This window comes from Pistacia vera, unplaced genomic scaffold (assembly GCF_008641045.1).
Source record: "Pistacia vera cultivar Batoury unplaced genomic scaffold, PisVer_v2 Contig286, whole genome shotgun sequence".
NCBI lineage: Eukaryota > Viridiplantae > Streptophyta > Magnoliopsida > Sapindales > Anacardiaceae > Pistacia > Pistacia vera.
Genome location: NW_022196097.1, coordinates 459,349 through 531,437, shown reverse-complemented (window position 1 = coordinate 531,437; position 72,089 = coordinate 459,349). Strand labels below are relative to the sequence as shown.

The 72,089-nt window shown below is 35.5% G+C and overlaps 2 protein-coding genes and 3 non-coding genes across 5 annotated transcripts; 3 read left to right on the top strand and 2 right to left on the bottom strand.

The window, feature by feature from the left end:
- The first annotated feature begins 18,604 nt into the window (after positions 1-18,604).
- On the top strand, positions 18,605-18,711 carry LOC116134371. The gene has a single exon (XR_004128728.1). It is a non-coding gene; the product is annotated as a small nucleolar RNA R71 (small nucleolar RNA).
- A 3,087-nt stretch (positions 18,712-21,798) lies between these two features.
- LOC116134354 lies at positions 21,799-22,302 on the bottom strand. Its single transcript, XM_031420035.1, has one exon. It carries the CDS (start codon positions 22,300-22,302, stop codon positions 21,799-21,801), a length of 504 nt encoding a protein of 167 aa, XP_031275895.1.
- Positions 22,303-34,729: 12,427 nt separating this feature from the next.
- On the top strand, positions 34,730-34,833 carry LOC116134373. Its single transcript, XR_004128730.1, has one exon. It is a non-coding gene; the product is annotated as a small nucleolar RNA R71 (small nucleolar RNA).
- Positions 34,834-50,790: 15,957 nt separating this feature from the next.
- LOC116134353 lies at positions 50,791-52,197 on the bottom strand. The gene has a single exon (XM_031420034.1). The coding sequence runs from the start codon at positions 52,195-52,197 to the stop codon at positions 50,791-50,793; it is 1,407 nt and encodes a 468-aa protein (XP_031275894.1).
- On the top strand, positions 51,656-51,759 carry LOC116134372. Its single transcript, XR_004128729.1, has one exon. It is a non-coding gene; the product is annotated as a small nucleolar RNA R71 (small nucleolar RNA).
- Positions 52,198-72,089: the final 19,892 nt, after the last annotated feature.

Sequence of the window (72,089 nt, the reverse complement as noted above, 5' to 3'; positions counted from 1 at the left end):
AATAAGTGAGATTATATTTAAATATGTGTACTCATATATTTAAATGAATTATTGTTATTGTTAAATGTTAATATATTTTTATGTATATTAATTGAATTTAATTGAAATAATAATAATTAAAATAAAAATATCTAAATGGGGATGTTTGGACATAGGGGTTGTTTGGGTTAGTGCCTAAGCCTATTCCTAAGTGGAATAGGGTTTCACATGCACTATATAAGTGCATGTGTTCTATGAATTAAATAACACCTTTTCGTTAAGTCATTTTATATTCATTAGTTGAAAAGCTCCAGCCCCTTTCTCTCAACCCCACGCCACTTTATTTTGATTGAATCAAATTTATTTGATTCTTGTTCTTGATTCTTGAGGCTAAAGAAGATCTAGCAAATCCCTCTTTGGCTCTTCGGGTTATCTTCATGTGGACTACCGCTAGTTCGATTCTACTTTGAATCGGTAGCGAACCCAATCAGAGACAAGTTCGAAGGAGCCTCTAAACATGCGTATGAACTCTAATCTTTACTTTGATCGTTCATATTACTGCAGAATATTTTATTTAACATATTACCTGTAATATTTGTATCCTGATCTTGGCTTAAAATGGAATCAATCGCTGTTTTCTTTTTGTTTTTTGCTACCATGGGTTTTGATCATTTCCTTACAATGGAGTCTTATCTATAGACTTTGATGGCAGATGGTTCAGTACATGAGTCGCAATCTCTAGGGCATAACCCCAAAATGATGTAGGTAGATCACTAAAACTCATCATGGACTTAACCATGTCAAGTAAGGTCCTATTCCTCATTTTAGACACACCATTATGTTGGGGTGTATATAGAGGGGTGAGTTGTGAAACTATCCCACACTCTTTCAGGTATTCCAAAAACCTGGATTTCAAGTATTCACCTCCTCAATCTGACCAAAGAGCTTTAATACTTTTGCCCAACATATTCTGTACTTCATTCCTGAATTCTTTGAATTTATCAAAGGCTTCAGATTTATGTCTCATAAGATAGACATAACCATATCTGTGATAGTCATCAGTAAATGTGATAAAGTATGAATATCTACCTCTGGCTTCAACTATAAGTAGATTGCATACATCACTATGGATAATGCCTAACAATTCAATAGCCTTTCACTTCGTTTTATGAAAGGCGATTTGGTCATCTTGCCTAATAGGCATGACTCATATACCTCAAATAATTGAAGTCAAAAGGGTCCAAAACTCCATCCCTTTGAAGTTTTGCAATGCGGGTTTGATTAACATGACCTGATCTACAATGCTAGAGGTATGTTTGGGTTTGATCACTATGTTTAGCTTTCTTAGTTTCAACATTGAGAATATCCTTATTGTTTAAGTTTAGAACATACAATCTGTTATATAACCTTACAATTCCAAATAGAATACCATTCAAACTAAAGAACAACAATCTATTAGAAATTTCAAAATGATATCCTATATTATCCAAAGCGGATACTGAAATAACGTTTTTAGAAATTGAAGGTACGAAATAATAATCGTTAAGTTCCAATAATAAGCCTGTAGGCAAGGATAAACAATAAGTCCCTACAACTAATATAGCCACATGTGCTCCATTTCCAACTTGTAGGTCCACTTCTCCTTTGGCGAGCAATGTACTATGTCTTAATCCCTACACATCAGTATAAATGTGAGTACCACATCCTGTGTTATGACCCAAGGTGTTAAAGGAGTGAAGTTAATCTCAATCATGTACATACCTGAAGTGGAAGTGTTTGACTTCTTCTTGTTTACAAGGACAGCCTTGTAATACTTCCTCTAATGGCGAAGCTTGCCATAATAGAAGCAAACTATCTTCCCACCTTTCCTAATCCCACCCTCAGGCTTGAGAGCATCTTGTGTTTTGGGCTTGGGCTTGGGCTTGGGATTGGCCTTGGCCTTTCCCTTGGCATTTCCTTTAATGGTAGCAACCAATAAAACAAGCTTCGAATTTTTTAAGTCCTACTCCGCAATCCTAAGCATGTTTAGAAGCTTTGACGGGGACTTTATCATCGTGTTCATATTGAAATTCAATATGAATGATGAATAAGAGTCAGGTAGTGACTGCAAAATTTGATCCACTTGTAAGTCTGCATCCACTCCAAACCCCAAAGTCTCAAGCCTCTCTATGTACCCCGTCATCTTAAGCACATGAGGACCAACTTGGCCTCCCTTAGGGCTCCTAAACAGTGCCTTCGACACCTTATACCTCTCATGACGAGCATTGCTTTGAAAAAGCTCCTCGAGGTGCATAATTATGGCATTTACATCCATATTCTCCTGCTGCTTTTGTAGCTCAGATGTCATCGATGCTAGTATAATGCACTAAGCATAATCAGCATCATCAAGGAACTTTTGATAAGTATCCTTAATATCCTGAGTGGCATCAGGTTCAGGTTCAGGTTCAGGTTCAGGCTCAGCCAGATAAGGCTTACCAAAGGTATACAATTTCTTTTTGAACTTTAATACAATCCGAGGATTTCGATACCAATCCGAGAAATTGGATCCATCTAGCTTGTTTTCTTTCTCGATTATCGATCGCAGGTTGGTATTGCTTATTTTGGTGAATCTACAAATTCAAAAAAGTAAAAATCATTATATTTTTATTATTATTAGTTAATAAGGTCTTTTATTAAATAATCGCTCTCACTATTTTCCTCAAGCCAATAGCCCTCACTATTAATTCGAGAAAGTCCATTGGCTTTCCTAGTGGACTGAGATCCCATCTAGCCCATTTCAAACCAGAAAAAAAAAAAGGGTTTAACATGTTATTGGAAAATGTAATACTAAAGTCTTATGTGTCTTACATTTGTATATTGTAACTTGTGGAAAAAATAGAAATTGTAACTGTTGAACTTTTGAATGCAATATATTTGTATTTTTATTTATTATATATCTGTTATAAAAGAAATGTGTACATGGAGGTTCTTTATTTCTTATCTTGAAGAATCCTCAATTCCAATTCGTTTGTAGCAAGCACTAACTCCATTGTAGTTAGACTAGCAATAATAGTCATTGTTGAATGCATGATACCCAACAACCTATCAATGAGATCTTTCACTTTCCAACTTGCAGTATTTATGTTCTCTACGTTGGTGGCAACATTTTATATAATCTCTTGAACTCCAACTGTCTATTAAGTATCGTTGATTCAACTGTTGAAAAAATAAATAAAATTTTGTTAATTTATTAAAACTATACAAATATAGGGTTTATGTATATAAATAAACATAACAAAATGGGCTAAATGTTTATTACCACTTTCTGAGTTCTTCGGATTTGATGTTCTGTCAGTCATTGCGAAATAAACAGGGGAAACAAATAGAATCAATGAGAATCTACGAATTTATGAATGCATTAAAAATACAAACTTCATTAACCTTATAAAGAAATAAACATCAAAAGTCGACTTAAATGTCAATAGAATTTTAAAGAATGCAAAACGAATAGACAATCGATAAAAAATAAACAGGCATTTAAGAAGATAAATAATCTCTTCGTATAACATGCAATGAAACAGTAATAAGTATTTATTAAAAATAAAAATCCAAAAACATTAAAACTACACATTGATATCTGGTTCATCAAGTTTATTGACTATGTAATAGTAAAGGTTATTGTTGGAATTCTTGTAATTGTTTAGCATATTTCAAATGGTTTAGCATATTAAAATGGTTCGGCAAACACACTCATTCAAGAAGATTAAAAACTCTTCGAATAACGTGCAAGGAAAGAGTTATAATTATTTATTAAATATGAAAATGTGAAAACATTAAAAATACAATTCATCATGTTTGTTGAATATATAATATTAATGGTATTGTTCTGCATATCTCAAACGGTTTAGCATATTAAAATGGTCCGACAATCACTCTCATTCAAGAAGATAAAAAAAAACTCTTCGAATAAAGTGCAAGGAAATGGTTATAATTATTTATGAATGTATGAAATGTCATTTTCATTTAATCAACTTATTATTATTATTAATGGTTCAGCATGTTTTTGGAATATGTATTAGTAATGGTTATTGTTCGATTTCTTGTAACTATTCAACATATCTCAAATGATTAAACATAATGGTTCTGCAACAGGCTTATATTACTGGGAATGTGTTACTAAACAATAAAGTTTACAGGGGAAGGAGCATCCTTGACTATTTAAAGTTGTTGACATACTAGATCAGTAACGTCAAGTTTTTAATTTCATTTCTTGAATGGTTTTGCATGACACTTATTAAATGTAAAAATGGTTCCGCATGTTTATTGAATATGTAATTGTATTGTTTATGTATAATATTTTTTAAGAAATATTTAATTATATAGCACTGTTATAATTTGCATAACAATTTGATGTTTATGACATAAGAATTCTAACCATTCAAAGTTTTTAGATTTTTTTAGTTTAAACATTGGTTTTAAGTTATGGTTCGGCATGTAGTTTATTACATAATAAAAGGTTTTAGCATGTACTTGAAATATGTAATAATAATGGCTTTTTTATCTTACAATGTTGTTTTAAAACTTATTGAAATCAGTAATGGTTGCTGCTGTATTTTTTAATGCAAAATATTGTGTTTCTTATTTATTACATTGTAATCATAAACAAATTGTGTACATGGAGGTTTATTATTTCTTCTCCTGACAAATTTCGAGTTCTACTTCCTTTGCAGCAAGCAAGAACTCTTGTCTAGTTAGATAAGAAACAATACCCATGGTTGAATACATGATATCTAATAATCCATCAATTACATCTTTCAATTTCTGTCTTGCAATATTTAGATTCTCTACGTTGGTGTCAACATTTTGTATAATCTCTTTCAACTCCAACTGTCTGCTAATTATTGGGGGTTCATGATGCAAGCTTTCACAAACATGTATATTTAGCAAGTGCACTAGTCACAAAAAGTAATACAATGATGAATCGAGTATCTTTCCCACGAGGATTGAGTGCTAAGTACTGATTTTCCTAGTTTTATAACTAATTGAAGAACACAAAAATTTGGATTTATGGGAGCTACTAAACACTAAATTAGAACAAAAAAAAAGAGACAAATAAAATTAAAACAATAAAAACAATTTAATAACAAAATACAATTCAAGAAGAGAGGATAGGGTTTCGATTGTTAGAGTAGGTGCCCTAGAGCCAATCAATTATTGTAGAATTGACTTTTTATAATAATGTTCATTGATCAATAAAAGGCATTTTATTCTATATCATGTAAATCATCATTGTATGTATTGATATATGTCCTTAGATGTAATGCCCCACTTGAGGTACGTAGTTATTGTTCTTTCGTTTGCTCTTATTTGAGATGGTATCTTGGTAATATTGTTTGATTGACATTAGTACGAGTGTTGTGTCGAATAATTGCCCTGAAATTGGTTAAAAATAGAAGAAGTGTAGTGTGCCAAGCTTCGCCAGGGCGAAGAAGAATCTTCGCCGCGGCGAAGAGATGTTGAAACCACGGGAAACTTTCTGGACAGTTTCCCCACGGCGACAGAAGTTTCCTCGCCGCGACGACAGTCCGACCAAAATGTTTACTAAGTTTTAGATATTCTCTTCACTAAGGGCAATTTGACCATTCTACCCCTAATTAGCAGGAAAAGTGGGGAGTAAATTGTAAGGAAATTTCAAGGAGAATATGTTAGTATGGGGGTGTGTTAGTAAGGAATCAAAGGATATGGATGGAATTTCCATAAAAGAGCAAGGGCAAAATGGGAAGAATGAGTATTAAGAGATATTAAAAAGGGTTTAGCCTTTGAAAGTTCTTCATTTCCCATTTCCACCGCCTCCTTCATTCCTCTAAACTCTCTCAAATTTCCTTCAATCTTTCAAGGATTTCCAAGAGCCTTTTTGAGAAACTTTTAGTAGGGTTTTAACCTAAAGCTTCCTAAGGTAAGGATTTGTGCTTTAGATGAGAGTTTTCTTATGTTTTGATTAGAATCTCATGTTGTGATTGTTGGTTAAGTTGTAGAGGAAAAGTAAGCTTCCAAAGGAAAAGAGAAGTGTTAAAGAAGCCAATTTCTCATAAGGTAAGTAAACTCAACCTAAGTTGAGATCTAAGAACTCTTTTGAGTAGATTGAAATACATATGTGCTTTCTTTTAATTGTTGAATGAGAGTAGTAATTATGTTTGAGTTATGAGTTATGAGAAGTGTGGTATTTGCTTGATGTTGGGTTGAGTTTGATTGGAGTTGGAGGAGGTTTTGAGCAAGATTATGGAAGTGTTTCTCTTTTGATAGGGAATTTAGGGTTTATGAGGGAGTTTTCTCCCATTTGATTGATTAAAGAAAACAGAAAAGTTAGAATTAGAGTAGAGTTATTTATGCACATGAGTTGTATGATGAAATGCTCAAGAGAATCATAAGTAAGGGTAGAAAGCCTTAATTGTTGCTACATGTCATAGTTACTTTTCATAAATGCATTAATGAGTATGAGTCATTGATGTGCATTAATTATGCTTTACTTATGCATTAGAAAAGAGAGTAGAGAAAGAGTAGAGACTTTTGAGTTTAGACTACTCTAAGAGTATCAAGAAAGAGAGAATGAGCACTATAGAGTAAAGCTAGAGTAGTGCTTAATAAGAGAATAGAGTAGGTTGTGCGATGGGAAACCTGTGAGTACGGGTAGAGTATTCCCGCATGTACGCCGCATCAATAAAGCGGCCAGAATATTAGAAAGAGAAGTGGTGTAGCCCATAGTGTACATGCGGATGAGGGCTATACCCGAGTTTACCCGAGAGTTTCTATGCACTCACATGGCCAAAGGTTCTGAATCCATGCATAACCGAGTCCGATCGGCGAGAATGAGTAGAAGTCTCAGGGAGTGGGAGTGAGTCCCAGCCGTGCCTCCGGTCAGATGGGGCCGTGACTTACTGGAAAGAAAGTTAGTATAGAGGACTTATGAGAAAGAGCAATTAGATAGTGATTACAGAAAGAGTTACGGAGATATTTGAGTTCAGGGGTTTACTTACTGAGCCTTGTTGTGCTCATCCAGTTGTTCCCTATGTTTTTGCAGGTTCTAGATGAGGACACCGTCGGATGGACATCGGCACACGAAGAGAAATGGCTACACTGTCCACCCTATTTTGATAGTTTTGCATATGTCACAAACCTTGTATATATTTGTATAAGGATGCATATTTTTAATGAAAGAAAAATTTTGGGGCCCAACTTTTTATATTATGGTTACGTGTATTTTCACTGTGCATGTTTTTATAAGAATTGAGTCATTACATTGGTGTGGTTTCCATGATTGTTGATCCAATAGATGTCTATTGTGACAACAATGGAGCAATAGCTCAAGCAAAGGAGCCACAATCTCACTAGAAGTCTAGACACATACTTACGCGATTTCATCTCATCAGAGAAATGGTGGAAAGGAAAGATGTGCATATTAGCAAAGTACATACTGATGATAATCTCGCTGATCCATTGACGAAGCTTCTGTCGTAGTAGAAGCATGAAAAGCACTTAAGGTCATTTGGTATTAAATACATGAATGATTGGCTATAGTGCAAGTAGGAGATTGTTAGAATAGGTGCCCTATAGCCAATCCTATTTTGTAAATTGACTCTTTGTCATCATGTTTTATTATCAATAAAGGCATTTATCTATATCATGTGATCTGATAAGAAAATGATATATGTCTTTAGGATGGTAGAATTGTGATGAGAGTATTAATTGTTTCAAATCCTAATAGTGAGAACCCTATGATCGCATATGGTGGCCATTCTAGAATTGTCTATAGCCCCAATATTATTATGATCAAGGACACATATAATACTGTAAGGCTATCATAGTGTTGAATGACCCTATCATAAGGCAATGACTGATCTCACTTTTATAGGTTGTTTGCCAACAACCTGATGCAACACATGAGTGCTTGCCATAGGTGAGTTCACCGGACGAACCCACTAGAGGATTTGACATAGATGGTAACCCTAGTGTCTGTAGAATAAATCCTCTAACGGATGGTGGTGCATGTGATCCTTAGACTTCAGATCACCAGAGCACCTTGTGCACCAATTAGTGTGGTTTGACACTAGCCTAATGTAGTTTTACTCAAAACTATCACAACGATAGTGATTGGCTACATCGAGAAGCGTATCAACTCTATGGTGGATCGACAAAGGATTCATCACTCTTAGGTATGGGAGAAATTATCTCACTGAGTAATTTTGTAGATGGTAATAGCATGAAATCTGTGGCCACAGTGGGATTGAGTTGTAGCTCAATCCAATCTATTTTGGTTGTTGGTCCAATAACCGAATACCAAGATATCGAAGATATCCGAGGTTGACACTACTTTTGTACCCTAGCCTTGATGTGATAATAGATGATTAAATGATTGAATTACACAGTAACCATATCATTGATAGGTAATGTTAGCAATCGATCTACCCAACGTAGCAGAAAATCAAAAATTAAAGGGATGAATCGATTCCTTTAAAGCCGAGATCTAGGTATAAATTATATAGTTNACTAAGGCAAAGTTTCCCACTTCAAAAATTTCACTAAGGCAAATTCTCCCACCCATTTTTCATTAAGCCAACGCTAGGGTTATAAACAATTAGAATAACCCATTTCTTCTTCCAAAAATTCCAGCGCCCAAAAACGAGAAAAATTTCCCTCTCTTCCACCCAAAATCTCTCTTTGTCGCTCTTCCACTGAATCACAGAAGTTTCTCTTTGCCTTTTTTCTTTGAATCCTACTAGGCACATTGGAGTGTTCAATGCCAGCAAAGATGAGCAGCAAGACCCTGATGAAGACCAAGGATGGCAAGGAACAAGCATCTGGAGGTTTGTGGAACACGACAGTGGTGGTGGTGGAGGTAGCAGCTCGTACAAACAAGTTGGACCAAATGAGTTGCATCGGTACTTACAAATGGACATGTCCTACATGACCATGAAGGAGAAATGTGAGATGAATGTGCTTCAATGGTGGAACCACAATGCAAGTCAATTCCCTATAGTAGCCCAAATGGCATGTGACATTTTATCTATGCTAGTTTCGACAATTGCATCCGAGTCAACATTCTCAATTAGTGGCCGCATTGTTGAAGAGAAAAGATGTTCTTTAACCAATGAGATGGTTGAAGTCATAACATGTTTACGGGATTGGACTCATGCGGACAGAAGAGATCAATAACATCCTAAAGATCCCTAACTACTCAACCTCTTTAGAAACACAGATTTGGAGGATATAAATATTATTGACGATGTACATTAATAATTTAATAAAATCAGATTTATTTAATTGTTTATTTGTGAAGTGTGAATGTGTGATTATGTGAATATTATATTTATGTTAAAATTAAATTATTATTATCTCTTTAAAATTTAAATTAAAAACACCCTAAATTTATAACCAATTAAGAATTAAGTCATTATTCATTAACAATCAATCATTCATTTATATTTAATTATTTAATTATTAATTAATTAAAAAATTTACAAATTACCTGATTTACCCTTAAAAAATTACATAAACCCCCTATATAATTTCTATTAAGTCCCAAGATAGATAAAAAATAAAAGGGGGTAAATAAAATTGTTTGGGCCCATGGGACCAGTCCTAGGTTCAGTCCTATGGGCCTAGCACCGGTCCTAGGGACCGGTTCGGGCCCTAAAATTTTTCATGGGCCTGAGACGATCCTAGGCCCATGAAAGACTAGTCCCTATGGGACCAGTCCCAATCGGACCTAGACCCGGGCTCGGTTAGGTCTGGTCCCTGCCCACCTTTACTACTATTACTATTGTCATCTCGCTTACTACTACTTCCTAGTCTCCTTAAGAAATTAGACATGTCTAAAATAATTCTAACCTAAAAGTTCTAGTTGTTCTCCTAAATCACGGGACCACCTAACATGGTTGACCAATGGTTCCAGGTTGACTAAGCACACCCTCTAGGCTGACCAAGCACAACCTAAAATCAATCCTAGAGTTGTTCTAGATTAAACCTTCTAGATTTATCTAATCCTTAATTTAACTAAGAAATGAACAGTGCTATGGATGAACAGTGAACTGCTACATTGAATGAACAGTAACTGTGAACAGTGAAATATGATTTTGGATTATTTGGTGGCATTTCAATCCAAGCATCCTAGGTAACGACCTGCACTAAGCAAGTGAGTTTAATTTTTATAAGGTGTTGCATTTTGGATTTGTGTTTTAAGGATGTACGAGAAGAGAGTTGGATCAAAGAAAGAAAGAAAAAAATTTAGTTAAAAGTTATTTATAAATTCAAAAAGTAGAAAAATTATATACAAAATAAAAAAATAAGAAAAAAAATAAAATGAAAATTAATTTTTTCTTTATTGTCCTTTTATTTCTTTAAAGTAGTGAGTAGTGTTTTGATTGCTCACATCTAAGGGTAAAAATAAATCCTACCCTAGTTATGATGAAGCAATATTGTATAGAGAATTCTTTTATGCATATATGTGTTTTTATATGAAGAATTTTGATGGATTGATGTGAATGATGGTTAGAACATATCCATGGAGATAGTATTTGTGTATTTGATGTTCGATGAGAGTTTGGTATGATTATGAGACTTGGAGTAGAAATTATGGAGTGGTGCAATTTGGACAGTTTGGTTGTAATCTTGGAAGATTTTTTCCAAATTTTGGTGCTTAGAAAAAGAAGTAGAGTAAGTGTAGCCAAAAGACTTAGTGTGCACATAAGTGTTTGTTGATGAAATGTCAAAAAAAAATGCATGTATGAGTATGGTTATGTGTTATTTTGAGAGACTAGTAGATGGTGAGAGAAATGACATGTTTTGCATTCCATATTGCATTGCATCTAAACAGTGAATTTAGAAAGAATTATAAGCTGAACCACTCTACATGCTTACATACTCATGAGAGCATTAAAAAAGCATTAAAAAACATTAAAGAGCAAATAGGAGAAATAGAAATATTAAAGAAGTTCAAAATCTGAAATTTTATCTAAAGAAGTGTAAAAGATAAAAAGAAGAGAAGGTTGTTTGTGATGGGAACCATGAGTGACATAGCCTCGCATGCACGCCGCCTTTAGTTGAACGGCCTCAGAATTCAGAAAGAAAGAATTGTACAGTTGTTAGAAGTGCATGTGGATGAGTACTGTACCCAGAATTAGAGAATACACTCACACGGCCAAGGTTCCAAATCCATTTCTCAACCGAGTCCATTGGCAAGAAAGAAGGAAAAAAAAAAGAAGAAAGGAAAAAAAGAAAAGAAGAAAAGAATAGAAAAAAAAAGAAAAAAAAAAAAAAAAAAGAAAAAGAAAAGAAAAAAAAAATAGAAAAAAAAAAAAAAAAAAGAATAGAAAGAAAGAAAGAAAGAATAGAAAGAAGGAAAAGAAAAGAAAGAATAGAAAAGAAAAGAAAAAGAAAGAAAACAAAGAAAAAAGAATAGAAAAGAAACAGAAAGAAGGAAAAGAAAAGAAAGAATAGAAAAGAAAAGAAGAAAGAAAGAAATACAGAGAAAAGAAAAGAAAACAGAATAAGAAAAATAGAAAAATAGAAAAAACAAGAAAAACAGAAAAGAAAATCAATCACATCTATGCATTGTGGCATGCATCATACCTAGCATGATATATGCCTATATCATGAATAGTGAGAAATTAGAAATTGAGAAAGAACAGAAAAAAAAACGAGAAAGAATAGAGAAAGAACAAAGAACAGAGAAGAATAGAGAAGTGTGATGTAAGGAAAAAAATCAGCATTAAGCAACAGAGAGAGAAGGGTAGCATAGGGGTTTAACTTAATGAGCAATTGTGCTCACACATTGTTTTCAATGTTTTTGTAGGTCGTAAGTGAGACGCGTCGCATGGAACGTTAAGAAGCAGAAGGGCTTGGCAACACTGAGAGTTCTATTTTGTGACTTTATTATTATGTAAAGATTTGTATATAAAAAAAATTAAAAACCATTATTCATACCATCTATATTTATAATTTCTTATAATATGGTTTATTCCTAAGGATACTAGCTAGAAAGAAAGTATATTAGACTCTGTGGTTTTCTTGCTCCTGGTTCATGAGGACTTTTTAGCATGAATTTCAGTTCAAGAATAATTTTGTTAAGGATTTTAAAGAAAGGGGTAAAGCTTAAACTAATTACATTGGTTTTAGATTTTTAATATACTTATTAATTCCATAAAATCATTATATGGGTATCAAAAAGTATTCTTTGCCAAATATCATTGGAAAGATATTTTAAAAAAAATTCTTTGATCATTTTTCTTTTGAGAAAGATGACAATTTTGAACATAGGAAAAAGTTTTTTTTTCCTTTTGAAATTGGTTGATACTTTTTCTTTATGAGAATCATTGTGTTTGATGGGAGTGCCCATTCATTAAATACTCAAATTTCTTTTCTCTCTTTCACTCACTTCAAATTTTTCTTGTAAGAATTCAATAGAAAGAAAGGCAAGTAATGAATTATTATGTCCTTGATGTGTTCAATTACAAAACAAAACAAGAAAGTTTTGCTTGCCATATGATAAAATCTATTTTGAAACTAAATTTTTGACATCTTTTCAAAATTAAATTTTGATGCAGAAGAAGCTGTTCGATCAAAAATCTTTTATTAATTAAACATCTTGAAATTTGTAATGCATAAAACAATTGATAAAACTTCCTTTTTTTACAGTTGAAATATTCTTTGTGGCTAGAGCTAGACTCCAGAATGGAAATATCTAGACTCTATTTATTATCTAATTTATGTTTTAAATATTCCACCATAGCCATACTAGAAAAACTGTTCCTTGACAGAATTTCTTGGGTGTTCTAAAGATGGTCAAGATGTAATCCAAGACAGTTTATAAACTATCAAGAATTTGAAATAATCCTTGACCATTTTACAAAATCCTGACAGTTAATAACTGTCAAGGATTTCGTTCAAATTCTTAATAAAAATTAACAAGTATAAATCAACACATAATCAAGAGATTGGGCTACATCTTAGCCCTAGAGAATAAATTTAGTTCACAATAAACATGAAAGAAACAATCATCTTTATTAAAACAATCATCATGAGTTAATAAGAAAGGAACAAGAAAAACTTCTCTATATAGTGAATCAATGCTCCAGAACTTCTGTCACTTCTCTTCTCTACAGGTTTTCCTTCTCTTATTCTCGCCCAAAGAATCCTCAAAATAATGCTAAAAGACTTCTATTTATATCCCACAAGGGTTAGGGTTTTATTTTCCTTAGTTCTATTTGGTTTAGGACTCTTAAACCTATTTTCCTACACAAAAATGGATGACAATTTCTTAACTGTCGTGACTGTGCCCCGGCATGGTAGCTACTAGACAAAGTGTGTCGTGGCACTATGTTGTGGCATGGTAGCTACTGGACAAAGTGTGTTACTGCACTATGCTATGGCACAGTACTACTGGATAGAGTGTGTCGCGGCACTGTGTTGCGGCATAATAATACTTTTCTTCTTCCTGCATCATTCCACTGTTCTTCAGAGATGGTGATTTTTGAGCTTGATAACGATGAAATTTAGAGAAGTGGTAAACATATGACATGTATCCCTTTGAAGTAGCTTTCCAAAAGTTGAAGAATCATCTTAATCCAAGTTCTGCAGCATAAGATATTCTCAAAAGACCGAGGCATGCTCAAGCTGGAGCATAATCCAGAATCTTCTCTTTACTTCAAACCTCCATAACTTCTTCAATTCAACTCCGATTCTTGATCCGTTTGTTTCCACTCGTCACTCGTTCCGTTGCCGACATCATCCTTCATCTGAGCATAACATTTAAATACTAGTAGCCTGAAAAACACTCAAAAACACCCGTGATCCTATAAAAGACAATTATGAAAATATTAAGCAACTTTACCAAATTAAGCCTAATTTCCCACAAATAATCCCCATAAACCACTAACTAAATGTATATTTTCAAGCTCTTATCACAACCCCCAACCAGCTTCTTGCTAGTCCCTAGCAAGCTAAGCGATAGAACAAGTCTTTTAGCTTGAAAACACAAACAAAATAAAATCTATATGTAAACTATCCTAATTCACTTCTGTAGATTATCACGGTTGCATTTAGCATATGCAACAAGCCTTTAAACTCCTAGGCGGCCCTAGTTGGACGAGTTGTAGTCTCGTGAGGGTTTCCAGTGATGATACCCACAAACATCCAAACCTAACCTCACCTAGACTCAAAACCAAAGACTTAAATAAACATTTTAGGAACCATACATATAATTGTCTCAAAAATTGTGTCAATGTGAACAAATCAAATAATTAACAACATGCAAATATAAAGAATACGCAAATTTCAACTACACTCTTGTTTTTGACTCTCTCATAATCATTCACAAACCATTCATCCAAAAACCTGGATGATTTTATGCATAGCTTTCATAGGCAAAGTAAGAAAATAAAACAAATGTACAATCAAACTCCATAGGCTCACTTTTCAAACCACCCTCCACTAATGTAGAATCCAATCACTACCTCAGATCATTAGGTCTTTATCATGGTTGTAACGTTAGGCTAGGGTAATGGTTTATGAAAGAACGGCACAGAATTTTAACAAAATGTAAGAGAGTTAATATTTTATAGTAAATGACCATGAACAATCTCCTTCTTGCTTCCCTTCTCATTCACCTTCTACCCTTTCACATTGATTGAACTCTTCCTTCCAACATTAGCACAAACTCTCATGTAATGTACCTCATTTCAAGTTCTTCTCACCAGCTACTTCTTCTTATTTTTCTGCAAAAAAAAAAAAAAAAAATTCTTTTTTTTTTCACTTTGAGATTCTTGAAAATCATCCGAAAGAAAGTTGTCGGAGGAATCACTGCTTGGAGAATTTTGAGAAAATTCTGGAACTTGAGAATCATCTTGAGAATTTATCATTTTCAACTTCCGCTAAGTCAACAGGTTCTTCAGCTACGGCTAATTGATTGAGATAACTATTGTCTTTGGATGTTGATGCTAAAAATTTATTGTTATAAAAATTCAAAATCCAAGTACTGATTGTGTAATACCCACATCGAGGTACGTAGATTTACTTATGCCCTAATACCCTTAGTTGAATTTTTTTTAAAGTTATCTTGAACAAATGTGTAGAAAATGCCTTAAAATTTCATTAGGGGTAAAATGGTCTTTTTACTCATAATTAGTTGAAAATGTGGGGAGTGGAAAGAGATAGAATTTCATGGAGAATGCAATAAAAATGAGGGCATTATGGTAATTGACTAATGGACATAGATGGAATTTCATAGAAAGTGCAAGGGTAAAATAGGAAACTATAAATAATATTATGTTATATCAAGAGTGGGAGAATGAAACCCTAGCCATTCTTCCTCCACTTTCACGCCACCTTCATCCCCAAATTCTCTCAATTTCTTCAATTCTTTTTCAAGGGAAATTCATAGATTTTGGATTATTTTGAGTGGAATTTCAATCCCAAGCATCCTTAGGTAAGATCCTTGCACTAAGAAGTGAGTTTTAATTTNTTTTTTTCCTTAGGAAGATAGTAACTCATAAAAAATTCGTCTACCCCACCTTGCTTCTACTATCATTTTTTTTTTCTTTTCACAACCCCCAACCAATCTCATTGCTCCTACTCAGGTTGTGCTCCAAAAGATACATTTATTTTCTTCTACCACACTTCTTTTCATGAGTTTTTCTTATAAGGTCAGCCTAAATTAAGTCTCTCACAATAAGATGGATCAAAAAGTGTTTTAGGCTTCATCATCAAGGTGAGATATAGTGGGTTTAAAACAAAAAAAATAAGGCTTACCAAGTGTATATATAGGCTCAAAAGGGTTAATTAGAGATAAAATAATATAGGTTGGCTTGAAAGACTCAATCGTTCCAAAGAAAATTGCCTAAATCATATCCTAAGCAATGCGGATTCTAGGATTTCGCCTCAAGCGGTTATCAAATGAGTTCTAGAGTTTATGCACAATTTTCACAAAAAAGAAAAAATATTATTGCCCATAAAAACACACATAAAACGTCTCTAAGTTTCCAAATTACTTAACCAATCAAATCCATTCCCAAGAGAGTCATAACTAAATGCAATTGTTATCTACTATCATCTTTACATTACATAAAAGTTAATAAAATCTCAATGTTACAAATTCACTATCATGGTCTTATCAATGACTTATGTATGAGCAACACACCTAAAACAATTTCACCCAAAAGCTTTTAAAGAGATAATTCAAAGCACAAAACAATTTGACCATAAGAAAATATTCCTTCCCCCCAACTTTAGAGATGATCATTGTCCTCAATGTGCAAAGAGAAAAACTACAATACTCTCCATGCGTAACATTTATGTGAAGGTAGTCTTGTGAAGTCATGCATATTGTTTGTTGTATCCAATAGTCCTCGGGAATCTAGTCAAAAGAAAACAAACTAAGCGCCTTTCTTGGCCAATTTAGTGTGCATAAAAGAAATTATGGATGAAACAAAAACAACTAACATATCAAACCAAACCAAAGTTATCACAGCTTAACACATTAAACAAAAATCTAAAATAAATTCAAAAGAAAAACCAAAAATAAAGTAAAGAGCTTGGGTTGCCTCCCAAGAAGCGCTTTATTAGAGTAGTAAGCTCGACTTTTTGACTCCTTCAATCTGGATCATCTAAGAAAATCCAAACCCTTCTATCCTTCAATCCACCATACACATAAGGCTTCAATTGTTGTTCATCTACCCTCTCAAATTTAGCCTCCATAATCCTAGAGTTGACCAAACAATTTTCTAGGGGTGAGCTAAGGTAGTTTTCTTCTAAGGCTTCTGCTACTTTGTCATCAAGGATGCTAATCTTAAAGCAAGTATCTGACTCGGGTGGACATTTCATCATGTTGAAAACATTGAACTCCACTTGTTCGTCTTCCACCCTTAAGATTAGTTTACCTTGGTGTACATCTATTAAAGTCCTACTTGTAGCTAGAAAAGGCCTTCCTAATATTAAAGGTATGTTCCGGTCTTCTTCCATGTCAAGAACTACAAAATCTACTGGAAAGATAAATTTGTCTACCTTTATTAGGACATCCTCCACCACTCCCCTAGGATATGATATGGATCTATNCTTGTTCGTCTTCCACCCTTAAGATTAGTTTACCTTGGTGTACATCTATTAAAGTCCTACTAGTAGCTAGAAAAGGCCTTCCTAATATTAAAGGTATGTTCCAATCTTCTTCCATATCAAGAACTACAAAATCTACCGGAAAGATAAATTTGTCTACCTTTATTAGGACATCCTTCACCACTCCCCTAGGATATGTTATGGATCTATCCGCCAATTGAAGATGAATCATGGTTGGCTTCACCACTCCTAAACCAAGTTTCCTGAAAATAGAAAATGGCATCAAGTTAATGCTAGCTCCTAAATCATATAAAGCTTTATCAAAATAAAAACTACCAATTGTGCAAGGAATATTAAAACTCCTTGGATCTCCGAGCTTTTGTGGTAATTTCTTCAATAACAATGCGCTACACTCTTCCGTAAGCATCACCGTCTCATGTTCTTCAAATCTCCTCCTTTTGGTGATAATCTCCTTCAAAAACTTTGCGTACTTCGGCATTTGCTCCAACATGTCTACAAAAGGAATGTTAATATGTAAAGTTCTAAACATGTCCATAAACTTACCGAATTGCTTATCCAATCTTTGTTTTTGCACTCTGTAAGGATACGGGAGGTTCGCATGGCTCAACGGGGGTTTCTGCTTGGATGCACGGTCGCCACGGCCATCAGATTCATCGTCGTGGTGATTGTTTGATAATTTTGACAAAATCGGAACAACATCACGGTTGTCGCGGCCATCGTCCCTCTGTTCATTCTGTAGGGTTTGTTCTTTCCTCTGTTTTTCACCTTTGAATTTTCCAAACTTTGACCACTCCTCAAGGTGATTACATGCTCTTGTTCCTTAGGATTCTTCTCTGTGTCACTCGGCAAAACTCCTTGAGCTCTTCCCGCTAATATGTTGTGAATCTGCCCAATTTGAGTCTCAAGGTTCCTAATAGAAGCTGATTGGTTTTGAGCCAGGATGTCACTCTTCTCAAACCTCTTGCTTGTCTCTTCAGTGAACTTGGTCAACACATTCTCTAAATTAGATTTTTGCTCTTGAGGTTGAAAAACAAGAGCTTGCTTTTGCTCATTATTGTTGCTCCATGAAAAGTTCGGGTGTTTCCTCCATGTTGGATTATATGTATTGGAATACGGATTCCCTTGCCCCCTTTGGAAATTGTTGATGTAATCGGCTTGTTCAGGCTGAGCAAATGGGTTTCCCTCTTGGCAATCGTTCGATGCATGATTTCATGGACAAAGGTCACATGTTAGAGAAGAAGATTCAATTGCATTTATTTTCAACACATTACCTAATTGCTTCTGGATGTTTGTAAGTTGAGTAGCCAATGTAGTGTAACTGTCAACTTCGTGCACTCCCGCTGATCTCCTTATTGAATTTCTCTCTGGAGTCCTCATATAGTTATTGTTTGCCATCACTTCAATTAAATTATAGGCTTCCTCCGGTGTTTTGTTGTTCAAGGCTCCCCCACTTGCAATATCTACCATGGCTTGTATATTTGGCATCAACCCATTGTAAAATGTTTGCACTTGCGACCATATTGGTAACCCATGGTGAGGACACCTCCGTACGAGATCCTTATAACTCTCCCAAGCTTCATAAAGCGATTCCATATCTTGCTGGAAAAAATTTGTGATGTCACTCCTCATCTTGGCAGACTTGATCGGCAGAAAATACTTCGCAAGGAACACTTGAACTAACTCATTCCAAGTAGTGATGCTTCCGGGTGGTAGAGAAATTAACCAAGCCTTAGCTTTATCCCGAAGAGAGAATGGGAAAAGCCTTAACCTAATTGCATCATCAGATACCCCATTATGTCGGAATGTATCGCATAGCTCCAGAAAATTTGCGATATGCAAATTAGGATCATCGCTAGACAACCCTGCAAATTGAATTGAATTTTTTATCATTTGAATTATGTTTGGCTTTATCTCAAAGGTATTTGCTTGAATCGGTGGTCTCCTAATACTAGAAGCACATCCCTCAATTGTAGGTCTTGAGTAATCCTTAAGTGCCTTTTGAACTTCTTCTTCTCCTGTATCTGTCATTGAAACTAACTCCTATGTACGGTCCAACACTAAAAATACAGAAATAAAAATTAAAGCACTAAAAACAAAAAACAAAAAACAAATTACAAACCAAATTAGCAACTAAATAGCTAGTATTGATATTGATAATATAAAAGCAATTCCCTGGCAACGGTGCCAAAAACTTCTTGTTGATTTTCGCAAGTGTACGAAATCGTGCAAGTAATAAAGTGTATAAATACGGATATCGAACCCAAGGGAATTACTATTATCAATTACCAATTAAACTATCCTATTACTATTTGATCAGTCCAAATTTTATGAAAGAAGAATCTAAATTAAATAAAATTAATAATTGAAATTAAAAAGAAAACTGAAAAGAGAACAATTAAAATAAACTTTGGGTAAAAACAAGATGACTAGACCTAGGGCATAGACTTCACACCAACTCTTATTCATATATATCGATCTCTTATGCTAATTTTATTAAGCTCTTCCTATAGGTCAAACTCCCTAAATTTCCAATAACTTTCTCTTGAACAATTATCAAATTAACCCCTAATTACTAACCCGAATTATCTCTAATCAGATTTAAGCAATTGGAGATCATTACGCTCTATGGAGTTTACCAAAAACTCACAAGTCACGTTAACCTATCTCTAGCGTTTCGCTCAACCTATGGTTTTACTACTGTAGACCAACTAAGTATCATCTCTCGATCTCAATTTAGTCCATTAGTTCATTCAATTCTTGGGCCCTTAAGAATCAAAGGCATTAGGAATAATAGTAAAACTTAGGAAGAATTCTTAATAAACATTAACAATCAAAGATCAATACATAATTAAGAGATTGTCTACATCTTAGCCCTAGAGAATAAAATTAGTTCATAATAAACTTGAAAGAAAAAATCATCTTTATTAAAACATTCATCATGAGTTTAGAAGAAAAGAATAAGGAAAACTTCTCTATATTGTGAATCAAAGCTCCAGAATTTCTGTTACTTCTCTTCTCTCCAGATTTTTCTCCCTTTCTTCTCACCCAAAGAATCCCAAAATAATGCTAAAAGACTTCTATTTATATCCCACAAGAGTTAGGGTTCGTTTTTCCTTAATTCTATTTGATTTGGAACCCTTAACCCTATTCTCCTGGCCAAAAAGGGACAACAAACTAGTGACTTACGTGACTGTGCCGTGGCACTGTGCTGTGGCACAGTACCTACTGGAAAAAGTGTGCTGCAGCACAGTAGCTGCTGCCCTTTTCCCACATCATTCCACTTTGCTTCAAAGATGTTAATTTTTGAACTTGATAACAATGGAATTTGGAATAGTTGTAAACATATGAAATGTAGTCCTTTGAATCAGCATTCCAACGGTCCAAGAATCGTCTTAATCTGAGTTCTACAGATCAAGATATTTTCAAAATACTGAGGCATGCACAAGCTGGAACGTAATCTAGAATCTTCTCTTTACTTCAAGTTCCATATCTTCTTCAATTCAACTCTGATTCTTGATCCGTTTGTTTCCACTCGTCACTCATTCCATTGTAAACATGATTCTTCATCTGAGCATAACATTTAAGTACTAGTGACCTGAAAAACACTCCAAAAACACCCGTGATCCCGTAAAAGGCAATTATTAAAATATTAAGCAACTTTACCAAATTAAGCCTAATTTCCCATAATTAATCCCCCAAAAACCACTAAGTAAATGTGTATTTTCAAGCTCTTATCACAAAGTACAGAACAAATTCATGCCTTACTAAATAGTACTCCCAAGTCTTCAAAGCACACACAACAAAATAAAACTCCTCATACGTAGCCCGTTTATGCCTCGCATTGCTAAGTTTCTCACTGAAATAAGCTACTGGTCTCTTATTTTGTGAAAGGACAGCTCTTATTCCCACACCACTAGCATCAAATTCAACTTCAAACAAGGCCTCAAAACTAAAACAGGGGCAGTGTATAATTTCTCCTTTAACATAGCAAAGCTAGTTTCAGCTTCCTCACTCCATTGGAACTTCCCTTTCTCCAGACATTCTATAATAGATGCTGCAATACTACTGAAATTTCTGATAAAACGCCTGTAGAAGGTTGCCAACCCATGGAAACTTCTGACATCCTTTACTATTTTTGGGGTAGGCCACTCCCTAATTTCTCGAACCTTCTCTTCATCTACTTGAATATCATTTGCCCCAACAATATAGCCTAGGAACAATAACCTATTTGTCATAAAACTGCACTTCTTTAGGTTCACGTACAACTTGTTTTTTCTGCAAAACTGTTAGTACCTCACGTAAGTGTTGAATGTGCTCTTCTTCTGCTTGACTATGAATCAGGATATCGTCAAAATAAACAACTACAAACTACCCAATAAAAGGTTTCAGTACCTAATTCATTACTCTCATAAAAGTGCTCAGTGCATTTGACAAACCAAATGGCATCATAAGCCACTCATACAAAACCTTCTTTGTCTTAAAAGTTGTTTTCCACTCATCCCCATGTCTAATTCAAATTTGGTGGTACCCACTCTGCAAATCAATCTTCGTAAACACTTGTACCCCATGTAATCTATCAAGCATGTCATCCAGCATAGGAATCAGAAACTTGTACCCTACAGTGATTTTATTTATAGCCTTGCTATCCGTACACATCCTCCAATTCCCATCTTTCTTTAGCATTAGTAAGGCAGGAATTGCACATGGACTCATGCTCTCTTAAATGCACTCCTTCGCTAATAATTCCTCCACCTTTTCTTTCAGAATCTCGCTCTCCTTTGGACTTATCCTATAGTGAGGTAAGTTTGGCAAGCTAGCTCTAGGAATTAGATCAATATGGTGCTGAATATCCCTCATAGGTGGTAACTCGTCGAGTAACTCCTCTGGCATCACCTCACTAAATTCTTCTAACAATGGCTTGATTGCTTTCGGGTACTCTTTTGTCTTCAACTCCCCTTCAATAGTCAATACTTGCTTCATAATCAGTGCATGCATCACCCTTGATGCCTTGAAAGCAACTTCTAACTCTAACCCCAAATGTGTAACAGTAAAGAAGGTCCACCCCTCCACTTTAGAAGCTTTGGTTTTGGAACTCTTTTTCATTGTTAGCAAGGTGAATTTGACGCCATCTTTCTCCAACTTATAGGTAGTTTCTCTCCCGTCATGTTGTGCTGCCACATCAAATTGCCATGGCCTGCCAAATAATAAATTACAAGCATCCATATCCGCAACATCAAAATATACCTCATCTCTGTATTGCCCAATGGAAAAAGGAACCTTTCACTATTCTGTTACTTGAATTTTCTCTGCTGCCTTAATCCACCCAATAGTGTATGCATTAGGGTGCTTCTCAATTTTCAGACCCAATTTCTCAACAACATCTCTGCTAATAATATTTTCACAACTACCTCGGTCAATAATCACATCAAATAAAAGGTTAGTGATAGTGCACCTGGTTCGAAATAATTGATGTCGTTGGGTGTTGTCCTCTTGTTTTGGCGTCAACATCAGTCTCCTCACCACATACTTCTGGCCATCATCCCCATCTATAGCACAATAAACTTCAACATCCTCTTCTCCTCATTCCATAACATGGACTGTTTTTCTGAAGGGACAGTCGCTCAATCTATGACCAGGTTGGTTACATTTGAAACACTTCCTAGGGGTCAGTTTCTCATAGGGATTTGCAGCTTTCTACCCTTCCTTTGTATCTATTATCTTCTGTTTTCCAACCGCCTTTTCTTTTTTGAACCGATCATTGCGTGCAAGAACATCCTGACTTGCCTTATTCTTTTCACTATTTGTTCTATAATTCTTCCCATTGTAATTCTTGCGTGAATAGTCTAGTCTACTTTTCTCTTGCAACAACAGTTCAGCCTTTAATGCAAAGTTTCATGCCTCTACTAAATTCCGCATTACTTGCACCCCTATTTTGTCCTTGATAACTGCTTTCAAACCCTCCAAATGTCTTGCAACCTGCTAGCCTTCAGTCTCCCTCAAGTCATTCCTTTTTGCCAACCTCATAAACTCTGCGGTATATTCATGCACATATTTATGTCCTTGATGACATTTTTGGTACTGCTCGAACAAGATCTGTTCATAATCAGGAGGAAGAAAATCCCTTTGTAACAATTGCTTCATTCTATACCATGCTCTAACTGGTGCTCTCCCCTCACGAAGTCTTCTGACCTGCAATCTTTCCCACCATGCTGAATCTCCTCCCTTCAATCTACATGCGACTAGTTTCACCCTTCTCCCCTCTAGGATATCCATATATTCAAAAAAAACCTATCTACTTCTGCCATCCAATCCAAAAATTCCATAATAACTAAATGTTCTCTAAAGCAAGGGATATCTACCTTTAATCTGAATTCGTTGGAGTCTCTGTCACCGTACTGATTTCTGCCATAACCCATATTCCTTTCAGGTTCCTCATAATAACCATCTTCTTCGTCTAGCTCTTCTACATAAAATGGTTGTCTACCTCTATTTGCAAAAACAGGTCTGCCAATAGGTCATCCGTGAGTGGCATCATCCTTGGTATGTTGCCTTTCATCATTCCTATTTCTATTGGCATCTACGCTCAAAGCATCAAGTCGATCTGCAATTTCTTCAAACTGTCGTTCAAAGCATCATTCCAAACACTAGAATTTGAGATCAATTCGTTGCTCCAAAGCTCTTAGCGCCACCCCTTGCGAGGTCTCAGCTCCTTAATCTTCGTCATGAGAACCGTCGTCGCCTACAATGTCATCACCTACCATTAGATTAGATGAATTTTGCCTACTCTGATGCTAATTGATGCAGCGAGTTAGCGTGATAACACAAGGCTAGCACTCAACTATGCCTTTAATTAGGGTTGATAAACAAGTCTCAATCTCGAAACTTAAGCCTTAAAATCTGAAGTAAAATCTGAATAATGTATTGAATTCATCCAAAACAAAAAATAAGTTTATATAGGGTGAAAACCAACCCTAACAAGACTCCTAATAGCAAAAAGAAACAAAAACTAAATTAATTAAAATAAGAAAACCCGAAATAAAATAGGAAAAAACGCGCAAACAACTAAAATAGCCCCAAAACACGCAAAAATGATGGAGTTTGGCCTCGAAAACGACCTCCAACTAGCTAAAACTTGTTTCCACGTCGACGGGCTTGAAATAAGCTTTCCAACGGTATCTTACAAGCCCCTTAACTCTTCCCAGATCAAAAGTTATGGCCGTTTGAATAGGGCATGCTCATTTAGGGCATTTGGGCTTCACGCATGAACTTTTGATGGTCAACCCGCTCCATGAATTCATCCGCCAGACATTCGACGTCAGATTTTTTTCAACTAACACAATAGATAATTGACGTTGATGAGTTAAACAATGAATATAGTATGCACACTCATTCTCCTTCAAAATAAGTGTTTTAAGGCCGTTGAACCTGCCTTGCATGTTACTAATACCATCATAATTTTGTCCCCGCAACCTAGATATACTCAATCCATGTCTTCAAATCAAATCATCAATCAATGCCTTAAGTGAAAGTGCAGTAGTACTACTTACATGCTCAACAGCTATAAAACACTCAACCGCATCTCCCTTCTTGTTCACATAACAAAATACAACCACCATTTGCTCCTTTATTGATACATCATGAGACTTATCAATCAAAATAGAAAACAATGAATCATTCATCTCCGTAATAATAGCAAGAATGGTTTCAATTGCAAAAGCACTTAAAATGTCTTTTGAATATCGGGTGGTGTTAATTTGAGATTTTCAGGAGCATTCTTCAGTGTAACATCTCTTAACATCTTTATCATGGTTAGCAACAAACTCTTAACAGCTCAAGAAAATTTCCTTTGTTGTCTGAATCATCAGATTCATCATTACCATGAAATGCAATACCTTGTTTCAAAAGAAACAAAATAAAATCAATCAACAAATTCAAGCAAGCTCGATATTCACTTCAACTTTGGTCTGAATATCTCGAAAAAAAAATGTTTGGATGTGTTGGTCTTGTTTCAGTAAAACTTCACATTTTATGATCGCTTGATTATGGGCATTATTAGGACGTCCCACGTGAATTGAAAGTCTTTCTTTCTTCTTCCAATTTCGATAACCATTAACAACAAATGAATCACCGCTACCTTGTTCCCCATTATTAAACTTGAAAAGGTAGCAACACAGATAAACTGCATCCTTCGCTATACTATACTACAATTAATTTTCATTACTCTCAAACCAACCAATATTGAACCATCGAGTTACTTTGCCAAAATTTTCATACAGGAAATTATGGTTTTTAGGTTGACAAAGACCTTTTCTGAATATGCTCTTCGGACTTGTTCTCAAATATTACGATTATAATCTAAAATTTGAGGTTTTAAGCCAGAATCTGAAAGAATGTTTGATAAATCTATATCTTCACCGCTACAATTTTGCCGTAGACCATCATCAATTTTTTCCTAAGCATCACCGTTAATCCTCTTTGGAGTAGGCGACGACTCTTGTTTACGTTTGAAATACCTCTCCATATTGTTTCAAAGTCAAGTTTATATATTAAATTAACACATAGGTAAAAGATATTGTTGTTTATAATATTATGGCAGTTTTATTATCACTAATTCCTACATCTTTTAAGTATGAAGAATTAAAAGATTTGCCTAATAATCATTAAGAATCAATACAACCTATATTAGTCAAAGAATTAAATTAAGAAAATAAGGCCTAATAATTTATCTAAATTATACCAATTTTCAATTCACAAGCAATTGCATAATATATATTATTTACAAGATAAAAACCGTGGTGATAACTAACCACTTGACCACTAAGTTAAAACTAACAAAAACAATATATATAATACTCTAACAACACAAAACAAATTAAATATCAATTACTCAATTTGTCTAAATTATACTCTTTCACAATTCACAACTAATCATTACAAATTTGTTAACAAACCCATTAAATAAAATCATTAAAAAGTAAAATTATAAATATAAAATTTGATGCAAACTATACTTTAATTAATTATTTTTGTCTAATTTTCTTGGTCTTGAACCATGAGAAGGGAAAATTCCAACATAAGGTTTAGTTCTCAAACAATTAAAAGAAGTTATATGCAATTAATTGGGGGCAAAAAGCTAAAATAATCACATTCATAAAGTGAGAAAAAGAAATTTTTTAAAGTAGACATGAGAGAGAGAAGGAAGTTGCAGTTTTTATTGAAGTAGTGGAAGAAGAATGAAGGAAAAAACAAGTTTTTACTTTTGAGTGAAAAGACTGGTGTTTGATTCATTTTTCCCAATCATATCCTATCCAATCCTATCCAAAATACATATTTATTTCAATATTTTCAAAATCTAATTCTATTATATTAAACTTAAAATATTTAGATTTTTTTAACCCCCTATGTTTGTTAATTTAACTAAACACCCTGAAGCATTAAAAATTAACAAAAACACCGTAACCCACCCATTAAGGGCCCATCACCAACAATTGCCCATGTTGACGTTTCGCACCAACCCTCAAACTTTCCACAATCAAGAGAACACAAAATGCTAATAAATTTGGTTGCTGCTGACTGCAGACAATTACTCAATTCATAACTCACAAGTGGTCAGTTTGTCATTATAATTGTTTTTAAAAGTAGAATTGAGAGGAAATCAAGCAAAAATATATAAATTTTTTTTTTTTATTTGGTTTTTAAAAAAAAAAATATAGAGGAAATAAAAAATCTTAGCAGTAGAAGGGGATGAAAAAAGAAAAAAAGAATTTGAGAGGAAATCAAAACAAAAATATATAACCCTTGTTTGTTACACTATTTTGGATCATTATTCTGTTATCTTATTTGGATTAAAAAATAAAATGTGTTTATTTATTTATTGGGTCAATCTATTCTGAAAATTAATCAAACTCAAATAAGATTTTTTGTCTAAAAATAAAAAGAGGGTAGGATTTTTTTCTAGATTATCTAACTCTATTCAACTCAAAACATTTTTCCAACTCTATTCAACTAAAAATATTTAGTTTTCTCTCCTTCCAATTTGAAAATTAATGTACCCAAGACCACCATCACTGGCCACCGTCGTTGCCACTGGCAGTCATTGCTGGCCGATGTGGCCAGAATAGCACATGACCAGTCAGATCTAGCCGATCATGCGTCAATCTAACCGTTGTTGGCCAGATCTATCATGGATCTAGCTAGAACGGCCCCGTTAACGGTCAAACCTATTTGGCCACACGACAGCCAGATTTTGGCCATTAACAACAGACAGATTTTGGCTATGGATCTGGCCAGAAACGATCATATCAAAGCACAATTGGTCAAATTCAGCTAGTCGTACGCCGTTTCGACGACTGCCAGCTACCATCCAATAGTGGTGGCTAACAGTTGGCTGTGGTGGCCGACGGCCAACTGTCCTCTTTTGTGGTTGGGGTACTTTAATTAATTTTTAAACTTTTATTGTGAAGATGTTTAGCTAAATTAACAAATGTAAAGGGTTAAAAAATAGTCTAAATATTTTCAGAAAATGTATCAAACAATTATTCTGTCTTAAAAACCTTTTAAAAAAATGTATCAAACAACTGTTCAGTATTTTATCAAACTCTAATATACTTTTTACATATTTTATCAAACTCTAATATACTTTTTACATATTTTATCAAACATATTTTCAGAATTGGATCCAATTCGATTTAATCCAATTCAACTCAACTTAAAATTCTTTTCCATAATAACGTTTTTCAAATAATTCTACCAACCAAGCCCATAAATTTTAGTTGTAGAAAAAGAGGAAAACAATTTAAAAAAAAAAATTCACACACCTAGGATCAAATCCGGGCCGCTGGCATTAGGGGTGTTCAAAAGAACTGGTTGGAACCGGAACCGGCGGGTACCCTGGATTTGGTTTCGGTTCCTACCCAGAACCAGTCGTCAATGGGTAGGTTCCGGTTCTAAATTTTTGGAACCGTTACTGTACGGTTCCGGTTCCGGTTCCTATATATAGGAACCAGAACCGGAACCAGGAACCAGGAACCGAGACTAATATAAAATAAAATTAAAGATTAGGGGAGTTAATATAAATTTTTGTAGAAAAAGTAATGTGAATACATTTATATTTATATTTCATAACATTTAAAGTAAGTTGGTTTGACTTTTGAGAATCTACCTTTACAAAGTAATGGGGTTTGTAATTTTGAATTTATAATTTGTAATTTTATTTTTGTTAACAAGTGCCAGGTGGGGGGGTATTTGTAAGTTTTTAAAGGTTTTTTTGCCATTTTAAAAACTTTTGAAGGGTCATGTAATTTTACAGGGTACCCAGAACCGGAACCGTTGTTACAGGTTCTGGTTCTGGGTACCTAGGAACCGGAACCGTCGGTTCCAGTTCTGGTTCCAAATTTCAAGGAACCGTCGGTTCCGATTCCGGTTCCGGTTCCTTCAAAAAGTGTAGGGTACCCGGAACCGAACACCCCTAGCTGGCATGACCCGTGAGTATTCTCACTACTTTACTAGAAGTTTGGGGTTAATTCTTATACACCTCTCTAAGAGATAGTCTACCCTTAGACCGTCTCAACACTTTTATAAAGTCTCGGATATTCCCTTGCCCATATAACTACGTCAATCTGAGTTGACTTAATTGAAAGTATTTTGGTAATTTAATTGGATAGGCAATTTATAAGGTTTAAAAAATAAATCAGAAATAAATAACAAATAGTGAAAGGGCATTAAAGTAATTTACCTTATATAAAAAGCTAAGGGCAATTCTATGCTGACAAACTCTTCTCACCAACTTTTTCTCCACAAACACAACGTATCAACTCGCAATTGGTCTCACCGAACCAAATACGAACTGACCAATTACGAGCTGCCACGTCTCGTTTGTAAGAGAAAGTTAGTGAGAAATATTTGTTAACCTATATTTATTCATTAATTTTTTAATAAAGATAAATTGACAAATATTTTTCATTAACTTTTCTTTATAAACGCAAATTGTCATTTCGCATTTGGTAAAGTAGGATTTATTATTGGACAAGTGAAACTCGTTACGAATTGACATATCACGTTTACGAGAGAAAATTAATCTATGTGGTAAAAGATAATTTAATGATTTTAAATTAAATAATTAAAAAATTGCATGATAAATATATAAAATTACCACATACTAGAGAGTTTGTATTAAAATTTTGTAATATTATTAATATTATTATTATTATTCTCTCGTCTCCTCCTCTCTCCCCAAAAAGGGCGAAAGTTGGCGGCTGCTCTTCATTTTCTCTCTCCTTTGTTCTCTTAACTGTCTTTTCTTTTATCATCCTCTACTCTCTCGATTTCCTTTTCCTAAATATTAGAGGTAGCAACAAATAGCGCATCTGCATAGCCGACACAGCCAGTGCCATGGCAGTTTCTCACTAGCAAAGGACGAGCTAAACCGACTATGGAAAGCTACGGGCGAAAAAAAAGCTAAGCTGATACGGCGATGGATAGTTGTCGTCGACGGCAGCTACATCATGGCTGGCCTTGATCAGCCCTTCAAGCCGCATAAAAACTCCGTGAACTGAGCCCCAATCCACCGCAAATCCATATGTCCAACAACTCTCCACCTGTTTCTGTTGAAGGTTTGTATCATGGTTGTGATTTAGTGTATTTTTATTATTATTATTTAAGTTTGTACTTAACTTATTAAACTTCAAAGTTCAAAATTTTCATCTTGGTTTCTTTGTCCCTCTCAAACCCAGGATCAACCAATCGGAGTCGAGTGAAGAAGCTTAGTCACAGAGGATTAGATTTTTTTTCTAAATAGAGGGGATTAGATTTCTGTCAATAGAGAAATGGGTTTTTGGAGTTTGAGAATTACTTTGTAGCCTTTTGGTATTTAATTGTTAGATTACAATGGATTACAAATTAAGGTCCACTATTGGCTCGGGCCTTTTTGTGGATCACTACACCATTTTTCTTGGGCTTTGACCATACTTTCTAAATAACATCAAGCCGACCAATGACGTACTTAGAGGTGTCTGCCGAGCCGAGTTCTGAGGTTGCCAGATTTTAGCTCCAAAAGCTCCATTGGAAAAGTGGAGAACTAAAGAGTTTTTCAAGGTTTTAAAACTCGATCCGGGGGGTAACCCGGCTAAGCCATCGGGTCACGGGTTTTACAGGTTGAACGGTCCGATTGGCCATGACATCATCATGCTGATGTCAGTAGCAAAAAAACAAATTTTTTTTTTAAAAAGTGCAGATTTTTATTTTTGCCAATGATAATAAAAAATTCCCTTAACAAATATATTCAAATCTAAAATGAAATTAAAACTTAAATATTTAAAACTACAAGTCTACAACATACCAAATTATAAAGTATAAACAATAAAGTAACAAGTAGTTTAAAATTAAATTAAAACAACATAATCAAAACGAAACCAACATCCTACATTTCTATTACATTTCCATTTAATTCAAGTCAAGGCTGACTTTGGGCACTAGATCCAAAAGCAAAATTACTTATATCAAGATAATCTTCATCGTTGTCCTCTGTTGTGTCGGTTGCAACAACTACTAACAAGTGTACTAGTCTCAAATAATATAGTATAACAAAATACAGGTTATCGTACCCAAGGAATTGCGTAAACAAGTACTGAAATATTAATTAGTCTTAACTTTATCTAGATAATCAAAATTTAGAATGGTGATCTTTAAAACTAAAAATATTAAAATCTGGAACATTAGCAATGAATTGCAGTAAAACTAAAATTAAGAATTCAATGAGAGAAAACGACTATGACTTCAGGCTCATCTATAACTTATCTGCACCCCTTAATTTACTATGGTCAGTAAATTTATTTAATTAATGTGACAACGAGATTTCCTAGGTTAACCAATATTCTTTCTCAAGCAATATTAATTCTACTTCTATCTCACACAATATTAAGCTTGATTTAGATTTAATGAAATAGACGAGCATTAAGCTTTATGAAATCTTCTAGCTTTCAGCACAAGTTAATCTTGCCTATGACTATTGCATGTATCAATTCATATATCTCTATATCCAATTAATCCATGGCCTATATTACTAGAGCACTCATGTGATATCTCCTCTCGGTCTCAATCACACAAAACAATTCTATCAGAAATTGATCAAGTTCCTAATAGCATTAAGCACATAATATAGACTTATCATTAGAAAAATAATTCACTGATCAAAGAGTAAAAGATTGATCACAGATCCATAAATAGACTAACCCTAGTTTTAGCATGAGAAAATTAGTTCATAATAAAAGAAACAAGAGTAGAATCCAAGAAATAAATCATATTGAAAAGGTAAAAACAAACTATATGATGAATTTTGTTTTTGATTCTCCTTTCTCTTTTGTTACCCAATAATCTCTCTCTAAGAATGGGTAAAATTCGGCCTCTTTAAGGAGTAATCTTAATCACCCTTAAATACCCAAAAGAATCCTAAGTGAAAAATGAAAGAAAAATTAATAAAAACCCTAAAAGTGTCGGACACGGCCCTGGTCGTGTCCAAATGTACATCACCACAGCCTAGGCGCTGTTTCCTGTCCTTGTTATTTTATCTTCATTCCACCACCACGGCCGTGGTAAACCACCAAGGCAAGGGCAAGACCTTCAAACTTGGCAGCTAATCTCAATTTATTCGAGCTTTGAATTCCAATTTCATTCCAATGCTCCAATCTACTCAATTAACGCCTGAAAATTACAAAAATTCTCCAAATCAATAGCTAACCATTCATATTTCAAACTTAACAAAAACTAACATCAAAACACATAAAACAAATGAGAAATTAACTAGAAGGCTATAAAAACAAACCTAAAAACACTAAATTTATGCAACTTATCAACTCCCCCAAACTTAGCCCTTTGCTCGTCCCCGAGTAAAGAAAATATCAGAAAAACAAATTCAACAATTATCAGGATTCGCAGCATTTCCAAAATCAAGGAAGAAGGCAAACATGCTTTAAATAATTCTCATGCATCCAAACATACAATCCAGCAATTGTGCACTCTATCTTTCCCCACCCATTCGTGCCTCACCAAGACTTTATACTTAACCCCTTGCTTATTTTTCTCTCTTTTTTTTTTTCAAAGGCTTCTTTAGATTGTCGCATCACCTTTTTACGCAAATGCACACCTTGTGATGAATGCCCCCGGTTACTCAGCAATGTCACAACACATAAAGTGCTTTGCATACCAAATTCTAGCTACGGTTTGACGCAAAATAAACATGGGTCTCATGAATACTCCTGGTTACTAAGTGCTCGAAACACAGAGTAGTTGTTCAAATAAAACAAATAAGCATAGTTAATTTATTTCAAGACTGTAATGCACTTCTTTTCTTTTTTTCTCTTTTTTCTCTTTTTTTCTCCCTTTTTTTTTTTTTTTTTTTTTTTTTTTTTTTTTTTTTTAAATAGGGATTGAAACAAGGCTTAGCTAATACACACAACAATCAGTGATAACCAGAATTTGCACAACCATCTAGAATTGCATACTTTTCAGCGTTCCTAAAATTGAGCATGTTTGAATCCTTCAATGACTTGATACTACCACTACTCCAGTGATTACCAAGTTCATCACAAAAACAATTTTTTTCCTTGGGGATATCACAAAGTTTCATTCAGGATTATATCAAGTATGAAAACACAATAAACTAAACACTTCCTAAAAACAACACACCAAACAAAAGAAATAAACCACAACGTGCAACACAAACCAAACTGCCCACTCCCCCAAACTTAAAGGATGCAATGTCTCAGTGCATGAAAAACAAAGAGAAGAAAAACAAAAAAACTGAAAAATGAGAGACAGAAACTTCCCTGAAGTGAGAGACAAAAACTACTAGGAATTTGGGCTCATAAAACGGTCAAATGTGGCTCCACAAATGAGCGGACATTCATTGACACTTGTGATGCTAGCTTTTAGGATTTTTTTTTTTTTTTTTTTTTTTTTTTTTGAAGCCACGTTGTGTAAACTGACACGGGTACCTTGTGGTGAAGGCTGGACTTTGCAAGCTTTTTATCCTTTACATGACCCTTTTATAAGGTGGATTGGCCTCCAAACTTGCTACAATCTCAATTAAGTGCTTATTCTTCCCTCCATCTTCTTTTGAATCACCAAAAGTTTCCAATGGATCTTCATACCTGTTATCTTGAAAATACCATAACCAAAGGATCAAAGCATCGATTCTAAAGCACGTGTTATCTTCTAAAGGGTGTTTCATAGTTTTAAAAACATCAAATGTTACTTTTTCATCTCCTACCCTAAGAATTAGCTCACCTCTTTGCACATCAATCAATGCCTTACCTGTGGCTAAAAATGGTCATCCAAGAACGGAGGTATCTCAACATCTTTTTCCACATCCAACACAAGAAAATCACAAGAAAAATAACTTTCTACCTTGACAAGCAAGTCCTCCATAATACCTTTTGGATATTTAATTGATCTGTCAGCCGTTGTAGAGATACTGTAGTGGCCCTTGGTTCTCCAGTCCCAATTTCCTGAAAATAGATAAAGGCATTACATTAATGCAGCACCTAAATCACATAAAGCTTTGGATTGAAGTGACCAATAATGCAAGGTATTGTAAAACTCCTTGGATCTTTTAATTTTGGTGGCAATTTATTTTGCAAAATTGCTGAACATTCTTCAGTGAGTTTTACTGTTTTTGCTCTTCCAGTTTTCTCTTGTTAGAAAGGATTTCTTTCAAGAACTTTGCATGCTACATCTGAAAAAGAGCATCTGCAAATGGAATATTAACATGCAATTTCTTAAAAATATCTAAAAAGTTTGCAAATTGCTAATCAACTTTCTGCTTCTTCAATGCAAGAGGGAAAGGAGGTTGAATCACTATCTTCTTAGGGTCAAACAACTTTCAGCAATGTTGCATGGTTGCACTTTCATTGCTCCTCTTTCTCTTGCTCTTTATGCCCAATTTCTTTGCCACGCCTTAGTGTAATTACCTTCCACATGCTCCTTTGGATTCTTCTCTATGTCACTAGCAACGTCCTTAGAGTGTCCCTGATATTAAATTTGCCAATTGCCCCATCTGAGTCTCCAAATTTCTGATCAAAGCTTCTTGATTCTGAAATCTTACTTCAGTGGAGCTTACAAACTTCGTCACGAGTTCCTCCAATTGGGCTTCTTTTTCTGAGGAAAACCCGGAGGTGGTGATTTCACTGCTTTGGATTGCTCCATGAAAAATTGGGGTGATTCTGCCGACCAGGGTTGTAAGTACTGGAGTAGGGATTATCCTGTTGTTGCCTGTGAAAATTACCAACATAATTAGCACTTTCAGTAGATTACAAAAGGGTTACCTACCTGACATTCATTGCTAAGATGGTCTCCTCCACATAGATCACAACTCTCTCTTCACTTGCTGATTGGGGCACTCATATTATCAATCTTTTGTTCAACGCTTCCAATTGAGCAGAAATTGTTATGTTGCATCCACTCCATATAATCCTGCTGCCTTCCTTTGTGACACTTTATCAAGAGCCATTGGTGCTTTTGAAGCCATCTCATCCAATAATTCATACGCTGCTTCTGCTGTCTTCTTCATTATAGTGCCTCCTGAAGCTACATCATCATAGAACGGTTAGCAGGAATTAAACCATTATAAAAAGTTTGTACTTGTAACCAAATTGGTAATCTATGATGCGGGCATTTCCTCAACACCTCTCTATAACGCTCCCATTCTTCATATAACAACTCTCTATCTACCTGCATAAAATTAGTGATATCATTACGCATCCTTGCAGTTTTAGAGGGAGGAAATATTTAGCAAGAAAGCGCTGAGCCAATGCATCCCAAGCTGTAATAAATTCTAGGCAAAGAATTTAGCCAATTCTTGGCTTTATCTCTTAATGAAAAAGGGAACAGTCTCAATCTAATTGCATCGTCTGTGACACCATTTTGCTTGAATGTATCACATATCTCCAAGAATTTTCCAATGTGAGCATTTGGACCTCGTGGGCTAAACAACAGAATTGGTAGGCTGACTGAATCATCTGAATAACGTAGATTTAATTTCAAAGTTATTTGTTGTAATGGCTGGCCTCCTAATGCTAGAAACGTGCCCTTCAATGACGGCATTGCATAATCCATTAAAGAATATGGGGCTGCATCTTCTTCGAGATTCTCCAAAAGTAAAGGATCCTCTTGATTATTATTGTTGTCTCATATTCCTTGTTTGCCTTCTTCTCAATGCCCGTATTGTTCTCTCAATTTCTGGATAAAAAAGGTTTAAGAATCTCTATCTTCGTCTAGTGTCTCATACACTAGAAGATCTAAAAACAAGAGAACTTGCAAAAATATATATATAAATGGAACAAGATCTAAAGTAAAGCTAAACTAATGTTTCAATTTGCCTAACTGCAATCCCCCAACGGCGCCAAAAACTTGTTGTTCGTTTGCAACAACTACTAGCAGTGTACTAGTCTCAAGTATATAGTATAACAAAATACAGGTTATCGTACCCAGGATTGCGTAAACAAGTACTGAAATATTAATTAGTTCTAACTTTATCTAGATAATCAAAACTTAGAATGGTGATCTTTAAAACTAAAAATTAAAATCTGGATTTAGAAACGAATTGCAGTAAAACTAAAATTAGAATTCAATGAGAGAAAATGGCTAAGACTCAGGCTCATCTAAACTTCTCTGCACCCCTCAATTTACTATGATCAATGATTTATTTAATTAATGTGACAACGTGATTTCCTAGGTTAACCATATTCTTTCTCAAGCAATATTAAGCTTGATTTAGATTTAATGAAATAGACGAGCATTAAGCTTTATAAATCCTCTAGCTTTCACACAAGTTATCCTGCCTAGACTATTGCATGTATCAATTCATATATCTCTATATCCAATTAATCCATGGCCTATTACTAGAGCACTCATGTGTATCCCCTCTCGGTCTCAATCACACAAAACAATTCTATCAGAAAGATCAAGTTCCTAATAGCATTAAGCACATAATATAGACTCATCATTCGAAAAATAATTCACTGTCAAAGAATAAAAGATTGATCACAGATCCATAAATAGACTAACCCTAGTCTTAGCAGAGAAAATTTTTCATAATAAAAGAAACAAGAGTAGAATCCAAGAAATAAATCATATTGAAAAAGTAAACAAACTTTGTGATGAATTTTGTTCTTGATTCTTCTTTCTCTTTGTTACCCAATAATCTCTCTCCAATAATGGGTAAAATTCGGCCTCCCTAAGGAGTAATTGTAACGCCTACGTTAGGTAGTAGTTAAATTTTGTTGCATTGCTTGAATGTTTATTGATTTGTTCTCATTTGAGCTTGCATGTTGTTATTTTTGTTTTGGTTGGCCCTTAGTTGAATTTTGTTAAAGTTATTTTGGAAAAATGCGAAGAAAATCCCTTAAACTTTCATTAGGGTAAATGGTCTTTTCACTCAAAATTAGTTGAAAACTTGGGGAGTGAAAAGAGATAGAATTTCATGGAGAATGTAATAAAAATGAGGGCATTATTGTAATTGACTAAGGCACATAGATGGAATTTCTGAGAAAGAGCAAGGGCAAAATGGGAAACTATATATATATATTATTATGTAATAAGATGTCAAGAGTAAACCCCTGCCACTCTATCCCTCCATTCATGCCATTCTCTACTCAAATTCTCTCAAATTTCTTCACTAGATTTCCCAGGAAATTCATAGATTTGTGGTATTTTTGAGTGGATTTTTAATCCTAAGCATCCAAAGGTAAGATTCTTGCATCAAGATGTGAGATTAAATTTTAAATTTTGAATTCTTATGGTTTTATATGCTTAGGGTTTAAGAAGAAAGGAATTCTGTCAAAGAAGATTATAGTGTTGGAGTTGTTCAAATTCAAGTAAGTAAATCCAACCTAAGTTGAGATTTGAGAAATCCTTGAGTAGAGTTTATGTATGTATAAGTATGTATGTTATTAGAATTGAGTTAGATGAATATTTTCTTTGTGGTTGTTGAATACACTTTAATTATGAGAAGGGTTTGATGTGTGAAAGAGATTGAAATTGAGTTGAAGTTGGAGGAGTTTCATGATATTTTTGGGAGTGTTTTCCTTGGCAGGATTTATGACTATATGAGGAGTTTTCCTCCCATTTTGGATGGTTAAGAAGAAAGCAAAGTTATGTAAAGTAGAGTTCTTGTATGCACTTAGTTGCTTGATGAAATGTCTAAGTGAAAACATGTTACCAAACTATCTTGTCACAGCCGTGGACTTTCTAAGTGATTTTTTGGCATCTTACAGATTGAACTGATTTAGACCAAAACATAAAATTTATAGCCCTGTCTCTAGCTTTAAAACGAGACAAAAATCGTAGCAATCCGATGTGTATAACTCAAGTTATGCCTTCTTGAGTGTGACCTGCGCAGAATGACTGTCTTTGATGCAACATTGCATTTGTGCTTTTCATGAGTGCATTAATGAGCATGATCATCCATATGCATTAATTATGAATAGAGAAAGAGTAGAAAAAGAGTAGAGAACTTTGAGTGTGAGCTTTATTAAGGAAAAGAGAGAAAAGAGAGTAGAGTAGGTTTCGATGGGAACCGTGAGTATGGGTAGAGTATTCCCGCTATACGCCGCATTAAAGAGCAGCATGAGTATGAGAGAGAGAAGTGGTGTAGCCCGTGAGAGTGCATGCAGATGAGGGCTATACCCAGAGTACCCGAGAGAGAGATTATACACTCCATGGCCAAGGGTTTCGAATCCATGCATAACCGAGTCTAATCAGCTAAAACGTAGAAGCCATGGAGAGCGGGAGCGAGTCCCGGCGTGCCTTCGGTAAGATGGGGCCGTGACTTACTAAGAGAGTTAGTAGAAAAAAAGAGTTCTAAGAAAGAGAAACAAAAAGAGAAAACAGAGAGAAGTATAAAAGAGAGAGTAAATGAGAATTGTAAGAAAAGACTTAGAGAAGAGAGAGAGTTACGGGATAGATGACTAGAGGGTTTACTTACTGAGCATTATTTGTGCTCACCCCGTTGTCTTCTATGTTTTTGCAGGATTTAGGTGAGGACACCGGATGGACCGACACGCGAGGAGGAATGGCTACATTGTCTACATAGTTTTTGATAGTTTTTGTTTATGATACTAATTTTGATATAAGAATGTATATGTTTAATAAAGAAAAATTTGGGCCCAACTATTTATGTTATTATACATGTATTTTATTATGTATATTTTTATGAGTATTTGAGTAGAAGTAGTTATCACAGTAATCTTAATCACCCTTAAATACCCAAAAGAATCCTAAGTAAAAGGAAAGAAACTAATAAAAACCCTAAAAGTGTCCAACACGGCCCTGATCGTGTCAAACTGTATGTCCCCACGCCTAGGCCTGGTGTTTCCTGTCCTCGTTATTTTATCTTCATTCCACCACCACGGCCGTGGTAAACCACCAAGGCAAGGCCATGGCCTCAAACTTCTCCTAATCTCAATTTCTTCAAGCTTTGAATTCCAATTTCATTCCAATGCTCCAATCTACTCAATTAACGCCTAAAATACAAAAATTCTCCAAATCAATAGCTAACCATTCTATTTCAAACTTAAAAAAAACTAACATCAAACCACAGAAAACAATGAGAAATTAACTAAAGGCTTAAAACAAACCTAAAAACACTAAATTTAGTGCAACTTATCATCCTCGTCATTGTCATTGTCATCATCAGCATAACCGCATCTACAAAAAATTGCAAGCAAAAAAAATTATTAGTTAAATGTTTTAATTGTAAACTAAATTGACTATGTATATATCATTAACAAAATAAATTAATATGTAATTTTAGGGAGCCCATTCAACATGGCAAAACGTGTAAGAAAATTGCTAGTCCTTTGATATTGGCTTTAGTCACTAAGCGGAGCATTTAATTAAGGAATCAGAATCTTTCATGATATGAGCTTTCATCTAACAATAATAAATTAAACATTGACCAACACGGACTGTTAATTGACAGGATTTGGGACTAGGCTTCTCAATGATGGTACGCTATGAGAAGAAAGTTTTAGTATCCTAAAGTAGCTATAACATTGCAACTGCAGTGTGAAAATGTACACTGCAGTGTGCATTTTGACCCTGTTTTTGCACATTGCATTGTGCAAAACTGGGTGTGCATTTGCACATTGTAGTGTGCAAACCAGAGTGTCAAAATTCACACTGCACACAACCATCAACACAAAACCATTTTTACACACTTCAATTTTCAAACACAACCAATCTCACACCAAACAATCACATTTTCAATATCAAGTTTCAAACCCACTTCTTTAATATCAATAACCAAAGAATCTCTATGACTCTACTTAAACAATCTCACAACAAAACAAAAACCAAACTTAACTGAACAAGAACAATACCGATAAACAACAAAATACGCATACCTTGAGGGAGCTGCCGAAGATCAAAGATCAAAGAAGAAGAAGCTATGAAAACTGAATCTGGAAGATTAGAGATTTAGAAGTCATCCAAGGCCCGAAGATTGAAGATTAGTTGAAGATTTTGATTGAAATCTGAATCAAGAAGCCCAAGATCGTAGAAGCTGATTTCGTTTTGGTAATAGTTTTTTTATTTTTCTTTCTGCTATGTTTGGTTTTGTTGAATAAAATTGGGGAAGTGGAGAAAAGCTGATTTCGTTTTTGGTAATGTTTCTTCGATTTTTCTTCTCTGCTGGTTTGGTTTTGTCGAATGAAATGGAGAAGGAAGAAGAGGAAGCTGAAAAGGGTTATTTTAAGTTTTTTTTTATTATTTTTCAATATTTTTACTATAGCAACCCAGTTTTACCGGTTAGACTGGTGGTTCGTTGGCAAAAAACTAGTTCAACCGCGAGTGAAACTGACTTATTGTATTTCTGGTTTTTAACTGAACTGACCCAGTCCGACCACCGTTCCCGGTCGAACCAATTAAACCAACTGGGCCGGGCCGGGTTTTAAAACCCTAGTTTTTTTTGTGAGTTCAAGCTTGAGCTCAAACTTGAATTTTTGTGTCAGTTTGAACTCGAACTTGACTCTATAGCAACCACCCAGCTCGATTAGCCCAAGCTCAGCTCGGCTCTTACACCATGTAGACCCGACAAAACGGGTTTATACTTGCGAGTACCTGTATAAAGGGGTATGGGTTACTAATTTAGGACCCGTTTGTAAATTATTCGTACTGGTCCAACCCTTTTTTTTGCGGCCGGATCGGGTAACCCGCAGGTACCCGTAATTTTTTTAAAATATTTAATTAATTTTAAATTTTAAATTATTGAATATTTTTCTATAGCTTCTATTATAATTAGTTATTTGGTAACATACTTGTGCCTCTAACCTCTAGTAGAAGTTTTACTTTTTGGATCATTTAACTTTTTATTGATAGATAACTAAATTATGTTGGTCTTGTCTATTATGAAATATATGTTTTACTTTTTGGATCATTTAATTTTTGCTTGATTGATAACTAAATGTTTCGGCCATGTATATTATGAATATGATGTTTTACTTTTTTGATCATTTAATTTTGGTTGATTGGAAAAGATTCAAATTAAAATTACCTTAAAAAAAAAAAAATCTGTACCTGCATAAGATATAGTACAATCCAAATTTCATTACCTATATAGAACTAGGAGTTTTTGGACCCGTACTCTATGACTCGTTCCTTACCCACCCCCAGGTTTGTTTTGCCAGGTCTACACGAGCGTCTGTTGTAGTTTGTCATCACTAAGTCAAACAGGAGACCAATGACAAAGATTATGGTGAAATTTGTGGGAGTCAGCATTCAATTAGTTAGTGAAAACAAGCATGTTTTAAGAAATGCCCAGTAATCAAATATGAAACTGAAGCCAAAAAATTAGCGAAATTAATTTCAAAATGTAGAAAATAAGGAAAAAACTATTTTCAAAATGCTAAATTCATTGATTCTACAATTTAAGTCAATTGAATTAAGCATTAGCCCATTAGTAGGGTCCAATAGCCCCACTCATAAGCAAATATTACCAAATATGTTAATATTAATTTAGCCCCGTAGGTTCAAAAAAAAACTATCGGGACTTCAAAGTCAAACACGTTTTTTGGGTCCTAATTTGAAAATTGGCCATAAGTGGGAAGACCTTGAATCTTGTGCTTCGTCAAAGATTACGCCGGACAATTTTTCTATGTCCAGCGCGTATCGATCTTGTGAACCATCGCAGAAAAGGCCCAGAAGACTTTGACCATTCAAATTCTAATTGTCATGGAGTTTTCATAGGACACGTCGTAAGGAAAATGAAAGAAATGGGTTTCTAATTCTACATATGATGATATGAAGGTCCAAGCTCGCTATAAGTGAGAAAAAAAAACTCTGGCCTGTGGAGACTAGGTTAATTTGAGTTATCATGAGCCTTGATGATGATAACCATGATTTCTCCAACCCTCCTCCAGCTTCGCCTAGAACCAATTTCTTGAAGGGCTTTCCCCCTTTTTCTTTGTGATATTTTCTGTGCCTGTTGCCTTAATTTCTGGCTACTTTACTGGTACATGTTGTTCGTTTTAGTGATGCTGGTTATTCAAAGAAGAAGAGAGATGAAAAACTAAAAACTGGACACACTTTTAATTAGACAAAAACTGCATATACTACTTCAATTACTGTTTCAACAACCAGCAGACCACTTTTTCCTTAATCTTACTAAGCCACATAAAAGGCTAACTACTTCATTACAAAAGCTGAGCCATTAAACAAAGGATTAACATTAAACTACAATCATCTAAAGTTACTAAAAGAGAAGCACTCCCATGCATCCATGCAGAGCAAAAACTCTTCCAGGTTTCACATTCTTCGGCAACCAACTTCCAGCACAGCATCACCTTCAACACTCCACCTTGGTGTTTGGCTGAAACACCAAGTTTTAGCCTCAAGGCTTCAAACTTGGATTTGCATATGCTTTGTCATGATATCTGCACCTGGTCTTCTCCCTCGGCAGTGAACTAAGTTCACTTCTCCACACTGTTCAGCTTCCCTAACAGCATGATATTTGATTTTAATATGCTTTGTTCTGCCGTGAAGTACAGGGTTCTTTGCCATTGCTACAGCCGACTGGTTGTCACACAAAATCAAGGTAGGATCCATTTGCATTTGCTGTAAGTCATCAAACATCTTCCTAAGCACACAGCCTGGTTCACAGCTGCTGCGGCAGACACATATTCAGCTTCAGCAGTGGACTGAGCCACGTGTTCCTGCTTCCTTGATAGCCAACAATAGCACCCTCATTCAGATAGAACACGTAACCAGAGGTGCTTCTTGCATCATCACGGATCCACCCCGTCACTGTCAGTGTACCCCATCAACTTCAGACTTTCGGATTTCCTGAACCAAATGCCTAACATGCAGGTTCCTTTTACATCACCTCAACACACTTTGGCAGCTTTGAAGTGCAATTCACTAGGTTTCTCATAAATCTTGAGAGGTAGCTTGCTGTAAACATAGGTCAGGTCTGGTGGCTGTATAATACAGCAACTCCCACAAGGCTCCTGTATTTCCCTTCATCAACTCTCTCTGCACCATCGTTTTGCTTAACTTCAGGTTGGGAACAGAGGGGTATTTACTGGTTTGCAATTCTCACTTCCAAACCTTGAAATGTAACTCAGTTGCATACCTTTGTTGACAAACAAAAATCTTCCCAACCCCTTGAGTTCTCCATGCCAAGGAAGTACTTCATCAATCCCAAATCTGTCTTTCAATTCAGCTTGCATATCCAACTTGATTGGTCCAACTCATCAGGATTACTCCCTGTCACCAACAAGTCTCAACGTACAAAGACACCACAGCCACTCCCTTTTCAGTTTTCCATGTAGAGAGTGTGTTCATTAGGACTTCTAATGTATCCTAGGCTGCATAAATGGTCATTAATTCGGCTGTACCAGGCTCTAGGTGCCTGCTTCAAGCCATATAATGTCTTCCTCATAGGTCACATGGTCCTCCTTTCCCTCACCCTGGTACCCTTCGGGTTGCTCTACATACAACTCCTCTGTAATCCATCCATTTAAGAATGCAGACTTGACACCAGCTGGAAAATTTCCCAGTTGAACTGGCTGCAGAGCTAACAAAAGTCTGATTGTGTCTTGCCTAGCAACTGGGCCAAAGTTTCTGAAAAATCAATGCCTGGTTGCTGTGCAAATCCCTTCACCACCAGCCTTGCTTTATGCTTGTAAATTGACCATCAGGTTGATTTTCAGTTTGAAAATCCATTTAACCTGAATGACTTTCTTGTTTCAGGTCTAGGTACCAGCTTCCAGGTTTGATTCTTATTGATCATGCTCAATTCTTCCTGCATTGCACCCTCCATAACTCAGATTTTGCAGCATCAAAATAGCATCTTGGCTCCACCACTGTCGTATTACACCTTTCATACACATCAGCCAAGGTCCTAGTTCTCTCACAGCATGCTCTTCTTCCTCATCTGAATCTGCCTCTTGAATCAGTCCCTCTCTTCCCTCATTCTGACTTGATTCAACCTGCACATCAACTCTTTTTCTTCCCAATTCCATACTCCACATTCATCACCTTAATGTCCCTTGTGATTACAACCTTTTGGACTTAGGAACATAAACTCTATAGGCTTTAGATTTGCTGCTGTAGCCTATAAATATCCCAATTTCTGCCTTGTCATCTAACTTAGACCTTTTGCTGGCTGGGATCATTACATAGGCTATACTTCCAAACTCTTTCAGGTTCCCTACTGTTGGCTTGATTCCAGTCCATGCCTCAATTGGTGTTTGATGTTTGACAGCCTTGGTGGGCACCTATTCAGCAGGAAAACTGCTGTATTGACAGCTTCTGCCCAGAACACTTTAGGAAGGCCTTTTCCAGTCATCATGCACCTGGCCATTTCCATAATGGTTCAATTTCTTCTCTCAGAGACACCATTTGGTTGAGGGGTGTATGGTGCTGTGAACTGTTGCTGTATTCCGCTAGGCTGCAGATTAACTTGAACTCATTTGAGGTGTACTCAGTCCCATTGTCTGTCCTCACTGCCTTGATCAAGGTTCCAGCTTCATTCTCCACCAGCAACTTGAATTGTTTGAACACAGCAACCACTTCACTTTTCTGCTTCAAGAAATAACCCAAGCCACTCTTGAAAAATCATCAATGAAGAGTACAAAGTACCTGCTGCCATTTAGAGATCTGTCTTCGTAGGCCACACACGTCCGGTGGATCAATTGCAACTTGTGACTTGCTCTCCAGGCTTGATCCAAGGGAATGGTGGCCTTAATTTGCCAAGTTGGCAGGCTGTGCACAAGTTTCTTTTCTCTTCTATTTCGGGCAGGTCTACTACCATGTCCCTTGTCTGAGTTCTTTGATTCCAGGGTAATGAAAATGTCCTGTCTTCTATGCCACAACTCAGACTTTCAACCTTAGTGATTAATGCTGAATTTTCTGATTTTTTCCAGTCTAGGGAAAGCTTTTGCCAAGCATCCTTACACTTAACACTATTTTCCCTCACTATCTTTTATAATGCAAGAATGTTTTGGAAATGCAAGGTATAATTTCTCTCTAACATTTGACCTACACTTAACAAGTTTTGTGCAATTTCAGGTACAAACAAAACATTAGAGATAACCTTCGTTCCTGCCTTGGTTTGGACTGCCACATCTCCAATCCCTCTTGCTTCTACATAGTCACCATTTCCAATCCTAACCTTGGAGCTGTATGACCTGTCTAGCCTACAAAGTTCTCCACATTCGCAGCCATGTGGTTATGTGCATCCGCTATCTATCAGCCAACTTCTCCCACAGGTCTGCATTGAGCAGCATGAAGCTACAAACACTGTTCGACTCATTGACGCTGCTGTTCATCTGCACTTTGTGCTTGCGTGGTGGTTGTGCAGCCTGTTCCTGCACACCTTCTCAATGTGGCCGAATTGTTTGCATCCCTGCATTGAATCCCAGGCCTGAACCAGCACTTGCTGTCCGAATGTCCCTTCTTTTTGGCAGTGGGAACTGGTGGATAACTTCTTCCTCCACTCTGTTTTCCCTACTGTCCACCACTCTCTCTCTTTTCCTCTCTTATCCCCAGCATATCTTCTATTACTCCCCTGCGTATTCACTCCCTTTTGAGCAGCCATCATAGCACCTTCATTTGAGTCCTCCTGCCTCATCAGCCTTCTTTGTTCTTGGGCCTGCAGGGCATGTACCAATTCCGTAAGGCTGATTTGGGAGAGGTCCTTTGAATCTTCTAAGGAAGATATCTTGACTCAAATCTTTCCGGAAGGCTTACTAACACCTTTTCAACTATCATCTTGTCCACTTATCTCAACTCCCAACAGTCTGATTTTGTTCACCACACTCATGAGTCTATCCACATACTCCTTAACCTTCTCTACCTCCTGCATTCTCGCATTTCAAACTCCCTGCGCAGATTCATAACTTGCATGTTACGGGTTGTTCACTTCCCATGAATTCCTCTCTTAGTCTATCCCAAGCCTCCTTTGCATTTCACACGCCATTATCCTTGTAAATACAAGGTCTGTTACTGCCGAATGTATGTGAGAGAGAGCTCTTGGAGCTTTGGACATTTCCTCTTCATACATTCTCATTTGGTTCAAGGTTGGTTTGGACCAAGTTGGTGGCTGTTCTCCTCTTCCACATACTGCCATAGCCCTTGTCCTCTCAGGTAGGCTCTCATTCTAACACCCAAATGTGGTACTGGTCCCCGTTGAACACTGGAGGTGAGAGAGACGCAGATTGGGAAGCCATGCGTGAACTGGTTGCAGTTTTGAAAGGCTTTGGTTTTTCTTGCGTAAGTGAAGTTTGATGGTGATTTGGGATGAGTTTTTGAGTGATCTTTTAGACGTTAGTTGATTGATAGACTCTGATACCATTTCGTTTTAGTGATGCTGGTTATTCAAAGAAGAAGAGAGATGAAAACTAAAAACTGGACACACTTTTTCATTAGACAAAAACTGCATATAACATACTTCAATTACTGTTTCAACAACCAGCAGACCCTTTTCCTTAATCTCAGCTAAGCCACTAAAAGGCTACTACTTCATTACAAAAGCTGAGCCATTAAACAAAGGATTAACATTAAACTAACATACATCTAAAGTTACTAAAAGGAGAAGCACTCCCATGCAGTCCATGCAAGCAAAAACTCTTCCAGGTTTCACATTCATTCGGCAACCACTTCCAGCACAGCATCAACCTTCAACACATGTTTTCAAATTTAGCAACTTAAGAATAAAAATGCTGAACTCTCGACAAGAGCAACCAGGAGTGGAGATGTGTTCAAAATATGGGATTACGATGGTATAATTGTGTTTGAGGAGATAATTAAAGCAACTGAGACTTTGACATCAGTATTGCATTGGGACGAGGTTATGGCAGCGTTTCAAAGCAAGTTACCTGGTGGCAAAGTGGTTGCTGTGAAGAAGCTTCACGATTAGAGTTGCTTTCTTCAATATTTCCAAATGATTCTCATTTACTATCTCAAATTCGACATCGAAACATTGTGAAACTTTATGGTTTTTGTTTGCATAGAAGATGCATGTTTCTGATTTTGAGTATATGGAGAGGGGAAGTTTATTCTGTGTGTTGCGCAACGATGAGAAGCTATTGAGTTGGACTGGAAGAAGAGAGTGAACATTATCAAGAGTGTGGCGCATGCGTTGTCACACTTACATCATGCTGCACTCCACCGATTGTTCACCGTGATATATCTAGTAACAACATTTTACTGACCCAGAATTAGAGACATCGTTGCTGACTTTGGTTTGGCTCGACTTCTAATTTTGACTCATCCAATAGAACGTAATGGCTGGCACAATGGCTATATTGCTCCAGGTATTCTCCAGAAACTTTTCCTTAAACTTCTTTATTAGCTTCATTTTAATGAGCATGATAAATTATGTGCATCTCACAAAATAGTGTTGTAGAGGTGTCATAATTGAATTTATCATATCTTACCATATATCCTGAACCATTAAGGTAAATTATACAGATTATATGCAATCAATGTTTTTTCCCATTCTAATTAATATACTGATGATAATTTGAACATGAGCTTAATCACCATAAACAATTAATGCAATCACAAATAGTTATGAATTCCTTATTGGAAAAAGGAATCTCTTAGTCATCTAATTAAAGCTATTTTTTTCTTGCAGAACTTGCTTATACCATGATGTGACGAAAAAATGTGATGTTTATAGTTATGGGGTTGTAGCACTAGAAGTTTAATGGGAATGCATCCGGAGATCTTCTTTCATCATTACATCTCCATCAATGCAATATAATGCTGATAGATGTTTTAGACCCACGTCTCCCACCTCCATTGATGGAAAAGTTGTGCAGATATTGTGCTTGTTTTTGCAATAGCGTTTGCATCTTGCGTTGAATCCAAAATCTCGGCCTACAAGGCAATGTGTGTCTAAAGAATTCCTTGTGAGAAGCCACTGGGAAAACCTTTCAAAAAATTACCACATCAGAACTTAGAACTTAGATATGTTTTGGGTTGATGAGTAATTTGTAAGCATAAGGATGTAATTCAAAAAATGTATTGCCGTTTCTGTTCTTTCATCCTATCTTTTCTAAAGGATTGTTACGGCTTTAAAAGGTGTTTACATTTGCAATTGTTTCATTTAGTTTACCTTCTGTATTTTCTTTATTATTCTTCGTAGAAAAATTTTAAAACATATCTATATTTTGATATAGAGCAATGCTAGTTTTACAAGACACATACAAAAGGGGCATACAAAGACAATTCCCACCCTTGATTTCATGATCTCTCTCTCTCTTCTCTTCTTTCTTTTTCGTTTTTTCTTTATTTTTTTCTTCTGGATGATATCACTTTGTAGCCCTCTTTGTATGAGTCTTTGTAAGAATAGCATTTTCTTTGATATAATCCTGAAACACTTGCTAGTTGAATACCACTAAGACTATTATAATAATAGATATCTATATAACCATATACATTCAATGTTTTGTGGATGTGTTTAATTAGATAAATAGAAACATTTCACATTCCACATTAATTTTTATCCTTAATCAAGATAAATTCTTCACATTCATATTAAATGTTTTATGATTATACATTTTATAATCAAATTTTTTTATTATTGTGTTTCACTTTTTTTTATGAATTTAGTTGATTCATTGTTTTTGTCGAATTGAATGTGAGGGGTACAGGTATATTAGTATTAATAATTAACTGAACGTGAAATGGTACACAAATAATAATATTCATTATAATTAATATGCATGAATAAATGTGAATATTAATTTATTGATAAGGTATATTATTGAATTTAGTGAATGTGAAAAGATACGTTACATTAGGTAAATGATTCATTACTTTGAATCCTATATACTGTACATGTCGATATATTAACAATTTGTTACATGATTTATCTAAAGAAAGAGAGGTAATCAATTTTTAATTGTTATTTGTGCAGGGAATAATGTCGTAGCAAGCACGGAATAACAAAAAAATTTCTTGCTATGCCATTACCCTTTACCCAAGATCAAGATACGATATTCTTAACCTACATATAACTAAACCTTGTACATATAACTAAACCATACAAGGTTTAGTTTTTACCTCTCGTTGGCAGCTCCTTCATTGGATGTCTTTGCGACTTTGTAATCGTCCCAAAATAAAGTGAGCACGATGGTATCCACATGAAAGTAGGGTCATGATCACACTTGGATTGATTGCTAGATAAACCCAAGTGCTTAAGGGAGGTGGCAGAAATCTCTCTCTAAGGTTGGCGGCTAAGGTTTATTTGAGAGATTTATCTTTGCTCTCAACTTTGCAAAAGCAACTTATGAAAATCATGTTTCAATTGTTTTTTAAATCAAAACCCAATGACCCCCTTTATATAGTGCAATACCGAATTCAATTAGGATTGTGAATCATTTAATTCCTATATGGATTGGATTTCAATCCTTAATAAAAGGAATTAGAATATCTCTTAAAGATATTCTCCTTAAATATGAATCCGTCTTATATAAATTCATATTCTAATTAAATAAATATTACTATTTATTTAATCCATATATATTTTTCATATTTAATAAAGGGGTTTTAATATATTTAATTTAAATTAAATATATTCCTTCATATTAATAATACAATTTTGCTAAAATTCCTTTAATATAAATATTGGATAATGGCATCAACCCTAGCAAAATTACCAAAGTGCCCTTTTTGCCAAAACAATGAAAATGCCCTTAGACTCCCAAATTACCGAAATACCCTTTTCAGCCCAAGGACAAAATTATCCTTCCATTTCCGATTCTCACTTAACTACTTTCTATGTGTGTAACCCGAAGGCTCTTCCTTTTGCCAGTAGTGTCCCAATAACTAATTAAGCATCAACCAATTAGTGTTTTCGTAAACCAATCAAGATTGGCCTCTAGCTAGCAAGGCATCATGATTCCCCGGTAAATAAAGAATCAATGATTTAGGCTTACCTTTTCTACAGTATGGTTACCATGCAATTTGATTCATTTCATCATCTTATATCTCATCAAGGTTTGAAGTAAGAAATAATGTATGCTTTAGATATTGACCTTGACATGTTTATATTTGGCTGTCAAATCTACGACTATATAAAACTGGATTTGAGTACCAACTCGATTCCACCGTGGCCACAATTTTGAGGTCGTAGTTCTTAGCCAAATATCTTGCCGAGATAAGATCTCTTGTAACCAGGAGTGATGAATCATTTGTTGATCCACCATAGCCATAGTGTACTTCTCAATGTAACCAATCACCATCATTTTGGTAATCCCTAAAAGAGACGATGTTAGGCTAGTGTCAAATCACATTGATACTTACACACAACGCTCTGGTGATCTCTAGTGGAAGGACCACATGTACCACCATTTGTAAGAAGATGTATTCCATAAACATTGGGTTTACTATCTTGTATGGAATCCACTAATAGGTTAGTCCAATGGACTTGCACAAGCAAGTACCCATGCATTGTACTAGATTGATGCCCACACCTTGACATGTGAGATCTGTCACTACCTTTCGATAGGCTTATTCAACGCAATGATAGTCTCTCCGTATAATCTATGTCCTTGGTCAGATTTATACTATGACTATGGATGGTTTTAAAATGGTCACAATTTGTGCTCATAGGGTTCTCACAATTAAGATTTATAATACTTAATTCCCTCGTCACTAGTTTCAACCTTTCTAAGGACATATACTATTTTCTTTACATGCAGTAAATAGATGCTATAATATATAAGCAATGCCTTTTATTTATACAAAGAATATTTTTACAAGAGTCAAAATGTTGGCTCTAGTGCACCTACTCTAACAATTTGTAATTGTTTTCTTTTGGTTTTGCCAGTGTATTGTTAAACTTNCTGTCAGCCAGTTGTAGAGATACTGTAGTGGCCCTTGGTTCTCCAAGTCCCAATTTCCTGAAAATAGATAAAGGCATTACATTAATGCTAGCACCTAAATCACATAAAGCTTTGGAAGATGAAAGTGAACCAATAATGCAAGGTATTGTAAAACTCCTTGGATCTTTTAATTTTGGTGGCAATTTATTTTGCAAAATTGCTGAACATTCTTCAGTGAGTTTTACTGTTTTTGCTCTTCCAGTTTTCTCTTGTTAGAAAGGATTTCTTTCAAGAACTTTGCATAGCTAAGCATCTGAAGAAGAGCATCTGCAAATGGAATATTAACATGCAATTTCTTAAAAATATCTAAAAAGTTTGCAAATTGCTAATCAACTTTCTGCTTCTTCAATGCAAGAGGGAAAGGAGGTTGAATCACTATCTTCTTAGGGTCAAACAACTTTTCAGCAATGTTGCATGGTTGCACTTTCAGTGCTTCCTCTTTCTCTTGCTCTTTATGCCCAATTTCTTTGCCACGCCTTAGTGTAATTACCTTCACATGCTCCTTTGGATTCTTCTCTATGTCACTAGGCAACGTTCCTTGAGTTGTCCCTGATATTAAATTTGCCAATTGCCCCATCTGAGTCTCCAAATTTCTGATCAAAGCTTCTTGATTCTGAAATCTTACTTCAGTGGAGCTTACAAACTTCGTCACGAGTTCCTCCAAATTGGGCTTCTTTTCTTGAGGAAAACCCGGAGGTGGTGATTTCACTGCATTTTGATTGCTCCATGAAAAATTGGGGTGATTCTGCCGACCAGGGTTGTAAGTACTGGAGTAGGGATTATCCTGTTGTTGCCTGTGAAAATTACCAACATAATTAGCACTTTCAGTAGAATTAGCAAAAGGGTTACCTACCTGACATTCATTGCTAAGATGGTCTCCTCCACATAGATCACAACTCATGCTCTTCACTTGCATGATTGGGGCACTCATATTATCAATCTTTTTGTTCAACGCTTCCAATTGAGCAGAAATTGTTATGATTGCATCCACTCCATATAATCCTGCTGCCTTCCTTTGTGACACTTTATCAGAGAGCCATTGGTAGCTATTTGAAGCCATCTCATCCAATAATTCATACGCTGCTTCTGCTGTCTTCTTCATTATAGTGCCTCCTGAAGCTACATCAATCATAGAACGGTTAGCAGGAATTAAACCATTATAAAAAGTTTGTACTTGTAACCAAATTGGTAATCTATGATGCGGGCATTTCCTCAACAACTCTCTATAACGCTCCCATTCTTCATATAACAACTCTCTATCTACCTGCATAAAATTAGTGATATCATTACGCATCCTTGCAGTTTTAGAGGGAGGAAAATATTTAGCAAGAAAGCGCTGAGCCAATGCATCCCAAGCTGTAATAAATTCTACAGGCAAAGAATTTAGCCAATTCTTGGCTTTATCTCTTAATGAAAAAGGGAACAGTCTCAATCTAATTGCATCGTCTGTGACACCATTTTGCTTGAATGTATCACATATCTCCAAGAAATTTCCAATGTGAGCATTTGGATCCTCGTGGGCTAAACCACAGAATTGGTAGGCTGACTGAATCATCTGAATAATCGTAGATTTAATTTCAAAGTTATTTGTTGTAATGGCTGGCCTCCTAATGCTAGAAACAGTGCCCTTCAATGACGGCATTGCATAATCCATTAAAGAATATGGGGCTGCATCTTCTTCGAGATTCTCCAAAAGTAAAGGATCCTCTTGATTATTATTGTTGTCTGTCATATTCCTTGTTTGCCTTCTTCTCAATGCCCGTATTGTTCTCTCAATTTCTGGATAAAAAAGGTTTAAGAATCTCTAATCTTCGTCTAGTGTCTCATACACTAGAAGATCTAAAAACAAGAGAACTTGCAAAAATATATATATAAATGGAACAAGATCTAAAGTAAAGCTAAACTAATGATTTCAATATTGCCTAACTGCAATCCCCTGCAATGGCGCCAAAAACTTGTTGTGTCGTTTGCAACAACTACTAGCAAGTGTACTAGTCTCAAGTAATATAGTATAACAAAATACAGGTTATCGTACCCAAGGGATTGCGTAAACAAGTACTGAAATATTAATTAGTCTTAACTTTATCTAGATAATNACCACTGTACTTAAAAAATCTATGGGTCCAATTATGTGGATTAATGGTTTTGGTGTTGTTTTCTGATGCCTGTGCCAAACCATTTTGATCACCAAGTTGTTTATAATTGTACTATAGAATTGTAGCCACTAGCCGGACCATATTGCTTAATTGTAAGAGGAAAGGTGCAAATCTATTTAGATTGTACTATAGAATTATAAGAGACCAGATGCTGAAAGACTATTCATTGTAATATAGTATTGTAACAGTCAATAGTAAATTGGTCATAACTTGCTCAATAAAAATCGTGTTGACAAACAGTTTGAATCTTTGGAAACTACGTAGACAGGACTTTAATTTGATATATTATATGTTGAATTTGGATAACTGTAGATCCACTACTGAACCATTAAATTTATCATCACACACATTTTGGTTTCCCCTGTTTCTCAGTTTCCATTGAATAGTCAATAGTAAACTGACCATAACTTGCTCAATAAAGATTCAATTGACAAGTTGTTTGAATCTTTGAAAACTAGACAGACAAAGCTTTAATTTGATATATTATATACTAAATTTGGATAATTGTAAACCCATTACTGAACCATTCATTTTATCATCACATACATTTTAGTTCTCCCTGTTTCTCAATTTCCACTGAACAATCAATAGTAAATTAGCCATAACTTGTTCAATAAAACTCCAGTTGATGAGTGGTTTGAATCTTTAAAAACTAGACAGACAAGGCTTCAATTTGATTTATTATATGCTAAATTTGGATAACTATAGACCCATTTCCTAACCTTCCATTTATCATCATACACATTTCTGTTTTCTCGGTTTCTCGGTTTCCACTGAACAGTCAGTATTAAATTAGCCATAACTTGCTCAATAAAACTCCAATTGATGAATGGTTTAATCTTTGGAAACTAGACAGACAATGTTTTGATTTGATATATTATATGCTGAATTTGGATAATTTTAGACCCATTTCCTAACCATTCATTTTATCATCACACACATTTCGGTTTCCCTTATTTCTCAGTTTCCATTAAACAGTCAGTAGTAAATTGGTTATAACTTGCTCAATAAAACTCCAATTGATGAGCGGTTTGAAACTTTGGAAATTATACAGACAATGCTTTAATTTGATATATTATATGTTGAATTTGGATAACTGCATACCTATTTCCTAACCATTCATTTTATCATCACACACATTTCAGTTTCTCCTGTTTCTTGGTTTCCACTTAATAGTTAGTAGTAAATGGGCCATAACTTGCTCAATAAAAATTCAATTGATGAGTGGTTTGAATCTTTTGAAACTAGTAGACAGGGCTTTAAATTTATATATTATAAAACAAATTTGGATAATTGTAGACCCCATGTCGAACCATTCATTTTATCATCACACACATTTTAGTTTCTCCTGTTACTTAATTTCCACTAACCAGTCAGTAATAAATGGGTCATAACTTGCTCAATAAAAATCCAATTGTTAAGAGGTTTGAATATTTGAAAACTAGGCAGATAGATCTTTAATTTTATATATTATACACTGAATTTGGACAACTATAGACTCGTTGCTGAACCATTCATTTTATCATCACACACATTTCAGTTTCCCCTGTTTTTTAGTTTCCAATGAATAGTAAGTAGTAAATTGGTCATAACTTGCTCATTAAAAATACAATTGATGAGTGGTTTGAATCTTTGGAAACTAGCCAGATAGGGCTTTAATTTTATATGACAAATTCTAATAACCGTAAACCCTTCTAATTGTGGTCGAACCACACTTAAAAGAAATGATAAGTTATTTAAAACACTGTATGAAACGACATAATTTTAAAATGTTAGACATTTTGATGCTAAAAAACAACACCACAAAATAAAATATAATGTAAAACTATACATAATTAAAACTTTTAATTTGACAGACCTATACAATTTATGTACCTCAATAGTAGATATCAGCCAATTGAAACATCCAATTATTCAAACAAACATGGTGTCAAAACAAATATCATAAGCAACCTGTGCAACGCGCAAGACTTTCAGCTAGTGATATAGTAAATCAACCAACTATCACAAAAGAGAGGAAGAAAACCTCTCATCACATTGGTTTTTTTTTTTTTTTTTTCTCCCTTTATAAATTGACAAATACATTGTTTTATCTTGGGCTATAAAAACATGCAAAGTCAGAGCTCGACATGTGTCCTCCAAAATAGGCCATCATCTAGAAGAAGAAACTTCGAAGAGAAGGAAGCAAACCACCTCCCCAAAGAGAGGTGCCCACCTGCATGGAGAAAGCTTCACCAATAAGGATGCAAGTTGATGCTCTTTCAATATGTTAGCTTGCATAAGGGTTACTTCATTTACCAAGTCAATAATGGGATGCCACATGCCCTGTTGCATGTGAGTTACTACACACTCAAGATTACCTCTGGAACACTATAAATAGGCGGTTCTCACCCCAAACAAATTGTATCAACATCTTTTTACTACAAGGGCACTACAATGCTAGTCTCTAAAAGCAAGTTCTTCTTGTAATCACATCAATAAAATAACAATGGACATAAGAATTGTTTATTGCTTCCAAACCACTTTAAAATTCATTATTGTCTATTTTCCATTTTCTTTTCCGCATTTATTGTTTTATATTTCACATGTGTCCTCCAAAGTTGGCCATCATCCAGAAGAAGAAACTTCGAAGGGAAGAAGAAAACCACCTCACCAAAGAGAGGTGCTCACCTGTATAGAGAAAGCTTCGCCAATAAGGATGCAAATTGATGCTCTTTCAATGTGTCAGCTTGCATAAGGGTTACTTCATTTACCAAGTCAACAGTTCAATGCCACATGCCCTATTGCATGTGAGTTACTACACACCCAAGATTACATTCGAAACACTATAAATAGGGGGTTCTCACACCAAACAAAATATATCAGCATCTTTTTACTGTAAAGGCACTACAATGCTAGTCTCTAAAAGCAAGTTCTTGTTGTAATCACATCAATAAATTAACAGTGGACGTAGGAATTGTTTATTGCTTTCGAACCACTTTAAAAATTTTTCTTGTCAATTTTCCATTTTCTTTTCCGCATTTACTGTTTTATATTTCATTTGCCCACACATAAACCTCACTGAACCCATTGGTTAAGTATCATACTTGCTATTTCACGGTCTTTCATAGACATTTTGTGCAAACTTTCCGAAGGCTTGTGTATATCTTGTTGATGCAAAAAACTGCATCAACACTTTATATGAGAGTTAAATTCTAATATCACTTTATAAATTGATAAATACATTGCTTTATACATCTCAAAAATGCATCAAAGTCATAAACATAGTAGATCAATATCTTAGTTCCACGTTTAAAAAACCACACACAAGCACTAAAGCTACATTACAAGTAGATAAGAATGAAATAATAAGATAACATACTAACATGCTAACATAATGAAAACCAAAAACGGACCAATGAATTTGAAAAGTTATAAACCAATAATTAGACCATCTTATTGCTAACACCAATGTGAAGAGCAATTAATCTAATTTTTGGGTTCTTGTTTCTCCTTAAGCCAAAAAAAATATATATATATTAAGATTAATGCTGAACTTGGGACGAGATCAGAACATGTCGAGTCCGAACTTCACCAAGTCCATGGCTTCATAGCCATATGCAAGGGAGAAATGGCTTTCGCTTGTGGCAGTCCTCACGATTGTTCAGTATGCCCATAAAACTTCAAGGAGCTTGTCTACCCAATTTTCTTTGGATTTGTTGAGCTTTTCTTTTAGAGTGTGCTTTATGACTTTATTCATAGCCTCAACTTGTCCATTAAATTGGGGTTGGTAGAGCGCCGAGAAACTTTTTTTTATGCCGAGCTCATTGAGAAAAGCCTTGAACTCTTCATTGTCGAATTGCTTCCTATTATCCGTAATAATTGGGTGTGGCATGCCAAAGAGACAGGTGATATTCTTATATACAAAACTTTTTATCTTACCAATTGTAATCATTAATAGGGGTTCGACCTTCACCCATTTGGTGAAGTAATCGACAATGACCACCGCGTATTTGACTTCGCCTTTCCCTTGGGGCAAAGGCCGAATTAGGTCGATTCCTCACATGGGGAAAGGTCATGGGCTTAATAGGGTGATGAGTTCCTGTAAAGGGGCCCGTGGTATAGTAGCAAGTCGTTGGCACTTGTCACATTGCACGTGAAGCTTGCAATGTCTTTATAGAGAGTCGGCCAATAATACCCCTGCCTAAGGACTTTGTAAGCCAACGATTAGCCCTCAGCGTGGTTTTCACATATGCCCTCTTGGATTTCCCTAAAAACATAGTCTGCCTTACTTTTATTTGCACAACGCAATAGAGGGTGTTGTATCCTTATTTGTATAACTTATCGTTGACCAGGGTGTAGCGAACTGACTTGCCACGAAGAGTCTTGGCTTTCGATCTATTTTCAGGCTAGGTCCAACCTTTTAGGTAACTGATGATGGGATCCATCCATAAGTTTGCTTGCTTAACTATCATCATCGTCTGATCTAGTGTGTCAATGCTAGGGGGTGATAGAAATCTAAAGAGGATGGAATTCACTTTGTTTTTTATTGTAGAGGCTATGTGAGTAAGGGTGTCAGCCACAGAGTTTTGCTCTCTCGGGACCTGTCAGATTGAGTAACGCTTGAAGGCTTTAAGCTCGTCTGTCACTTTCTACAAATAGGGTATTATTCTTTCTCCCTTAGGTTGATATTCACCAAGGATCTGATGTACCATGAGCTGGGAATTGCTAAAGATATTGATTGATTCCGCTCCCATTTCTCTGGCTAACTATATGCCGACAAGCACAGCTTCGTACTTGACTATGTTGTTCGAGGCAATGAATCCAAATCTCACCGTGCTTAAAGTTTGGTCCCCGTTCCGGCTAACGAGCAACAATCCTGCACCAAGCCTTTTTTGTTCGACAAGCCATCGACCTGCAAGGTTTAGGTGACCAAGTCTTTCAACTTTTGTTTGATCTGTGGAGCGTCGCTTTCACTAGGTATCTCCGACGGAATTTCCCTCTCTAGGCATTTGCTCACATAGTAGACTGACCATTGGATCTTTCCTTATTCACGAACAAGGGTTGTGCTGATTGCATGCAATGAGACAACTAAATATAATAAGAGTGGTTCACTTGGGATTGGCTTGGATAACATGGGAGGCCGTCTGATGTGGTCTTTCAATTCTTGGAAAGTGCACTTACATTCCTCCATCCACTCGAACTTCTTATTGCCCTTTAATACTTCAAAGAAAGGTAGCCACCTACCGGTGGCTTGGGAGTCAAACCTACTAAGTGCCATGACTTGCCCAGTCAAGCATTGAACCTACTTTGGTTTTGTCGGGCTCTTCATATTTAACAGTGCCTAGATCTTTCCAAGGTTTGTTTCGATCTTGCACTGGTTTACTATGTAATTGAGGAACTGTCCTAAGACAACTCCAAAGGCGCATTTCAAAGGGTTGAGCTTTATTCGATATTTCCTCAGGATATGGAACATCTCCCCAACATGCTCCACATAATCCTTCTACTTCTATGATTTTACCAACATGTCGTTAATAGATACCTCCATTGTCATTATGATGAGATTGGAAAACATCTTATTTATTAGCCACTAGTAAGTTGCCCTAGCTTAGGCCAAAAGGCATGACTTTGTAACAATAAAGGCCTCGATCCGTGTTGAATAAGGTATATGGCTCATCGGGCCCATACATTGGGATTTGGTTGTATCTTGAGTAAACATCCATGAAGCTGAGGAAGGCATTTCCTACTATTGTGTCCACTAGTTGGTCGATCCAAGGGAGGGAAAAGTTGTCCTCAGGACAAGCTTTGTTCAGATCTGTGAAGTCGATGTATGTTCTCCACTTGTCGTTTTGCTTCTTGACAAGAACTGGATTAGCGAGAGCCATTCTAGGTATTTGACTTCTCTGATGAATTTAATCTCAAGGAGTCTATCGACCTCCTCCTTAAGTGCCTGGGATCACTCCTTATCCATTGTGTGTCTCTTTTGATGAATCAGACAGGGGTTAGATTGATATTGAGGCAATGACACATGGCCTCGAGGTCTATCCCAACCATGTCACGTGTTCCTAAGCAAAAACATCTAAGTTTTCTTTTAGAAATGTGATCAAATGATCACGCGTCTTCCTTTCGAGATTGCCTCCTACTCTAAGAGCGCATGAGAGGAACCATCGGTCCATGGGGATCTACTGTAGTTCCTCAACTAGACCAATGAGAGCCTCATCCTTGTGCATATGTGAGTCGAGGGTATCCCTAATCGGTTTGGTTCGCTGTGTAGAGTTAGTAGCCATTACGATATTGAGTCGATTACCGTCACTGAGCGAATAAATCATCGATAGCAGCTACAATGAGTACTGAAATAAGCTTGGATCTGAACATTCAAGGGCAGGGGCCCTCCTTCTAGCGCCAAGATGTTTATGCGAATTTTCGCATAGCTAAAGCATCGGAGTGAAGACATGTGTCAACCAAAGATACTCAGCTGACTCCAGGGAGAACTGAGCAAACTGGGTGCATGATTCTTGGGAACCAACAAAAAAGACTCGACCTACACACGATGGTGGCCAACATTCAAGACAAGGGCCCTCTTTCTAGTGCCAAGATGTTGATACGAATTTTTGCACCGACTAAAGTGTTGGGGCAAAGACACGCATCAACTAGAGATACTCGATTGACTCTGGGGAGAACCCAATAAGATGGTTGCATGATTCTTGGGAACCAGTGAAGAAGACTTGATCCACACACGGTAGTGGCCAATGTGGTAATGTGCCTCCCAGAGGAGGGCGTGAAAACTAGATGTTTTTAAAGTGGTTCTACGGAAACGAATAAGTCTATGTCCACTGATATTTTATTTGATTTACGATATTGGGATACAACAGCAGGTTTCCCAGGTGATCGTGAGAAGGGGAAGAAGGTGTTCTTCATTTTGTTTTTCTTCTTGGACCAGATGTTTGACCAGAGAGAATATTTTCTATTCTCTCTCCTTGTTTGGTCCCTTTTTTTTCATCCTCATCATTCCTTTGACCTTGCCACTTTTAAAATGAGAGAAGACTTCAGAATGTTATGATGATAAGTGTGTCAGCCACGTTGTCCGATGGCGCCCGATGGTTAAAAACTCACATGCCCCTAAGCTGTAGCTAATGTGGCGTATTCTTTAACAACAGGTGTCTTTACAAGTCTCCTCTTGGTTGAGTTGCATAGAGAGCAAATGGAGTTTGCACTATCGTGTGCTCTGATTGAGGCAGGTAGCTTATACATGGTAAGATGATATGTCCAAGCGAGAAGATATTTTTACATGGTGGGTGTAAGAATCAGCATGCATAAGAGTGGTGGAGATGGAGAATGAAAGCATGAAAGCATGGATTCTAAAACCGGTTTTCAAACAAAGCTTGGAAAAGAGATTATACCACTCTTCTTGCTTTGGATTGAAGATTAGCTTCAAAAGGATGAAACCCTCCACACTTTAACACCACCTTGAGAGATTAGAGAGTGGCCTTGGGTTTGAGAGAGAGTTTTGGTTTGTGTTTTTGTGAACTAGTCAAGAATGAACAAAATGCAACCTTTGCACTTATATATACTTGGGCAATATTGCAATTATTTATTTTTCACTTCCAAGCCCAATAAAATCTTATTTTATAAAGGGACCCCACGAATTTAATATGCTACCCTTTGAATAATCATATTATTCAAGGGCCTATGTAAACTAAACTATTTTACATTAACAACCCAAAAATTACCCCTTTTTACCCTTTAACTACTAAAAGGTTATTTTTGTTCATCTTTTAATCTTAACACTTTAAGATATATAATTAAATATATTAATTATTGCTGACCTTTTTAACCCTTAAATGTCACAAATGATTTCTATGTAACTATTACTATAGAAATCCCGTTATTACCTCAGGAAGTGCTAGCCCTCTTCGGATAATCATTTCTCTCTCTCATCCTTCTCTAACTTCTCGGCTATTGGTGTGACCAGTGTGATTAGCCGTGAGCCGTTCTGGATGAATCCGGAAACCTGTCCGGAGGCCCAACGACTATGGTAACATCTAGCAATGTGCCAGTCCCTAAACCCACGATAAGAAATACTTCATCGAACCTATTCAGATCATAAGTACCTGCAGGTAAGTCCCTCCATGAGATATCCTAATCGAGTATGGATTCATGGAACGTCAAATCCTAAACTCATCTTTTACCGATCGTCGATCAATATGTCTGGAACTTGTCATCACAAACTTACTTTTGTATGACTAATAATAGACTCTAGCCAGAGATTCAGTTTTTCGACATTTATCGATGTTCGTCTAGGAACTCAAATCCGATGGAGTCAGCGGTACTCCCGATCCTATATTTTCGAGTCAATGGATCCCCTCTTGACCATGTTCTTTTCCGCATATGAACAACGCATAACCAATAGGCTTTATTATACGAAACATGATTAGTCTCGACTTAACACCGTATGAACCATACGCATCCATATCAGATCCGACTACAATGTCTCAGGTCAAAGGACACATCGTGCACGATATAACCAAACGATAAATCATTGACTACATGTTTTCCAAGTGATTGTGTCGCTATTCGGTAACGTTCGAAAAAATAGTTCACCAACCGTTAATCCATACCAATGCCCCAGTGACATGACTATCATCGTCACCGTACTTATATCAACTCATGATATCTTTCGGAAGCATCCGGTATGCCTACTGGTCAATATAGTTGCCCAAAATATTTGCTTCCGTAGGGAACCCTTTTCGATATTCATTACCGATTAATGAATCATCTGGCCATTCTATACATACTTTATTTTAAATGCATGACTGAATAAAGGAAGCAATTTACATATATGAATTGAAGAACTCTTTCTTCTATTATTTATGATATTATATAGATACAAGACAAATGCTCTGAAACCGACAACACGAATTGTTTCTAGGGCATACACTAATATACACTCAACAGTGGGCCCCCTTTTTTTCTCGTCAGACGTCGTGCCCCACACACATGGGTTGGTTGCTCGCCCTTTCGCTAAGCATATTCGCTCCTAAGCCTGATGTCCACTCCGTATAGAGGTGTGTCCCAGGCTTCACTATTGAGCCCGCATGGGGATTTTTATCTCACAACAGTTCCACCACATTGTATGATGTCGATGAGTCAGCTCGTTTCTTCATGCTTGTATGTAGAGCAAACACATGGCCCGAAGTTCCTAAATGGACATGTCAACTTAAAATAACCATAACTTTTGATCCGGGAAGAGTTACGGGCCCCTTGTTACTCCTCTTGTCACAAGTTTTGTTAACCATTTTTGGGTGTATTTTTAAGTGTAAAAGAATTTTAAGCGTACATAAGTTTTTTCAAGAAACAAATATGATATTACAACCACATGTTTTAATGTTTTCATATTGTGTTGAGAAATTAAGCCTTTAAACATGGTTTTATGGGCAGTTTCCATGAATTTATGTCAACCGCACCGTCCAAGATTGCCCGTTTAGTGCCTTATAATTTATGTTCAAGATGCTCTCTCCTATGGAGATGGAGGAGAATTAGGTAAGCCAGTGGAACAATTAATGGTACAATGTAGCCGTTTTATATAATTATTTATAAAGGTCATGGAGACCCACGAACATAAGAAATTATAAAGACAGAAATATTTATTTAGTTTCGTTATAGTTTTGTGTAAAATTAAACAAAACGTTTGAGGCAAAACAAAAAAAAAAAATTGATACTGAAAATAAAGCAACTCTATTTTTGTCATGTTTAATTGCATCTCTAGCACATATAAATGTAGCAACCCATTAGCTATTCATTCATCCTTCACTTGACAATTTTTGTCGACATTAGAGAAGGATTAGATGGCTTATCAACGTCCCACTCCAATTCTAATTCTAATCTTTGTTGTCTTCATCATACTAGTTGTGATGAAGTGTGAGGCAAGATCCCTAAAATGAAAAAAAATGATGGCCGCCTTCTTCTTCGTGAATTAGGTTATACCATTTGGAACTACACAACTATGTATGAGATAATGGTATTAACCCTGCAAGAGTGACATGTGAGGACGAATCCTATTTATCACGACTTTGAACCCGCAACAGCACCTTAAGCTTCTATTTAATGACGTCTTTGTTGCAAGTGTTTTTATTATATTAAATGTTCTTTCCTTTTTCATTTTAGTTTTATAACGCCTTGGCCATCGCTACAGAAGTTTTACTTCAATCCCAAAAAAAAAGAAAAAAACTGATCTGCAACGTGTTTATGTGTGTAATATAGTATACATGCATGTACGGTGCATAAAGCAGCTAAATAGAGAGACCAAATAAAGAGATCATATTGATCCGACCAGCTCCTTTATTGTTCTTTTAATTATTAAGCCGTTGATTTATCAAATTTCCAAGAAAAATTAATTATCTCATAACATTATAAATTCAATTGCTAATTAACCTCTAATACTGCCGTGAGGACCAAAGATAATCACCGCTAATCAAAATTTGTTAAGAAATCTTTGTTTCATGTTGTAAATGAATGTAATTGAGTTAATAATAACAATATAAATGAATAATTAATATAAAACCAAATCAGATATATAATGCCGCAAACTGTTTCCTAATCCTAATATGTTTAGAAATCCTATTACATCTTCTATCTATTAAATTCTATAATCCTCTGTTTCATCAATCTCATATTTCTATCTCTACTCTCTAGTCCTATCTTTAATTCTCTATTTAAGCTCAATAAATGGTGTTGACCTCTCATGTGTTTTGATGTGCCAAAATTATCTAAAAAGTTGATTAATTACTAACTAAAACATGCTAGATATGACACAAATCATAACCAAACCAAACTGACTTGTCAGGTGGTATGACCATGCATAAGTAGATTTTTCAAGAGGTATGACGTGAGCGATCAGGCACGCCCCTTAGGTAGAAAAAAATGACCCAGATGAAAGTGCCTCATTGCACGACCTCGTTCCTCATACTTGTTCATCACCTTGCCAAAATGTGTGGCACATGCACGACCCTCCTGCACAACATTCCATCAAGTCAAAAGTCAAGATTTTCAAATTCAGAATCCTTTGCGCTCTTAACCATTCTTAGAAGTCAATCAAGTCAAAACTCATGTATCAAAAGAGACACAACTGTTCTGCGTGGTGAAGCACCATTCCTATCTGAAGAGTTTTGCACAACAAAGTTCCAAGAAGTCATGCTTGCTTCTAGAAAATCTTGTGGATTTGGAAGAGCAATTTGGGTAGTTGTTCCGCATATGGAATGACCATGTGATTTCTTCACACAATCATACGGCATCGTGGAATGTCCATTCCAAAAACCTTAGATCTAGAAAAATCTATCTGTTGTGTCAGGAATGATCGTTCACGTTATGGAAGATTGATCTTCTAAGTCTGCAAGCTTTGTCGGAACACATTAATGAAGCAACGGCTGACTCTTTTAAGGGATAAAAAAACTCAAGGTTTTTATGCTAAGGGTAGAGAAGAGTCATATCAAATTAGAGAACATTCTCATATAATCCTTGAGCTCAAAATCCAAATCACTTACTCTCACTTGTACTCATCTTGTAAACTTTTAAGAGAATCTTTGTTCTATTGTATGTGTAAGCCTATATCATACTTCATTACACTTATTTATTGCTTATAAGTTATTGCATTTATTGTTTCATTTGGGTATCTTTATTGCTCATTTGCATTAACATCAACTTTGTCATTTTTGGTTGTTAAGTTTATTTATTGAACTTAGATTTTTTCAACTTATCATTGTGCTATTATTATAGATGTTTTTATTCCATGATAATTTTTATTGATTCCTATTCATCCCCCTCTAGGAATATTAGCCTATTTAGGGTTTAACAAATGGCAAATCAGCAAGAACAAGAAAACTCTATTGTTATCAGCTTCCCTATTAACCCCAAAAACCCCAACCCGTCCTGCCAGTCTTTTACTCACGATCAATAACACAGACCACTCTCTAGAAAACCAGAATGCAAACAAGAGGTGGAAAGACTTGAGCTACAAAAAAAATGCTTTAATTGTATCATCCTCATCGAACTTTGCTGCTAATTGCTCCGATTCTTGTTTTGTTTGCAATCTTTATACGTGCAACATTTCATCCTCCCACGTTCAAAGTTGATTCACTCTGTGTGCTTCCTTTTGTGTCTCATCTTCTCAATTAACAACCGATTGGGACATAACATCATCCATCACAAATCCTAATCATCAACCACTAAGCTATTTTACAGAGATGTCAGGTTTCAATTTTTTACAAGGAGAAAAACATCTCATCCGTGGCAATTGAACCCTTCTTTTGAATCTTAATGGGAAGCCAAAGCCGGCTAGTCAAAGAGTATTATCAATGGCTCGAGGGAGTAGGATTTGTTGCAAATTGGTCGAACGATGACTTGCTTGAGCAAGATTCAGTGTCAGATTTGTCAAGCGGCAAGTAAAATTCACTCTCATAGTGGATGTAAAGTTTTTGTTAATCCTTTAACACCAAAGGAACTAAAAATTATTCTGGTGATTGTCTCATGTGAGGATGTTACTATTGAATTTTTACCTCATCAAAGATATCTACGTGGACAATGTTTGATCATTCAAGCAATGTAAATCTAAATGTTTCCAGAGAGGTTAAGACTGATTTTTTTAGGAATTATGAGAGATTTCAATTTTTTTTTTTTTTTTTTTAATTGTCATAAAGAGGTTAGTTCAGATTATGAGCAACAATTAGTGTAACTTGTAATTATAGTGAATTATTTATTCATCCAAAAGCACTTATTCTTTATTTTGCATCTTTTGTGTTAGTTCCTTTCAAAACTCAATTAGGCAGTTTCTTGGTCGTGAACTTGGATTATTAAAAAAAATTGATAAATTTACGGTCTTTGTAGAAATTCCAAGAGTATTCTCAAACAGAAAGAACTTGCTATCAATTATTTTTCTTTGAAGGTCGTATGCATTTAAATAAAAATAATATAATTCCTTCATATTTGAGTTTCAAAAAATCGTAAAAGAAAAAGTTAACACTCCTCGGTCACAAGTTTGTTACTGTTTTTGGGTGGATTTTTAAGTGTGAAGAATTTTAAGCGTACGTAAGTTTGGTAAGTTTTTCTCAGGAAACAAAATATAATATTTGATAAGTTTTGATATACACTTTTATTTAGTGTTTATTGGTATTAATTGTGAGAATTATGTTCAGTTGTGTGATTGGCTTAATTATTTCATAAATGTCTTTTATGGGATCACGGGGTGTTTTATGTGTTTCCAGCTATAAATCCTAAAAATAATATTCGATAAAGAATTATGTTGACAATGGAATTTTTGACAATTAGAAATAAGCGGTTTCGAGAATCGGAATTAAACAGGAAGATATGATGTTTGAAGATGAATGCAAAATCTGAAATTGTTAAGTATTGGCATGTTTTGATATTCGATGATATATGGATTTGTAGACATCGGAATTTGATGACTTTTGGACCACTTGGAAGATGATGAGAATAGCTACAATTCATGATTGTAAGAGCTACATTCATATGTTGTGACTTTCTCATATAGAATATTTCATGCTCAGTTTTGACATCATTGTGTGTCATGGCACAAGTTCACTCATGTCGCGCAAAGTTGGTCTAGACAAGTTAGAAGACCACATTTGTGGCATGCCACAACATAGTAAGGTCATGCTGCGCACGGCGATGATTTCCTATTCTACGGGCCTGTTTTACGATTTTTTACAGGTTTCTGAAGTCTAATCTGAATAGATGTTTGAAACACTATTCTAAAACCCTAGCACTATACATAGGATCTTTAGCTATTTTAAAAGAAGGAAGGAAGTGAGAGAGAAGCCACCTTAGAAGATACAAGGACCCATTGGGAAAGCTTTTCTTTATTTCTTCTCTAGAACTCATGTTGTTTATTATTTTAATGTTGTTTATTCTTATGTGATTATGAACTATATAAAGTTTATAGGTCTAAGATGTAGCCCAATTCTATGAATATGTGTTGATGTGTTGTTGTTAATTATTGTTAAGCATATTTTTTAGCTTTATTATGGTTCTTAATGCTTCAATTCTTTTAGGCTGAGAGTTGATTGATTTAATGGATTAGATTGAGATCGAAGAGAAATCTAGTTAGTCTAATATATAAAACCAGAGGTTGAGTGAACACTAGAAACAGGTTACCACCATCTATGAGCTTTGAAATTCTATAGAGTGATGTTTTGTTAAGACTTAAATCTTATTTAAAGATATCTTGGGTTAGTAATAAAGAGTTAATCTGGTAATTGTTCGAGAGAAAGTTATTAGATTCTAGGGAGTTTGGCTTGAACAAAAAGCTTAATAATATTAGCAATAATTATCAATAATAGAGTAATTGGTGTGAAGTTATATGCCTAAGTTAGTTCATATGTGTAAAACCAACTTTTTATTGATTAGCAATTTTATTCTTTAGTTCTTAGTTTTGTTTTAATTTGTTATTTTAGTTATTTCATGTCTCCAATTTTTTATTAATCAAATAGAAATAGAATAGTTTATTTTGTTATTTGGTAACTAGAATTTTTTGGGATTTGACATCCTTTACTCGTTCTTTATTATTTGCACGATTTCGTACGCTTCAGAAACTCCTATCAAGTTTTTGGCACCGTTGTCGGGAATTACTATTTTTACCAATATCAATACAAGGTATTTTGTTGCTAATTTTATTTTTTTATTTTTTTTTTTATTTTACCTTTTTATTTGTAATTAGTAGTTTTAATTTTAGGTTTAGTTCTTCTTTTATTTTTTTTTTTTTAGATTTTTAGTGTACTATAGTTTTCTTGTTTTCAAGTTCTGATCGTAGACAAAAATTAAGCTCAATGGCTACCATAGGACTTAAAGTTGTTCAAAGAGTGTGCCCCTAGGGCGGCTTGGGAAGAATACAAGAGGCTTGATTGGGCCACCTTACTGAGAAAGGCGGTTGTGGACCAAACTCAGGTTTGTTTTTCCTCATGAGTTTATCATGCCCTTTTATTTGAGTACTCATGGTGCTAACAATCACTTTCCATATTTTTTGTTTTTTTTATATTGTGTGCAGCTTTTCTCCATGATGACCTTCCTCTTTTAGGAGGCCTCCTCTGACTTTCTAGTGAACAATTTTAATTCTAACAAGTATACAAATCACAACTGCAATATAGTATGCACAAGCAAGGGTAAATCCCACCGAGATTTGTAAGCACTCAATTAATCCTAATAAACTATGTCTTAATTAAAACAAATAAACTTTAATAAATCTAAAGAATTGATGAGGTAACCAACTTAAAGTAAAAATAACTAATACTAAACAAACTGATAGAGAACAAATACTAAACTGATTTAAAATCCAATTAACTAAAACCTAGGTAACCAATTTCACCATAATTGTTCAACCTTATGTCAATCATCAACCTATTGTATCTCAATTCATTCTCTAAGGTTTGTACTCACTTAATCAAGGTATTACCATAAGTCATTCGAGATTAACCTAGTATCTTTAACACAAAACTAGCTAGAGCATACAGTCTAGCCTAATGATTGAAAACCCATTAAACACAAGAGCACTCGAAATCATGAATAAAGGCACATCTGTCAACGCGTATGCACAAATACTAATCATTCAGGAAATCGTGAACCAATTTGCATTCTGTTAGGGCGTATGCACAAAATACTAATCATTCATTCACATAAACCAATTAAGATTAACACATAATGTCTAATCTTAGCACATACAACTACCTATTAATCCACATTAAAGGTGATCAAGCAATAATATCAATTAAAGACTGAATTAAGCATAATGAATGAATCAAGAATATGAATTGATAAACACATAGAATTGATAATGGCATAAAGCCTTCAAATTAGGTTACATTGGATCCCTAGTAAATAATTTAGTTACACATAACAATTGGGAAATCAAACCTCACAATCTCCAAAAGCATGATGAAAAACCCAAGGCAAGATCTCCTCAAAGTTGAAGTCTCCCCAAAATATTGCTAGGGACCTCTATTTATAGTATTAAATTTTTGAGGGTATTATGGTAAAAGGTTACACTTCAATTAAAAACGCATAATAACAAATCTACTCATCTCCATGCACTGATGTAACTTTCACCTCCATTTTTAACCATTCTTTGGGTCAAACTGGGCCACAATCAAACATTAAAGTTGTAGCTCTGTCTCTTAGCTTTAAAACACCACCATAATTAGGTCAATTTGAGTTGTGCATCTCATGTTATGCTCATTTTTGTGTAGCATGTTCTAGTAGAAAAATTCTTGAACATAAAATTCATGCATTGCGCCACAGCATGATTTTGTGTCACCGCGATGCCAACCCTCTACCAAATTTCCTCCAGTAAAAATCTTGATCATGCTGCAATGCATAAATAGTTGTGCTGCGGCATGAAGTTTCTGTCCACTTTGCACCCTTTTTACGCCTCGACGCAGGAATAGTTTTGCTGCAAGGAACAATCTTCAAAAATTCATCACTTCTTCATTTGAGCTTCGATTCTCGAACCGTTTGTTTTCACATGATTCTGATTCTTTACTCTTCAACGTGGATACTTGAGATTCTCATTTTTCAGCACCTAAATATCTGAAAATTCACAAAACATACTTGTGATTCTAGAAAACAAAAGAGATATAGAATTTAAGTAAAATTAACCAATTAAACCTAATTCCCACACAAAATACCCTTAAAATCACTAAGTATGAGTTCACTTCCAAGCATTCATCACTTTCTAGGCCAGGGCGGGATCTCCGAGCAACTTCGGCGATCTGAAGAGGAACTAGCAAGGTTGAGGGAAACCGTGGCTTTGACCCGTGTTGACTTCAACAGGAAGCTGGCTGCAATGCATCGCACCTTGCATGCAAAGGATAGGCATATCTCTATCCTTACGCATGAGATGGGCACACTTAACAAGGGAAGGGAAAGGCTTGCATGGCAGTTTGTGGCACATCAAGACACAGAGTCCCAGAACTTTGCTTCCTCTAGCGAAGATTAGTATCCGCCTTCAAAAAAATCTGATATCCAATATCCAATCCGGATCCGCTCCCCTCCGATCCGAAAAAATCGGATATCCGAAAATTCAGATCGGATACAGATCATAATTTTAGAAAATCTGAATATCCAGATCGGATACCGGATCAAGATTGCTAAAAAGTCGGATATCCAGATTTTACTAAAACTACGTCGTTTTGATTTTTATGCACACCCCTTTCAAATTTCAAATAACCCTACAATTTTAATTTAACTCAAACTCAAACTCTCTCTCTCAATAGTCACAAACTCTCGACTCACCATCGCCATCTTCATTCTTCAGTCTTCACTTACAGTCAGCAACTCACTATCACCATCACTCTCACTCACTCCTTCCACCATCAAAGCCAAGATCGTCATCAACATTGGAATCAGGGAGCCCCAAATCGTCAGTTCCTTTCCTACATCCCTAATTGAAGCCCCAAATCGATCGTAAGTACAAATAATCATATGCATATTCATCTCCATATCTCATCTCTTCTTTTACCTTCCATCTCCATATCGTGAGTACAAATAATCCCTAATTTTTTGTAGTGGTTGGTTTCTTTTTTCTGGTAAATACCAAGAAATGGGTTTTTAAATTTCTTTCGATTTGTTGAATTTTCTTTTTCCCTTTCGAAATTGTAGTGTTTTCCATTATAAAGTCAAAATTTTGATAATGAAGAACCCTACTCGCAATTCAGTCCAGGAAGGAAATAGAGTGAAGTCAGTGTGATGAACTTTGCATGAAGATAAAAAAATGTATTGGTATTAAGTTGACTGTTTTGTTTGTCTTTTTATTAAATTTGTAATTGTAATTTGGGTAATAGATTCTATGTTAAGTTGGCATTAAACTACTTGTGGATTAATTTGTTGATAATCATGCATTATATTTTCAATTTTATTAGAAGAATTATTTGATTTTAAATTTTTAATAAGAATTTTCTAAAATTCGGATAGATTTCCGATATCCAGTTATCTGATCCGAATAATCGGATGTCCAGAAAACCAGATATCTACATATTTTGGATCGGATTAGGATCAAGATATATCCTGATCCGAAAATCTGGATCGGATCAAAAATAAGGCCATTTGAATCGGATATCCAAATTTGAACAACCCTACCGCCTAGATGCACATTCCCAGGACTTTTCCTCCTCTAGCAAGGATTAGTATTTACCTAGATGTGGGGACATCTTCCTCATAAGAGGATTAGGTCTTCACAGATGTGAGCTTGCCTTAGACAAGTGAGGACTATGTTGACATTTGTACGGAGGCACCTTCCTCGAGCAAGGATATATGTTCTACCAAACACGGGGGTGTCTCCCTAGGGTGAGGGTATGTTCTTCCCTTAACGCTAGCTTATTTCCCTCGAGCAAAGACTTTGTTCGCATATTACGCGTGCTCGTTTCCCTCAATCATAAATCAACGTCATCCCAAACACAAGGTCATCCCTTTAGGTGAACTACGTAGATGCGGGGTTACTCTACGGCAACATTTCATCCTCCCACGTTCAAAGTTGATTCACTCTGTGTGACTTCCTTTTGTGTCCATCTTCTCAATTAACAACCGATTGGGACATAACATTCTCCATCACAAATCCTAATCATCAACCACTAGAGCTATTTTACAGAGATGTCAAGGTTTCAATTTTTTACAAGGAGAAAAAACATCTCATCCGTGGCAATTGAACCCTTCTTTGAATCTTAATGGGAAGCCAATAGCCGGCTAGTCAAAGAGTATTATCAATGGCTCGAGGGAGTAGGATTTTGTTGCAAATTGGTCGAACGATGACTTGCTTGAGCAAGATTAGTGTCAGATTTGTCAAGCGGCAAGTAAAATTCACTCTCATAGTGGATGTAAAGTTTTGTTAATCCTTTAACACCAAAGGAACTAAAAAAATATTTGGTGATTGTCTCATGTGAGGATGTTACTATTGAATTTTACCTCATACAAAGATATCTACGTGGACAATGTTGATCATTCAAGCAAATGTAAATCTAAATGTGTCCAGAGAGGTTTAAGACTGATTTTTTTAGGAATTATAGAGAGATTTCAATTTTTTTTTTTTTTTTAATTGCATAAAGAGGTTAGTTCAGATTATGAGCAACAATTAGTGTAACTTGTAATTATAGTGAATTATTTATTCATTCCAAAAGCACTTATTCTTATTTTGCATCTTTGTTTAGTTAGTTCCTTTCAAAACTCAATTAGGCAGTTTCTTGGTCGTGAATTGGATTATTAAAAAAATGATAAATTTACGGTCTTGTAGAAATTCCAAGAGTATCTCAAACAGAAAGAAACTGCTATCAATTAATTTTTCTTGAAGGTCGTGATGCATTTAAATAAATATATAAATTCCTTCATATTTGAGTTTCAAAAAATCGTAAAAGAAAAAAGTTAACACCTCCTCTTGTCACAAGTTTGTTAACTGTTTTTGGGTGGATTTTTAAGTGTAGAAGAATTTTAAGCGTAC

Excerpts from the sequence above, each read along its gene's own strand:
- LOC116134354 (XM_031420035.1), bottom strand. The coding sequence starts at position 22,302 with ATGGATGCTTGTAATTTATTATTTGGCAGGCCATGGCAATTTGATGTG.
- LOC116134353 (XM_031420034.1), bottom strand. The coding sequence starts at position 52,197 with ATGACAGACAACAATAATAATCAAGAGGATCCTTTACTTTTGGAGAAT.